This window comes from Parasteatoda tepidariorum, chromosome 8 (assembly GCF_982258835.1).
Source record: "Parasteatoda tepidariorum strain Cologne lab strain chromosome 8, Ptep-v5.0, whole genome shotgun sequence".
Lineage (NCBI taxonomy): Eukaryota > Metazoa > Arthropoda > Arachnida > Araneae > Theridiidae > Parasteatoda > Parasteatoda tepidariorum.
In genome coordinates, this window is record NC_141762.1 from 9818361 (window position 1) to 9890449 (window position 72089).

The following is a 72089-nucleotide window of genomic DNA, read 5'->3' on the forward strand; positions in this document are numbered from 1 at the left end:
GCTGAGTGCTTGGCGAGAAAGAAAAAGAAGGGGTTTCGCTCTTTCATGCGACAGCTATTTACTGGCTGTTACAAGCGAATGTGAACAATGTGATGATCACTAGCCCAGAGTGAGTCATCACCAGGCCTATGAAATAAAAGCTCGACTTTAACAGCATCATTATGCACTTTACTGAGTTAGTGCGAATTTCGCCATTTTATTATGACTTTGCTGAGTTATTATGAACTTAGCTATTTTATAATGAACTTTAAAGAGTCATTATATACTTTATGGAGTCATCATGAACTTTTCTAAGTCATTATGAACTTTAATGAGTGCTTATAAACTTTAATGAGTGCTTATAAACTCTATTAAGTCATTATGAACTCTTCTGAGTCATTATGAACTTTGATGTGTGACTCTAAACTTGATTAAGTCATTTTGAACTTTTATGAGTCATTATGAACTTTTATGAGTCACTGTGAACTTTACTAAGTCATTATGAACTTTTTGACTCATTATAAACTTTACCGAGTCGTTATGAACTTTGCTATAATAAATATTGCTGTGTTATTATTTACCAAAATTTGATTTAATTACTATTTGACCTTTGAATAAAAAATTATGTTGTCAAAAAAAAAAAAAAAAAAAGACAACAAAAAAATATAAATGGCTTGACTTATTTAAAATTAGAATAAGAAAACGTATCTTTAACACCACTGTCATTCGCAAAAATATCTCTTATCCTTCATGAAAATCCAGATGTTTTTCTCATCTATTTGAAAATTGTCAAAAATCTAAAGGTGTGGTTTATCATTAGATTACCCTCGAGTACTTCAACTTTAGATAACCTTGCACTTAATTTTTGTAATTTAACCATATTATTTAACTGTTGAAACACCTAAATTCATTTTCGTTACCAGGTTCTAATATGTATTTTTAGATTCTTTATCCAAATCAAGAACAAAAGAGTGCACACGTTGAGGGTAGCAAATTAATATTTAAGCGAGCAAAAAAAAAAAACACTATCGAAATCTGACATATCACAATGCAGCGAAATGAATGCAATAAACAATTGGACAGGTTTGATAATGAGAGGAAACAAAGATGAAATCAAAAGCAATTATTAGAAACGCTTTCAACCTCCAATAAACTTGTTTTGGTGTTTAATACACCCACTTTCCTGTACTGTAATTTGACAGATATTGAAAGTAGTTTCATTTTTACATCACTGAAATATTAATCTGCTACCTTTATGTGTATTCCTTTTTTTAATTTTATTTTTGATAAGGATTCTAGAAATACATCTAGAAAGCGAACAAGGCGAAGCACTATACTGTACAATATACTGTACAACAATACATGTCGAGCAGCAATGGCTCAGGGGATAGAGCGTTCGCCCTCCAATGCGGCGAACCGGGTTCGAATCCCAGTCGATACGAATTCCACATCCGGCTTGCACCGACCACTATGCTGACGTAAAATACCCTCAGTGGTAGACGGATCATGGATTAGAGTCCCCTTGCCATCAGGCTAACCGTGGGAGGTTTTCGTGGTTTTCCTCTCCATGTAAAGCAAATGTGGATAAGCTCCATCAAAAAGTCCTCCACGAAGGCAAATTTCTCCCAATACTCGATCCAGGAGTTCCCTTGTCTTCAGGACTGGGTTCAAAATTACAAGGCTACGGAGTTGAGCATCATTGGTCGAAAACTCATAAAATTGGGTCGTTTGTTCAAAGACCATTATAAAAAAATTCATGCATGTCAACTTGCAAATTTTTTAGTTGCAGCAATTACTGTTATTCTAAGAAAATTTTTTGGTTTAGTAAATTAATTTTGGAAGCATCGGAACCCATGCCTAGAAATGTCGCCAAACGTGACGAGGGGCCCTTCCCTTATTATAAACTGTTCAGAAACAGACAAACTGTCCATATTTAACAAGCGCTCATATGTGTATGGCGTCATTTCCAGACATTGGTTTCTATGCAATTTTAATTCTGATGATGTGCCCTAACTACCCTAGAAGTTTGTCGCATCATTTATACGAATTTTTGTCAAACATAACAATTTTAAACTTGTCCATTTCGACCAAAAATAGACTGAAAAAATCGTTTTAAAAACTGAAAAAAATAAGCTCAGTTGTTAGTCTTTTTCTCCACTATTTTTCTTGAAAGTGAAGTGCGTGGAAATTTTAGTTCTCTGAGACTTTTGAAAATATAATGGCTCATACCTCGTGTCCAGCTATTTATTTGTGATAGAAGGTTTGTTAATCAGAGTTTAATTCATGCTTTCGTTGGAAGTGATTGACGCTGTATATGTATTTATCACAGCGCTCTAATAAATAAATGCGTCTTAGTGCTAGACAATTTTTACAGCATTGTCAATCTCTAATCTAATGGCTCATCAACGTATTTTGATAGTCGTCTTATTCAGCAATCTCAAGTTCTCGATGTTTATTTTTCTTACCAATTTTTTTATGAAATATCACTCAACACTGCCACTGAAAGGTAAAGGAGCCGTTTTATAAGATTAGTAAAAAAATTTGAAAGTTCTAAGAAATTTTACATATTATTCATAAAATTCGAAATGCAATATAATGATGCATTAAATAATTTTGAGTAAGTAGTTTTATATTTACATTTGTCAGCTTTTAAATTTTTAAAATAGTTTTTAATTTTTGTTTTAACTGAGAAAACCCGATTATGATGAATCTGTTAAAATCTACTGAAATTACGCTAAAAACTAATCTAAGATATTCATCAATACTGTAAACAAACTACTGTATAAAATACTTAAATTTCTAAAAATGCTCATTAAGGAACAACATTTGTAGAATTCCGTTTGAAAAAGACGATTAAATTCAAACATTATCCAATGAAAATGCTTGAGTTTTTTTTTATTTATATCGCAAAAAATTTCTGATCAAATAACGGTAGAAAGTACCCTAACAGAACAGAAAGTACCCTTAGAGTTGTAACACTAAAATCTTTGTTTATCTTATTACTTACAATATTTTTACACTTAAATACGGCAAAATTTTTGGTATATCAACTGTTTTGCTTAGTAAAATTTTACGATAAAAACAGATATTACTATGAAAAGCACTGGCACCTTGAGTGCCGCTACTTTTGCAACATTGTATACTTTTAGTATGCCACAAAAGCAAAAACAAAAAAAAATATATTAAAACAACTATTGCATTTTTTAAAAAAAATTCACAAAATGATTATCAGACACTTCATAGAAAGTTCATTATTTTGAAAGATAACACGACAAAATTTACATTTTAATATAGGTTTAAGTAGTATTTAAATCTAACACTGTCCAAAAAATAGTCATAGGTGATAAACTATATTTCATGCATAATCTACATTGCACCTTCTTTTCTAACTTATTTATTTATTTTTGATTTGAAAATTTATCTTTCTAAACCGAGGAAATAAGCATTTTTTTTACACGTAAACGTTTCATATTTTCAAGACCTTTTCTTAATTTTCAGCATAGTTAGCTAATAGTTAAAAAATGAATATAGTTATTACGTGTTTCACTTGAAACTCAAATGTCTTTTAATTATAAAGGAAAAATCTGTAATTACTTATATATGGCGACACACTGGTGTTTTTAAATATAACATTTTCCTTCTCAAAGTATTTTTTTTTCAGTTACGAAAATCACAGTATTTGAAAGAAAGACGGTTGAGTAAGAAAAACTGCACTCTTTTATGCTTTGAAAGAATATAGACTGTATATTTTAGTATAAAGCAAACAGTATCTATATTTACACAACTCTGTTAAATTATAAACTCTCATTCTTTCATTTTGTGTTAACGTAGCCTTTCATGTTTGATTACATGACTATGTTTACATTTTAACATAAAGCAGGTATTATATTTGTTATTTTCATCGAAAGTAAATACTTTCCAATCTGTATAGTTAACTTTAAGCCTGTTATAATTTTTTTTAATATACTGATTTTCAGAAAAGAAGATATTATCGATAATTATACCATTGCTTCTCAAAACTCAATTGAGTTTGTAAATATATTTTCTGACACACTCTTACAAAAGGGTCCTTTTTAATTCCCTTGTTTCTCAATATTTTTGAAATTTAAAATTTTAATTTCAAAATCGTAAATTTATTTCCTGCTTACATACTAGTTTAATATGTATTCATAAAGGAATATTGCACAGAGAAAAAATATGACCAAAACTATCAGAATATGGTAAATTTTACCGTATTTTCGGCTCTACGGGGAACACTTAAAAGGTCATTAATTTTACCCGAAGAGCTTTTATATTAATTTCGATAAAATTTAAATTTAACTTCATTACCTCAGATGTAGCTTTACAATTCTCAACAATATATTGCGCTATCTGTTCTGCAAAGAAATAAGGGTTGTTGAGCAGCACATTGTGATGAGTTCGAAGCTTATATTTAACAATAAATATATAACCTTCTACTAAAGCTGTTGTTGTTGATTATTAAATTGTTCTCATTACCTAACAATTAATTCTTCAGTTTAGGCTTGTTAATTTGTTAATACTTTTTATCACACAATGAGTGATTCAGAGGGTAGTTTTTTAGATGGTGCACATGCAAAAATAAAGTGGGATAGAAGTAACTATGAACAGTAAGGAAGGGGACTACAAACACTTAACCTCTAAAGCTGGTGACCGGTGAATCATAGAAAAATTGTTTTGTCAAAATTCTTCTATGTTAAAGCAAAGAAAGGAGAAACAACAAATTAAGATGTAACTTTATATAAATTTTACTTATAAAAGCACAAAACCTTGAGTGTCTCCTTTTATTGGTGGTTTATGTAAATTATTATTCACTCTGCACAAAAGTACCACGAAAGGGCATAATCAGTTAAGGAAGAATATTCTGGAAATATGCCATGAACCTTAAGGAAATTGCAGACCACAAAAAAGTTTTTGAAATATAACCCGAACGAGTTTTTGTCTTTCAACGAAAAGGTTTCCTAGCACTGATAGTCATAATCTAAAAGAATTCTAAATTTACACAAATATCCATGATTTAGTAGTTTCTAACTTGGATAAAGTCTTCATTTTATTTCTAAGCGACAAATTATTAACATTTTCGCTTGTTCAAAGTAATGCATACAATCAGTTTTAAAGTTTTGCCCGAAAACCGTTCAATTTCAAATTCTAATTATTTTTAAACTTTAAAACTTAAGTGATGTTATCGTTCAATTGCAATCAACTATTCTGTAACTAGCCATATTTTAATGACAAAAACTATAAAAATGAGGCTAATATGTATCAAGCTGATACATAACTATTCAGTTTTTTCTTTCTCCTGTAAAATTAGTTTAGGACGGCCGATTTTCGAGCTCATTGATTCAATTTAATAGCTCAGTTGAAATTAGGTTCCAATTGAAATTGTAGAGAATTAAAAACTATAGGCTAAAATTTCGTAAATTTTCATATTAAAAACTACGTTATTTACTGTAATTCCAAGTCTTATAGGAAATTATTTTCGAAAAATATGTCTATTTTTTTCTGAAAAGAAAACGTTTGTAAATGTATCCTTAATAACATTTTGAATTGGATAATGCTTCAGCTGAACTTCAGAATCGCGAACTATAGTTAAAAGAACTAAAAAGATATTAAATTTTAAATTAATCTAGTTCATTTGGCCCCTGTACTGAAGTTGCAGACAACGTGATAAATGGTACGACAATACTATGATTCAAATCGCTTAGAAATTTCAAAGAGCGCTGAACACAACGCCTTTCAAAATTTCTATCCGTGTATAATGCTTTTGAATCCGAAATTAAGAAAATTTTGAATCCAATTTTGAGAACATTGTTTGGAATCTTTCCTTCACTAGACTGCCCAATTACGCAACTTCTCATTTTTCGTGAAAATGTTCTTAATTGTAAAAAGATATTTAATTTTTTAATCGTCATGGAAAAATTAGATCAATTGGAAGTAATTTTAAACACAGAAAAATAATTTCATAGAGCGAAAACTGAGTTTCAAGATATTAATTTGAATTTAACTATTATTTTTATTTAAGTGATGGTTTCTATAAACTCCATTTACTTAAATTTAGTGATTAAATCAACCGTAATTGATGACGTTTAGTTTGCATCTATTTACAAGGAAAATATGCAAATAATCTGCACTAGAATTTAATTACGTTTCCTGTCTTAGACCACTAATGCTTGATTTGTAATTTTCGAAATAATATTTAAAACTCCATGAGCAGAAAAAAATATAGTTTTATCATCCAAGAACTATTTGCTATTTTTTAATGAATGTACCAGCATTTTTTACAAAGTTAGACAAAAAATAAGCTCACAATTAAAATTAAATAAAATAAAATAAATTATTTAAGATATTAAACAGAGTTTAAAGGAGCTTTTTATTCGTATGTTTCTTCTTTGTTATTAAACTAAGATACGTATATATTGTCGAAATTTAGGTAGGAAAGTGTACTTATTGCTGCCAAAATAATATTTATGCAAGGAACGAAAAAACATGAATGGCAATATGATGAATCGCAATTGAGGATACAGCTTTCAAAAACACGAATTCCAGCTAGATTTTCAGATGAAATTTGAAGGTATTTTCTTGCTTTTACTACTTTCAACCCCCTTTTTTTCACATTCACAATTTCCTTTGGTAATCAAACAAGTTTTGATTTTTTTAATATCATCTTCCTCATCAAAAATTCGTTATTTATTGACAATATTTTTCCTCCTCTAACTATTCATTTGTTTCTTCTTAACTATTCATCAATTCCCGTAATCTATAGAGGAGTGTAAGTGCATATATGCCAACTTTTAATCTCTTCCATTTTGATTTTTCCCAGTGAAATAGAATCGAAATTTCAATTGTAAGCAAAAAAAATGCGTTGTGTTTGGAAAAGCTTAAGCTGAATAACATGTTGGTAACACGGTAACACATATTCACATATTAATATATATGCTAAATTTTTTTAAGAATAGTGGTGATCAAAACCCTTTAAAAATTAAGTTTATAAAGGAAAAAAATAGTATATATTTACTCCCACTTTAAATATAAAAATAAATTTTTATGCCATAGCGTAAAAGTTGGCAGGCATGTAAGTGTTTCGCAGATCATTGAGAAAAAAAGTACGGACAAAACTACCAGGATATGGCAAAATTTACAGTGCTCCTGTTTTAATGGGAACTCCAAAAAGCTCAGTAGGTTTTCACCGAAGCACGTTCGTAATGATTTTCTAAAAAATAAACTGTAAAGCATGGTTTTAAAATATGCGGTAAAATTTAGGAACTATGTTAAAATTTGGTAATTTTTTCAGGTTACCTTAAAATATGCCATAAAAACCATTAATTTGGTTAAATTAACTATTCAGTTTTGTATTTAAAACCAGAATTTCGACGAAAATCGTTACCGTATGAACGAAAAATTGACATAATTAATAATTTAACTATCTTATGTTTTGATTTTTATTGCCAGAATTCATGTTTGTTTTCTTACCATTTATACCATTACCATACAGTACGGCAATTTCACCAGTGCTGTTTTCATCGTGTAATAAACATATTTAAATGATTTTCGATACTTTTTCAAATGTAATACTTAATACATTGTTTATGAACATAAAAATAGTCTTTTGTATATGAATCAGGAGCACAAAATTAATATAAAGAAAACAAATCTTATGTTTTCTGATTATTTTCAAGTCTCATTTTACATTTTCTTTTATACGAAGTAAACTATTCTTCGCTTAAAAACCAATCATTTGGTCAATAAATCAAATAAATTTGTTTTGATTTCAGATACAATTATGGATACCTCCTGCCAGACTCTTAGTTTGCAGTAACTGGGAAAGTGCTTTTATGAAAATTGCAGTATCGGATTTGCATAAAAAATGAATGGATATTTTATTCAATCAACAACCGTTTTGGCTAAATCAAACAACATCATGGACTTAAAATCTAATTCAATTAACGATTGCTAAGAAGACATGGCACTTGCTAAGAATATCATCATCGTCAAAATTTATCTGGACATCTGTGGCCATTTACAGCCCTTTACTCATCTATCTTGAAGTCTTAGTTTAAAGTTGGCACTTTTATATAACTAATTAATTTTAGAATATCAGCAGCAGCATGAAAATTCATCTGGGCGATTGCGACCTTTCTACAGCTTTTCTCCCTTCCATCTTGTGGTTTTTAATTTTAAGTGGAACTTTTTGGTAACTAAAATGTTAATAGGCGTAAAATGAAAATTAAATATTTTATGTTCTAGATGAAGATGCGTCGCTACGAAAACAAGCAGCCATTGGCCACATGTTTTTAGAACAGGATGTATATCACAAGATACATAATTTTACATTATTAATATATTTTGATAGTAATATTCAGCTTCCCCAATTGAACATTAATAGTCGTAAACCTAAAAATTGTGTCGGCTGTTCGACGACGGTCATAAAATAAAATTGTAAGCACTAGAGAGGTGGTGGCTCAGGGGATAGAGCCATCCAAAGAGGTGAACCGGGTTTGAATCACAGCCATGGCTGGTATATAATAATTTCGCACCCTCCTCGCACAGTCTACAGAGCTGGCATAAAATATCCTCAGTGGTAGACGGATCATGCGTTCGAGCACCCTTGTCGTTAGGCTAAACATGGGACGTGTTCAAGTTTTACCCCTTTTTATGACGCAAATGAAGGTTAGTTCCATCAAAAAGGCCTCTATAAAAGCAAATTTCTCACAGTACTCAGCTCGAAAGTTGCCTTGTCTTCTGGATACGGTTCAAAATGACAAGGCTACGCAGTTGAAAATTAGTAGTCGTAAGCCCAAAATTCTGTCTACTTTTCAACAAGGTTATAAAATAAAATTTAAAAAGAATTAAGTACTGAGAAGATTTATCAGTCTTTAACATTTTGAAAAAGAGATATATTCCAAAAAAGGAACATTTGCGCTTTAACGATTAATACCTTAAGATTAAAATTACTATCTCGTTCTGTCAGTTTATTTTCGGAAAAGTAAAATATAGGGGTCTACTATTGTGACTCCTATATTTCCATATAGAATATGGTGTCCCTTAATTAAACCGTGATTTTTGTAAAAATGTTTTGTTTTAGGGAAAAGTAAAATATAGGAGTCTGCCATTGTTAACATATATATAGTAAAATGGTGTCTCTTAAACCGTTATTTTTAAAAAAAAGGTTTTCTTGAATTTTAAAGTCACAATAATTTTAACAAAAGAAACGACCGGGGCTGTTTGTTTCCCGCAAAACATATGAAACTATGTGGAAAACTACTTCATTTTTATATTAATGATTTCTGATAATAAATGAATACCTGTGATTACGGGGACTTCATTACAATTATTTTTCTAAATAGCAAAATACATTTTTTAATAAGTCTTGGTAAGCATGGTTCTCCCAAGATCTTGCTATAACTGGTAAACTGTCATCATTTTGTGTTGGTCTAAAAAATCCCATTACTACTCTCATTACTACTATTACTACTCCCATTACTTTAATCCCATACTACTTATTCTGAATCACATTTTCTAATATGATAATCATTAATCACATTTAAATAATATATTTATGAGCCTATTATGTACCAAATTTTTTTTAAAATATTAGGTTTTGCTTAATGCTTTAAGTGTTTAATACTCTCCTTCTCCTTTCAAGGCACTACTGCCTGTTACAGTTCAAGTCTAACCCAAGTTGTCTTTGCCATCTAGTCCTATCCGCAGCACGGTTCTGTCATTTTCCCATACTTACTATATGAAAATCTTTCTCCTTTATATGAAATATATACGGATGGAAGCAAGGACGAAGACAATCACACCGGGAGTGGGATCTTCATCAAATCTCAGATGAGCGAAATTAAGATCCAGAAAAGGAATCCCGACCACTGTTCCGTTTTTAGGAACGAGCTTATCGCAATCGACGATGGACTTGCCTCAATACTGTCTCTTTCAATTCCGAAAGAGATTTGGATCGTTACCGACAGTAGAAGCGCTGTTCAGCACATGGCTAGCTGGCACAGAGTGAGGGACAATACTAGCACGAACATCCTTTGTAAACTTTCACACCTCTCCAAATATTGTCGAATTCATGTACAATGGATACCCTCACACGTAGATATATCAGGCAATGAAATGGCAGATAGTCTTGCCAAGGCATGCGCAGCTGAGGCCACTGCGCCTCCAGTGTCTCTTACCTCCTCAAAGCTCTTCTCCATTGCTAAAGCCAAAAATAAATCAGGGTGGCTTACTCCACCCAGTCACAATTGGTGCCAGGGTACCAGAACGGGTAGCTGTTTGACAGCGGACAAAGACCCTCAGTCTCAAACCGCCATCACACGTCTCCGCTGCGGACACATGAAATCACTGAGGTACTCTGGAGGAGAAAAGTGCTTTGCCCTCTGTACCAAGTGCTCTTCGGCCCATGCATCCCCTGAACATCTACTGGACTGCCTCGGTCTTTTAAAACAAGACCTTGTAGAAAGACCCTTACTTGTTTCAGACTTTTTGAAGGTGAACAATCTCATGGACCTTGTCTAGCTAGGCTAGAAATGGGGATTTGAAAGAAGAAGAAGAAGAAGAAGTCTTTCCCCACCGAATCAAGACACCCCAATTGATTGTCCCTCACCCGTTTTTTCTTCCCCTTAGAAAAAAAGTTATAATGAGTAATAAAATTGAGATAATTTTAATCGATTCGTATTATCAGATCGGAATAGTTGTTCAGGCCATTGTAGTATCTTACATTTAATTATTTTAGCAATATCAAGTTCTTGTACTTCTTGTACTCTCAGGTTCAAAAACGAACAAAGAACTCCCGCTGTTATTCTCAAGAACTGTGCCATGCTGTTATTCTCTAGGACAAAGATTTCGCGTTCAAAGGTCAATAATTTATTTTCATGTAACTTGGTTATTGTCCCGTATTTAATCCCATAAAAGAAAGTTTTTAACGTCCAATTCTGCACTACTTTTTCATTAATATCATATGAACTATATATTTTTATTTTATAACCACCGTTGAACAGCTGACCCAAATTTTTAGTTTGCGACTACTAATGTTCAACTACGTAGCCTTGTAATTTTGATGACAATCCAGAAGACAAGAGAACTCCTGGAGGCAGTATTGGGAGAAATTAGCTTTCGTGGAGCACTTTCTGATGGAACTAAACCGCATTTGGTTTACATGGAGAAAAAGATCAAGCGAACCTCTAACAGTTAGCCAGACGGCAAGGGGACTCTAACCCATGATCCGTCTACCACTGAGGATATTTCGCGTCAGAACTGTGGTCCGTGCAAGCCGGATGCGAAATTCGTAACGACCAGACATTGCTGGGATCGAATCCGGGTCACCTACTCTTTTTAAATGGTTTTTAAAAAAAATAAGTTTTAAATAGGATGAATAATTCTAAATGAAAATGAAACAGCATAACACTTTGAGATAAGCAATGCAACAGATTTTAATAATTTTCAGATATCACTTAAGTTTTTATTTAAATAATGAAGTACACAGTTTTAATATATTTAGTTTTAATATTTAATATATTAATAAACATATTATTTTGTATCATTCTGCAAATTTTTTTTCAACAACAAAATACCAATATTACTACAGGAGTTATAATTTATCTAACAGCAATATCCAGATTGATTTTTGAGAGCAATACGAACACAGTTCAGTTAAACAGTGGCAGTCTAACCTCTTCGGGCGCGAAGAGTTTGTACATCCTCTGTATCATCGTTGTGCAGTCCTGCCATGCTTAGTACTTGATCAGCGCCCTCCTTTATCACTGAAAAATATTCATGCAAGTTACATAATGAATTTTTATAAATAGCTAGGAAAATTAATTTCGACGAAAGAGAACAGAAGAGATGAAAAAATTGTTTTATCGTTTAAAGCATAAGAAAACGTTACAAAATATTTAAAAAAAAGGGGGGGGGGAATATTATTAAAAAATGACTAAAGTAAGAAAGACGTTTAATAGAGAACAACGGAAAGATGGATAAAAACAAAAGCAAAAGATGAAAATGATGGAGAAAAAGATAAAAGAGGAAAGAAAATGGGGAACATGAGCGAAACATTTATAAAATAATAGAAAAGGGGGGGGGGTGTCTAAAAAAAGACAAAATTAAATATTTAAAAAAGGTACACTACAATCATGGGGGCCTCTTGTTTTGACGACCGTTCTCAATTGAAAAAGTTTGCCTAAACTCAGTTTCTCGTTAACATGATATTATTTTCTAGCTGTCTCTGATTTTAACGACGTCAGCATCAGGTCACCACTATTTCTATTTACCGTTATGAGATGGATCCTTAGTTTATTTTCATATGTATGTACAGTCTCTGGCCAAATTATTAGATGCACCATAAAATTTTATGTAAAATCTTAATTATCAGGTGATACTATGCAGCTTTGTGCTTTTTACACGACTGAAACCGGTTTGCACTTGCTTAAGTTTGCGCATCAATTGGTTAAATTAGACAATATATAATATAAATTCGACGATTAGATGATATATTATATGAATAAAGAATATTTATTATATCACGTAATATATTAGTATATTATAATAATTAAACCAAATTATTAGGCGCGCTGTAGTGTTTTAATACTTGCCTGTTTTGCAAGAGTTTATATGCAATACTTTTATATTTCAACAAACATGCTATGGGTTTTAATCAAGAGATTTTTTTTATATGCTTCCTATTTGTATTTATTTTTTACGTTTTGCATTACAATGTTAACCCATTGATACACGAACTTACACAAGTGTAAATCAGTTTGCATTACAATGTTAACCCATTGATACGCGAACTTACACAAGTGTAAATCAGTTTGCATTACAATGTTAACCCATTAATACACGAACTTACACAAGTGTAAATCAGTTTGCATTACAATGTTAACTTACACAAGTGTAAATCAGTTTGCATTACAATGTTAACCCATTAATACACGAACTTACACAAGTGTAAATCAGTTTGCATTACAATGTTAACCCATTGATACACGAACTTACACAAGTGTAAATCAGTTTGCATTACAATGTTAACCCATTGATACACGAACTTACACAAGTGTAAATCAGTTTGCATTACAATGTTAACCCATTAATACACGAACTTACACAAGTGTAAATCAGTTTGCATTACAATGTTAACCCATTAATACACGAACTTACACAAGTGTAAATCAGTTTGCATTACAATGTTAACCCATTGATACACGAACTTACACAAGTGTAAATCAGTTTGCATTACAATGTTAATCCATTGATACACGAACTTACACAAGTGTAAATCAGTTTGCATTACAATGTTAACCCATTGATACACGAACTTGCACAAGTGTAAATCAGTTTGCATTACAATGTTAACCCATTGATACACGAACTTACACAAGTGTAAATCAGTTTGCATTACAATGTTAACCCATTGATACACGAACTTACACAAGTGTAAATCAGTTTGCATTACAATGTTAACCCATTGATACACGAACTTACACAAGTGTAAATCAGTTTGCATTACAATGTTAACCCATTGATACACGAACTTACACAAGTGTAAATCAGTTTGCATTACAATGTTAACCCATTGATACACGAACTTACACAAGTGTAAATCAGTTTGCATTACAATGTTAACCCATTGATACACGAACTTACACAAGTGTAAATCAGTTTGCATTACAATGTTAATCCATTGATACACGAACTTACACAAGTGTAAATCAGTTTGCATTACAATGTTAACCCATTGATACACGAACTTACACAAGTGTAAATCAGTTTGCATTACAATGTTAACCCATTGATACACGAACTTACACAAGTGTAAATCAGTTTGCATTACAATGTTAACCCATTGATACACGAACTTACACAAGTGTAAATCAGTTTGCATTACAATGTTAACCCATTGATACACGAACTTACACAAGTGTAAATCAGTTTGCATTACAATGTTAACCCATTGATACACGAACTTACACAAGTGTAAATCAGTTTGCATTACAATGTTAATCCATTGATACACGAACTTACACAAGTGTAAATCAGTTTGCATTACAATGTTAACCCATTGATACACGAACTTGCACAAGTGTAAATCAGTTTGCATTACAATGTTAACCCATTGATACACGAACTTACACAAGTGTAAATCAGTTTGCATTACAATGTTAACCCATTGATACACGAACTTACACAAGTGTAAATCAGTTTGCATTACAATGTTAACCCATTGATACACGAACTTACACAAGTGTAAATCAGTTTGCATTACAATGTTAACCCATTGATACACGAACTTACACAAGTGTAAATCAGTTTGCATTACAATGTTAACCCATTGATACACGAACTTACACAAGTGTAAATCAGTTTGCATTACAATGTTAACCCATTGATACACGAACTTACACAAGTGTAAACCAGTTTCAGCCGCTTAAAAACAATAAGGATGTATAGTATTATCCGATAATTAAGATTTTACATGAAATCCAGGGACTGTACACAGACATGTTATCAAATTGCAAAACATCAGAGAGTCTTGAAACAGAGACCTGCATTGAAATCTTTGCATCAAATTCTCATTTCTTATCGATTGTTTTCGGCGAAATTTAGCTTCAGTTTTTGTTTTCGAGCAACAAACAGCAGACTTAGTAAAAAGTTCGCAAAATGCCGCAAAACATGCTTGTAAATTTCGCAGAAATATCGATAACTAATGTCATCTGCTAACTTAGATCTCAATAAGCAATCAAACATCACAGAAAAGCCGAAAGGAAATCATGAGTGGGAAAAGAGCGGGTTACACAATTAAATTGACAGAAAAAATGTATCCTCTCGGAAATCATCGGTTACCTGTCGAAAATATTGTTTCTAACTATAATTATCCACTATTGTTTATTTTTTCCCAAATAAAAAACAGTCTTACATGTTATATTTGAAAAAACTCTCGGTAGATCAGGGTCTTACAAGCAGCTTTTTCCGGGGTACAAGTAGTTCGGTGATTTATTACGAAAAAGCACATTGAGGATATTTATCTGAGAAACAAAACACTGGAAAAAAAACTTTTTTTGTGATATCTTAATTTTTCATAAGTTTACTTCTTTCGAGCATTTTAATTTTAACATTAACGTCATAAATTTTAATTTTGCATTGTAAATTTTTTATTGCTCAATAGTTTCCACTTTACAATACTTACTTCCCAAAATTCCCAACTGCGGATCTGTAAAAAATACATAGAAAAGTTATTACTTCATTAAATTTCATTATTGATGCTTACGTATAATAATTTATAGAATCAAAAAGAAATATTAAAAATTTATGGGAAATAGTATTTTTCTTACCGGCCATTGTTGGAGCTAGGAAAAAAGAAAAAAAAAATTTATCTTTGTAAATACATGGTCAAAGTTTTGGAAATTAAAAAAAACTTGTCATCCAATTTAAGTTCAGACACGGTGGCTCAGGGTACAGAACATTAGCCTTCCAATGAGGTGAGCCTGGTTTTAATCCCAGCGGTGGCTGATCGATTCGAATTACGTACTCGGATCGCACCGACCACAATGCTGATGTAAAATATTCTCAGTAAGCACGGGTACCCTTGCCGTCAAGCTAACCATGGAAAGCTTTCTTGATTTTTCTCTCCATGTAAACGAAATGCGGGTTAGTTCCACCAAAAAGTTCCCCACGAGGGCGAGTTTCTCCCACTACTTGATCCACGCGTTCCCTTGTCTTCTGGATTAGGTTCAAAATTGAAATGCTACAGAATTGAACACTGGTAGTCGTAAACTCAAAATTGGGTTGGCAGTTCAAGTTACCAAGTTACCATGAAAAAGTTACCATAAAAAACGGCATGTTTTCCTTTTGTCCCTTCCTTAATCCCAGCATTTGTTTGAGGGATTAAAATTCTCTTGAATCAAAGTTGTGTCTATTTCAGAAGCGAAACTTTGAATCCAATTTAGAAAACAAGGGAACTCCTGGTTCAAGTATAGAGAGAAATTTGTCTTCGTGGAGGACTTTTTGAGGGAACTAACCCGAATTTGCGTGGCATGGAGAGGAAAACCACGAAAACATCCCACGGTTGGCCAGACGGCAAGGAGACTTTAACCCATGATCAGTCTACCATTGAGGATATTTTGAATCAGCACTGTGGTCAATGCCATCCGAGTGAGGAATTCGTACTTAAGACGTTGTTCATTTCATTTTTGCTACCTTCATTTTTTCTTAATCTTATCTTTTTTCTTTCCCCGTTTAGCCTTTGATGCTTCACTAATTTTTAAGAATTTCCAAGCTTTTTTTTATTATCAAATTTCACCTTGCTTTTTTTTTATTTTTCCGCTTATTTTTATGCTCTAGTTTATTTTTTAAATAAGCTATAACGGTTTCGTATCGAATTCTCTTTCTTTCTAATACTGCCTTTTTTTTTCACAAGTTGCTTATTAAGAGTAGGGGAGAGTGGGGTCAATTGTAACATTTTTTACTTAACTATTTTTAACTAATAAAAAATCCAATATATTATTAGTATTAATTGACAGACAAGTAAAGTAGACTATCCTCTACTAGAAAAAAAAAAACAACCTTATTTTAAATATTATTATATTAGTTATTAACAATTTTTGTCAGTCGTGCACTTGTTACAATTGTCCTCACTTACGGGGTCAATTGTAACAGTTCATAAATTCAACTGAAACATAGTTATTTATACATATTATCATAATTGTGATATATTTTTTGATTGATCAAAATAGTAGTGATATTTAAGGAGTAAAAATAATAGTGAGCAGAGACCTAAAGGGTTAAACTTTTAACTTTAAGGGGCTAAACATTTTAATTCATGCTGTGAAAGGTGACAAATAAAATAATGCACATGCAACATAATATAAATGATATAGGAAACTAATGGTGGTTCTTAAAGAGTTAAGTAATGGTTTGTAAACATAAGATTTTTTATTTTCAGCTGTTACAATCGTCCCTTTACTTATTGTTACAATCATCCCCAAGACGCCATTTCAGCTTCATTTGTTAAAAACAATGATAGTTAATTAACAAAACTAATATTTTTTTATTGAAATGTTAATTAAGGTGTCCACTTACATATTCGGTTAATAATTTTTATTTGTTTAATTAAAATTACTTTGCTACAATATAGTATTCTAGTACCAAAAAAAGTACTTACGTAGAGTGAAAATATCTTTTGTGATGTAACTCTTTCAAAAGTACATAAAAATGGTTGCCAGCAGAGGTGTACATGTAGATTTATTAAATAAACCTTGTGCGAACCAAACCTAGAGCCCGACGCTCGAAATTTTTGCTTTGTTACAATCGTACCCTGTTACAATTGACCCCACTCTCCCCTATTCATACATTTTACAGTGTAAAAAACTGAATCTGTTGAGTCTGTATCTTTTATGATGCATTCTTTTGCGATTGCATCTGTCGTCGGAAATAGAAATCCTGACAGAGTTTTTTTTCTTTCGATTGATGATTTATTCTCTAAGCATCAAAATGTCTCCCTAAATTTAATACAATCTTTCATTCTTAAATGGCAATGAATTATTTGCAAAAATATTTTTATCCCTATTTTAATAAAATTAGTTTTTGATGACTTTGATCACCACTGTACATAAATATTTGAAATAAAAAGTTCTTATTTAAGATTTTATGAAAGATTTTATTTGAAAAAAGAGTTAGCATAGCAGAGTCAACGTAGTTCCTGCTTACAGTTGTAAAATTATTAGTTATATTCTTACAATTTTCAGAGAATCTCAACCAGAAAGTGAAAAAAAAAATTCTTTGATGTGATTATCAATATCAGTAGCTTTTGATAAATTATATAATGATTTAGTATACTATTTAATAAAATATTTAACAGAGCTATAATCCTTTTTTTTAAAAACATAACTAGCTAGCTAGCTAGGTATGTTTTTATGACATGATTTTTAGTAAACATCTTATTTTAATAAATAACTCGCTATCTTTTTATTAAAATAATTCATTGCAAAACATACTATTGAGTAATTAATAGCTCGTTAACTCTTTTAAAAAATTAAATAATTCTTAAAACATACTATCAGATGAAAAAATTGTTAGCTATATTTTTGTTTTATATCGAGTGATATATTTTGAAAGTTTATATTAAAACTAAATACATTGATTAAAAAGAAAAACAAGTAGTTATATAGAAAAAAAAACTAGTTTTTTTTCCGTAGTCGAGGCCAAGTTGGATTCTTATAAGTTTCATTTAACATGTTATGATGAAATCTTTAAGAGAAAGGTTTCCCCAATCAGGATCTTGGGGTTTGGGCCGTAGTTTTGCTAGCAGTAACGTCGTGAAAAAGCAGCTCATTTTCGATGGTTGTTGCTATTGTGACGCATATAGTCACTGAAAATTGAAATCGCGAGAAAAGGCTAAAATTAGATTTCTAGAGCATTTCAAAGTCTTCGATTAAATAAAACTACTGTGGGAAATCTCCATCGGCAAATAGTGACTTAAATAAGGATAGAGTAATTCAAATAAAAAATTTGGTTAAAATCTTATAATATCATCCACATCATGGAATTAACTCCCTCATGGGATTAACTCGAAAACACCTATAACTTTTGAATTCATTAACAAAAATTTGACATTTCCACAAATGTGTAACTTTTTATCACGCTAAAAGTAATGATGTAAAAACAACCGAAGGAAAAAGTTAAGAGAACAATCAAAGCGAGTCTAACTCTAGGCAGATACCGAAATTAAATCATTTATAAACTTAGTAAGTCTCTTTCTCTACCCATTCTAATTCAAGCACTAATGTTATAATGCGAAGTTGGTTCAATTGTAAATGCTAATACTAAAATATGGTTTAATTGTAATATTATTTGTTTAAATTTAAGATGCTAGATTCTGAAAGGGAATTGGTTGCAAGAATATCCTGAACTTAATCAACGGGAAATTGATTCGTTCCAAAATATGATGTCATTTATATTATGGGGAATTTTTGGGATTTTCTTATGAGATTTGGGTTTATGAGTATTTTCCTAAGAATTACTACCCATTAATTTCGGAAAATAATCTTTTAATTGACATATTGAGAGTTACGGCACTTTGTGAAAGAACGATATATATATATATATATATATATATATATATATATATATATATATATATATATATATATATATATATATATATAAGTTCAAAATGAAGAATAAAACAAAGAAAAATTATAGACATATGAAAAAAAGGGGGGTGGGAAATAATAAGTAAAAAAAATAACAAACAACATTTTATTAAGAAAAGAAAAAAATGAAGTGTTTATTAAAAAACCGGAAAAAAGCCGGAAAAAAAAGATATAATCTTTTCTTCAGCCCACACGATTATATCCGTAAAACAGAGTGCTTTTTGATATTGTATCAATAAAGCCAAAGCAAAATATATTAATGTAATAGTGTGAGGAGCACTCAAAAATTTTTTTTACAAAATAACCACAAATAAAATAGATCATAAAAAGTAAAAAAAAACATGTAAAAACAGATAATAAAATAAAATAAATAGAAAAAACATTAAAAAGGGGGGACTATAAAGCGAGTAGCAAAATCATAACAACTTACATGGACGGATATTTTTCAAGAATGATTTTAAAATGTTTTCGCAGAAAGATTGCCAGATTACAAAATATGAAAACAAAAGATGAAAACAAAAGCGCAAATTGAGTGTAACAAGAGCGTTTTAAAGTGTCGTTCTTACTGCACTGCTGAAGTGATTTGTTTCTTAGTGTTTTCTTGTATTTATTTATTTATTTATTATATATATATATATATATATATATATATATATATATATATATATATATATATATATATATATATATATATATATATATATATATATATAAATATAAAATCAGGTTTTGCCTTAGTGGAGTTTATTTTTGATAAAAAATAACCCGCATTTGCGTTACATGGAGAGGAAAAGCACGGTTAGCCTCATGGGAAGGGGACTTTAACCCATGATCCGTCTACTACTTAGGATGTTTTTTGTCAATGTGGTCGGCGCAAGGTCTGGTGCGGAATTCGTATCGACCAACCATCGTTGGGATTTAAACCTGGGTCACCTTATGGGGAGGCAAACGCTATGTCCTCTGAACCACCACGGCTCATTGATGGATCGATAACTAGATATCTTTTTTGGCGAAATAATTGATAATAGGTTATATCGCATTGAAAAATTATAAAATATTGTTTTCAAAGAATGGAAACTTACCTAGAAGGGCCAACATGGCAAATACAACAATGACTAAGCAAAGTTTGGAATTCATATTGAAACTGTGAAATAGGATTCAATGTGTGTTTCGGAGAAAAGCACTCCTTTTTATACTGAGACAGGCAAATAAATAAATAAATAAAATGAAACAAGAAGTATCGTATTTGCAGACACATCTTTTTCAATTATCGTAAAATATTTTACGGATTCGATATATTAACTATAAATTTAAATTATACGCAATAAATTTTTCCTTTATTATTTTATCTATGCATGGATTTAAATGCTTTGAATTTTATGCTCCCACTGAATGAACTAATAAAATTTATCAAATGGTTAAAGTTCGATGTTATAGTTTACTAATAAAGTGGTTCGGCTTCAATAATATTTTTCGATACATTTGCAGACTTGTGTAAACAATAAATATTTCATTTTCCTTCAGCTATTGAATAAAGTGCAATTGAAATAAATAAATAAAAATATTTCAAAACGAATTTAATCATAAAATATTCTAGGTACAGCTTCCTATGCCTATGAATTATTTATCTCAGTTCCAGCCATGCGAGGTTGTTCAATGGTGCACAGGGAGATGTCTCCGCCAATATAGAAATTAAAATAAAGAAATTATCCGTAAAAATTATTTATATTGCAAGATTTCAGCTACTTGCTGAATTGTTTCGATAGTATTCGATCCGATAAGAGGAACGCAGTTGACGGATTGAATTTGATATTTTCCCCGATTAACTGAAAAATCTTTTTGTAGTTGCATTTCTCACATCTAAGGGCATCTTTAAAAAGGTTGAACTTAGCTGCGTGATGTACTCGTTAATGATATTAACTTTGAGGTCTTTCCTCAAGTTCTTTATTCTCATGAATCTGGGGACTTCCGTGATCCTCATCAGGAATTTATTCTGTGCCACCTCGAGGCGTTTCCTCTGAGTTTTGGTCGTTTTACCCCATGCTGGAGTGGCATTGCTCATGATGGGATGAATGTTTTGTAAGTAAAGTCATCTTTTCGCTTTGAATGCCAATTTGGACTTTTGATTAAGGATGAGTTTGAGGCCAGAAAAGCGTCTTCAGCCTTGCTGAGACTATTAGAAATGTGTGCATTCTAGATTAACGTACAACTTTCAACTACTACGCAATAACCGTGTTTTTAAAAGAAAATATTTGTGGTGGTAAGAAAGCTAATATACAGTGCTCAAAGAAAAAAAAACAATCCACCCTGATTTACTTTTGATCTAATGATCAGATCTTCACGTTCTAGGACTCAATCTTAATGGCTCCAATGGGTGAACTCAAATATCCTAATTAATAAGTGCAGACGATATTTTAAGTTATGGAATCAGACACAAAAACGTACTTTGTCTTAATAAACATTCCTTTTTTTCGACGCATTTAGATCTCCGATCTCCGTAATATAGAAGCTAGCCGCAATCTGGGAATTATGATCCCAATAGTTCGGTCAGAAAAGTGCTCCAAACTTTGGATCCCTAAATGCTAATTTTACTTTTTGCGTATTTTGCCGTATTTCTAGAACTTTTAAAGCGAATTGAAAAATGTTTGCACACAATTATAAAAATCCGAAGACTATTCAATGCAAGATACAATTTCTAGTAAATATTTATTAATTTTTATTATTTTACTTATTAATGGTCGAAAAACTTTAAATTGTAAGGTATACAATTTTTGGCATCATTTTAAAGAATATAATTTCACATTGCAAAATACAAATCTTAATCGGTTGAAAAGTTCTTGAGAAATTGAATTTAAACAAGTCAAATCTTCAAAATTTAGTTTCTCAGAAACTATTCGACCGATTTCGTTCAGATTCACTATTTATGTAAAATATTAATTATTCTTTAAAATTATGAAAAAAATTTTATGCCTTTCAGTTTAAAATTTTTTCGACCATTATTAAATCAAATAAAAATATATAATAAATAGTATTACAAAAATATATATTAATAATATAAATAGTATAGAATAAAATAATAAAATAATCTCTCTCTCTATCTCTCTCTCTCTCTCTCTCTCTCTCTATATATATATATATATATATATATATATATATATATATATATATATATATATATATATATATATATATATATATATATATATATATATATATATATATACAAAATAAAAATGTACTATCTCTGAATAAATATACCCTTTTTTTGATGGATTCAGTTTTCTGACTCCCAAAATATGGTGGTAGCGTGTATGGCGTTTCCGGAGCAGTTAGCATCTCTGTATTAATCCACTGTAATTCTGATATTTAGTAATATTATGAGATGGAAGTTGTTATATTCATTTAAGTTTCTATACAAAATGAAAATGTTTTGGAGTCAATATATTTTCCTTTTTTTTTGTTATTTTTGGATATAAAACATATTTGTCAAACTTTAATGAACGTAGAACAAGTATTGCATTGCTTTATATTTTTTGAAACGACTCATAATAATTTTAAAGAGTAAAACATTGTTTTAGTTCAATATTTTTACTTCTATTTAAGTCATGTCATAAGGCATTTTTAGCGCAATTTTCGCCTTTTAAGGGCATTTTTTGCACTTTTAAGGGTATTTTTGCAGTTCATAAGGGCATTTTTTGCACTTTTTAAGGGCATTAATTGAGGTTTTTTAGGTCATCAAAATCCGGGCTCTACTAATTAGTAATAAAATAATAAATTAATTATTGCAGACGATATTTAAGTTACGAAATCAGACTCTCTGGATAAACATGCCTTATTTTCGACAGGTTCGGAATTCGTAATATAGGGATATTCGCTATTTTCGACAGATAAAAGGGATAGCCGCAATCTTTGAAATATGGTCCCCATAGTTTGTCTAGGACAGCGGTCTAAAAATTGAACTCCTTAATGTTAAATTAATTTTTTGCATATTTCGGTATATCTCAAGAACTTTTTGTGCGAATGGAAAATTTTTTACACAGAATTATACAATTTGTTTATCCAGAAATAATTCTTTTAGATTCTGTCGATTAAGATTCTGTCGTAGAACGTAAAGATCCTATCATTAGATCCAAAGTTGTTCAAGGTTTTCCGTTTTTGCTTTGCTCACTGCACATTCCGATAAATTAGAAGATAATATTAGATTCTGTCCAGTCACTAAATTCCTACTATCCAACTCCTGTCAACGAAACTATTGGTGATCGCTATAGGCGACGTAGAGCAGAACTCTCTGTATATGGCAAAACTTCGCATGCTTTCGCATAAGCGTGTGGAGAGTCAAAGGAGAAGGTCACAGTTTCTCTCTTTATTTTCAAATAGATTAAAACACTTTTATGTTAGGAAACTGTATGGAACTGAAAACTGCACTGAAAATAGTTCTAAAAGAAAACATAGAGGAATAAATATTTAAAAAATATTCAAAACATAAAACCGGTCTTCTCCCCAGATGGCGTATTCAAGCGTAGCGATCGCAAATAACACCTTCTTTCTGCCCCTTCTTCAGTGTTTATTTATTTTCGTCAGGGGGTTTCCCCTCAGTGAGGACAAGCGATTCAATATCAAAGTGGCCGGATCACTCTATTGGTCGAAAATGATATCATTGCTTGTAGGAAAGAAGATGGTATGTATTAGCTAGCATTAACGCGATTTCCAAAAATTGCTGAAATTTTCGTTTTTAAACAATTTAGCATCTGAATTTCTTTATTCTTATTTAATAAATTCGTTACAGTTTCAAAGTATATAACTACATTAATTTTAATTGTGTTTTTTAACCCAATATTTCAAAGAAAACAAATTCATTTAAATTAAATAAATGGCTCTACGGTAGAAACAAAAATAAAACTTATTGAATTTTTTAAAAAACACTGATGGCGAAAAAAATAGTAGCAGTACATGGAAAATGATGTCAATGTAGCAATAAAAAAGTTAACAAAAATATTTTTAATAGTCATTGATTCAGAATTAAAGAACCTAAAACCATAATTTCGTCCCCCCTAGGATGACCACAGTCTGAAAAAATAAAAAGCGGTGGGAAATGTCACTTGAGGTTAAAGTAAATTTTGTAGGCTTTACTTTCACGTCAATTTTAGGAAGACCATTTACTGTATAATTTAGAAATATTTTTGAATTTTAATATTTGTCAAAACATTTTGTATTCTTGATAATTTTTTACCAGTTTTTAAATTTTTTTCGGAAAGTTGCTACCACGTACGTGACAAAAGGAAGTACCCATTTAGTTTTAACATATAAAAACTACCGCTATTTCCGGGAAGAAATACCGTTTGGGGGACGCTATATAGGCTATTCAAGGAAACTGATATCAGCACATACATTAAAGTAAGTTGCTTAAAGTTTGCGGGTCACATCTGTCAAATGGAAACTTTTTCTTTGAAATTCAAGATCTTCAATTACAAACCAATGGGAACTAGAGTTAAAAGTGGGCCTAAGATCAGATGGCATGACTGTGTGGAAGAAGATTCAAAATCCTAGGAATTACTAACTGGAGAACAATCGCAAAGAAAAGAGCAGAATGAAGGAAGGTTCCAGGGAAGGCTCTGGCCCACAAAGAGCTGTCATGCCAATAGAGGAAGAACAATAATACATTGTTGCAAAATTCGTAATCTGATGTTAACCAGGGTGATGTTAACTTTTTATATTACCATGATGTTAAAAGAGTGTCATTGGGGAAAAAAGTGGCACTACATTCATATTTAATTAAATAGGTATTTGTCTACATTTGAAATAATCACATAATTAGACCGGGGAATAAATTTATTTCTCAAATTTATGTAAATATTTGATCTTACTCAATTCGAGTGAGGGGATTTCTAATCTGAAATTAGCGTTGTTCCAAAAGCTGCAGAATTTTGCATTAAAACATTTCATTTTAAACTGAAATGTATTATCACCTTTTACCAACAACTCTCTACGTAGTTGATATGTGGGAGCAATTAGTATTTACTCGATTCAATTTTTAAAAAAAATACTGATGAGGAATCTTTTATTGAATTTTGAAAAACAATGAATTTTGTAGAGAGAAACTGATTGCAGATTTGAAATCAGTGATGTAAAAGCAAAAGAGATCAGTTCAAGATTTCATTCATCACATGCAACAGGAGAAGAAAATTATTCTCATATGTTATGATTGCATATTCTAAAATTTATTAAAATGATAGTGATTGCTTTGTTTCTTTAAGACTGTAACTAATATCGAAATTAGTGTGATTGTGGTAGCAATTTTTTTTCCCGTTTGAAAAACGAACTGTTTATAGAGAAAGGCGCTGAGCAGTGATGAGTTAATAACGAGAACGCAGGATTCGCGAAACAGGGGGCATTATACCCTCCCCCCTCCCACACACACAGTTTCTAAATAAAGGTACACAGTGCGTTCTAAACTTGCAATTTTCCTCACTTCAAAATTTTCTTTCAATAAATGTTAATAATTTACCCTGAAATCATTGAGATTGTGTAATTAAAATACAACGTTATTAATTTTTTTAAAATTTATTTTATGACCGCCGTTGAACAGGTTTACGACTACTAATGGTCAATGCCGTATAGCCTTGTAATTTTGAACCCAATTCAGAAGTCAAGGAAACTCCTGGATAAGTACCCCCAGAGGTATGGATTTGTTATGGGAACAAGGAGGATTCGACAGATTTAACATGCAACAGCATTAACGACCGGCGGGGACCGAACCCACGAATTCTTGGACATGGGCCCGGCACCCCACAAACTAGGTTATCCCGGCCTAGTAGCGACAAAACCTTATTAATTATAAATTTTTGAATTAATTATTATCTTACGCACATCCAGTTTCGGGCCAATCCAAGGTAACTAGCAAATCAAACGCGCTTCTGTATTTCAGTAAAAACGTGCTATTAAGTGATGGGTCTATCCTTTATTTACGCTTCTATTTTCATATTTGGAAATCTGTGAAACTTGTTACGAAAATATTTTGAATCATTTTTAAAAGAAGCCGGTAAAACGAAGTACATTTGAATTCGTTACTCGCTTTATATATTACATTTTGTATTTTTTCTATTTTCTATTTTTTACTTAATATCTTTTGTTTTGTATTTTCCAACTATTGTTATTAAATTCTATATTAAATCATTGAGTTAATTGCCTTTTATATTTATTAATACATTTATTAAGACAAATTTATTAACTAAATTTATATTTTTACCTTGCGCAAATCCAATTCGGGCAAATCCATGGCCAAAAACCTTATAATATTTAATAAAGATTTTTTTTAAATAAAATTTTCTTTCAATAAATGTTAATAATTTACCCTAAAATCATTGAAATTGTGTAATTAAAATGCAACCTTATTAATTATAAACTTTGAATTATCCTGTATAATATTATTATCTTTCGCACATCCAGTTTCGGGCCAATCCAAGATAATTAGCAAATCAAACGCGCTTCTGTACTTCAGCAAAAGCGTGCTATTAAATGATGCGTCCATTCTTTATTTACGCTTCTATTTTCATATTTTGTAATCTGACAAAACGAAAATATTTTGAATCATTTTTAAAAGAAGCTGGTAAAGCGAAGTACAGTTGAATTATTTACTCGCTTTATAAATTACATTTTGTATTTTATTCTGTATTCTTCTAGTGTTTTTCTTGCTTAATATCTCTCATTTTGTGTTTTTTTACCTAATATGCTTGATTTTCGCTTCAATTTTTTGGGTGCTCCTCACACTATTGTATAAATATATTTTGATTTGGCTTTTCTTCATTTTCTTTTTTTGAAATGTTGCCCCATGCTGGTGATGTATACGTGGGTATTTGTCTAATCATCGAGACATTCGTTTTAGTTAAATAGCTCATTTTGATTTGATGGCGATAAGAGCTTGAAATTTATTTATGGCGCTCGCTGATATGTCTTTGAACTTTTTTCATAGTCATTCCAAGTGAAATTAGAGTTATGCACCAGATCAAGATGAGTTGCTTTTTGACACTGTTGGAATTCGGACATTAAAGAGAGTTAAACAGTGTTAGATATTTTACTTTTTATCATTTTTCCTTTTGATAAGCATATTGAATATTTTTAGCACTAATTCTTAACTTTCAGTGGAGATGAAATTTTAGTGGATTCAGGACTTTTCTGAATTTTTCAGTTAGAATTATACTGTCCACATTAAATTGTCCATAAATATCATTTATTACCTACATTAAACAAAACAATAATATAGTAATTCTTATTTGTTCAGTCTAACCTTTATGTGACTACTTAGCTCAAATGTATAAATAGTTTTGGAATTAAATATTTCCATAAACAATTACTAACAGATGAACAAGCACATATTTTATTTTGACCTCTTGCAGAAATATTGTAATTGGAATTACTCTTATTTCTTAAAAACAATAAAAATTTGGTTCGCAAATAAAATTTATTTTTAATTTTATTTTTTATATTATCTCAGCAAATACTTAGTATTTAAATAATCATACATGTTCGCCTTTTTTCGTCTTTATAAACTGATTTTAAATATTTAAAGTGGTAAATTTTCTGCTATACTGTACTGCTTTTTATTTAATAAATTTGATTTACAATGAGTTTGACCACTACTATATACGAGTATAAGCAATTTAAGGAAATGTATAAGACCCAATAATCGATATTTTTAACTATAATTCGTGAATTTCAAGTACAATATTTAAACTGAAGATATTGCTTTGATCGTTAAGTATCATTTATGTTTCTTATTGTGGGTACAGAACACACATCTTTCATCACAATATAACAAGTATACAAGCTTTCATTGTGTACTTTTAATTTTATTTTATAACCGTCCTTGAATAGCAGATCCAATTAAGGGTTTAAGATTACTAATGTTCAACTCCATAGCCTTGTAATTTTGAACCCAATCTAGAGAACAAGGGAACTTCTGAATCAAGTATTGGGAGAAATTTCTTCTCGTGGAGGACTTTTTAATGCAACTAACCCACATTTGCGTTGCATGGAGGAGAAAACTACGAAAACCTACCACTGCTAGGCTGACTGCAAGCTGGCTCTGACCAATGATATGTTTACCACTGAGAATATTTTACGTAAGTACTAAGATTGGTGCATTCTGAATGCGAAATTCGCATCGACCAGCCATGGTAGGTATTCAAACCTGTTTTACCTTATCGGAAGGCAAGCGTTCTATCTCCTGAGCCACCACGACTCTTCAATGTGCTCTTAACACATTGTTGTTGTTAATTTACGTTGCACTGGAGCTGCACAATGGGCTATTGGCGACGGTCTGGGAAACATCCCGGAGGATGATCCGAAGACATGCCATCACAATTTTGATCCTCTGCGGAGGGGATGGCACCCCCGCTTCGGTAGCCCGATGACCTGCGCGCGAAGTCGAGCACTTTACGGTAGCACAGTTTAACGAGGACCAATACCGCACACCCTCGGTCCCTACGCAGACTGATCCAAGTGGTCACCCACCCGCACACTGACCGCAGCCAGTGATGCTTGACTTTGGTGATCTGCTGGGAACCGTCTTAACACATTGAATGTCATAGGGGTAGCCGGCGACCGGCACTTAGTTTGCTCGTAGCACCACGGGGTTCACCGGTAAAGGGCGAAGTCCAGATTATTAGAAAAATATAAGAGTAAAATTTCATTTTTTTAAATATTATTATCGTTATTAAAATGATTTGAAGAAATTAATGCAATGGTAGAACACACAAAAATAGTTTTATTTATATACGCAGAGATGCCGACTTGCTCCGGACAGCAAATAAATATTTTTAAGTGGTATTTTCAATTGGTGAACTATTATAAAATAAAATATTAAAAAAATATTTAATACTAAATAAAATTAATTTTTGTGTGGTATTATATTTGGACAAATGAATTTCATAATTGTGTGCAAAAGTTTTACAATTTACTTCGAAATTTCTCGAGCTATGGCGAAAAAGTACAATTAACAGTAAAGTGTTTGAACTTCGGACAGTACTGACCAAACTATGACGACCATATTTGTTAGATTGCGGCTATCTCCTATAGTTTGGAGGGCAAAAATTCGAATCTGTTGAAAAAAAGGTATGTTTATTGGGAGAAAGTGTGCTTTTGTGTTCGTTAGTTTTCGTAACTTAGAATGATTACTTAGAATGCTCTGAATGATTCGCATATTTGAAGTCACCCTCTAAACTAACTGAATAAGCACTTGAACATTGAACGTGAAGATCCGATCATTAGTTTAAAAGTTATTCAGATTGGTCCGCTTATTATTATTTTTTTTTGCCCACTGTACAAGCAATTAGTTTAAATAAAAGCTCGATTTTTAAAATATAGCGTATAAGTTGCAATATTCCTATAAATTTTCACTAAATATGAAAAAATGCACACCAAAATATTTAGGTAAATACTAATTTGATCAATAATACAAAACGCATTCGGAAAGAAAGTAAAAGATTAATATTTATTTTATATCCACAATAGTAGTTTGTATCATACAAAAGTATTTTGCACAACAATATACAATTATACTGCAAACAAACAGTAATATATTATTTATATATAGCACATTTGTATATAGAATTTGGTAAGAATTTATTGTCAATTAATATTTCATAGATCATTCAGACTTGGGCCTGAAATTTCTGTATTCGTTTTCAAATCATTGGTTGTGAACTCCTGCAGTGCTAAGTATATCATCAGCCAACTCCTTAATACCTTAAGAATTAAAGAATTAAGTCCTTAATACCTTAAGAATTAAAGAAACACATTAAAAACATTAGAAGCTACTTCAAAAATTGTAAAAGCAACAAAAATTTTATGTTTATAGTATAATAAGTGAACATTTTATAACCACAAACTATGCGTAATATTCAAGATACAATAGATAATAAAGAGATATAATTTTTTTTATCCGTTTCATAAGATTTTTGATGGGGTCTTATATTTCTTGCCACGTCACTGATTTGCGAATCTGAAATCGGTTCCTCTCTACAACCTATAGTTTTTATGCAGTTTAATAATATATTTCTGACCAATTTGCCGTCATTGCCTGGTAGGTAGGGCGTTGAGCGCATGTCCAAGAGGTCGTGGGTTCGATCCCCGCCGGCCAAAGACAACCCATGTAGTAAATGGTTACTGGTGCACGTTAAATTTGTAGGGACACGAAGTCCTCTATGTTCCCATAAGAAGTCGAAACCTCTCGGGGTACTGAATTGGAGAGTGATTGTTCTCTGGTTAGGGTCAAAATTACGATCTATGGATGAATGAATGGATGGATGGGTCTGCCCTATAAACGGGATGTGAGGTGTGTGTGGCTGCAGTCGTATTCTTGGACATAGATGGCGCCACTGAAAAATAAGAAACACCCCTCAGCCTCAAAATTCACTTGGTTTCGCCAAACAAGCTTGCTGATTATCGCAAGTGGCATTCGAAACAACACAACATAACTAATTATTAAAATTCACTCCGGTGAATATTAAGGTGAATGTTAAGTACACCCAAAATTAGGTAATATAAGTAACTTTGTTAAGTACAATATTAAGTAACTTTGAAAATTTCATCGACTTGAGGAGTGTAGAAATAGTAGTACTTAGATCTACTGTCAAAACATGTTCGTACCCAAGTCAAAAATTTTGATGAATCCCACCAAAACATTTTGATAGTTCATGTTGGTTTCAGTGCAATTCATGATGGTCCAACATCATTTGATGATCGATCATCCTACATTTTCCATTATGAGCTCATGGCCTTTAAATGGGCCAACAAACTTCCCTCATTCCATGATGGTAAATGCTACTTATCCATCAAGAGAATTTCGATTCTTATTGACCAACCACTGTGATCGTCTATGATGGTTCCAACTATACACTTCCATGATGATTTAATGGGAATTCTCGTTAGTTCTCAGGAATAAGATATTATGACGATTTGTTTGTTTTTTATGTTTGTCCATCATAAACCTGTCCGAATTCCCACATTGAGGTAATGGTGGTTCCTGATTGATCAACATTTGACTTTTAAGAAACTAGGATGGAAATTTCTGCTGGTTCAACATGAATAAACCATCAAAACAAGTTGATATTCTTATGTTGGATCATCATAAACCAGTCCGAATTCCTACAACCGGGTGATGGCTACTTATGTTTAGTTACCGTCAAAAAATATAATAGCTCTTGATGAAATTATTGATAGTTACCATCAAGATTATGTCGGTCCATCAATGGAAAACCATGAAAAATTTTGACCTGGGTAGCCGCTTGGGAAAATTTTGATCTCAGAATGGATTACTAGTAATTGTTCATCTGCGAAACTAAGTTACACCTACTGCCAAAAAGTGTTTCACAACACAACCCATTACGTTCACTGCTCTTTCGAGATCAGTATGCTTTTAAACAATGTGAAGTTTCTTCAAGATATGTCAATCGGACTTCATTACAGCTGTTTATAACCTCAATTTTGGAATGACATTTTTAGAACTTTATTGTGTTCAATTTTTAAGTATTTAAAGGTATGTTAAAATATCTAAAACAACATCATTGTGGTCGCCTTGTGAATGCACATAGTATCCTCGTAATTTTGACTCCAACTTAGAAGACAAGAAAACTCCTACATGAAGCGTTAGGACAAATAACCTTCACGGAGGCCTTTATGATGAAAAAAACCCGCATTTACGTTGCATGGTGTGGAAAACCACCAAACCCTTACACGATAAGCCAGACGACAAGAAGAGTCTAACCCATGATTCATCTCTGAAGATATTCTACGTTACCACTGTGGTAAATGCACATCCACTTGTGACATTTTTTGCTTTCACGTTTTCCAGACTATTTTTGGACTTTCGCAGAGCAAGTGAGCTTTTTTCATTACATGTTTAAATGCTGTCATTACTTTATTGCATTACCTCAATGTTAAATTTCATAATGAATTGATAAAGGGGCGATTACGGCCTCAGGGACCTAGATAATAAATTTATGTTTATGTTTAAAATACTAGAAGTTGGGAGGTAAGTTAGCCAATTCAGTATTCATCATCTTTTAGAAAATGAACTTACAGTTTTCGCTGTTCTAAAGAGTTTGGGGAACTGCTCACCCTTCGTTGCAGACGATGGTCATACTAGGACCGGTTGTGGTGATTTAGCACTAGATCAGAGAGATAATTAATCTTTTTCGATTAGAGCACTTTTTCTATTAAATTGCAATTATTTATTATTTCCATGTGTTTTGCGTGCTTCTTGTTAATTTTCTTCTGAAATATAATGTTAAAGTTGCTGCACTTAGATTTGAAACTACACATTTAGATTGGAAGCAGAATTAGATAATATTTGCTGTTCAAATGGAGACTTGTTATTAACTTGCTTCAAATTCAAATTGAATAATTAGCATTTTAAAAGTATTTAGCGAAAGTAAAATATCCTAATGCATGCACCAGTTGTGGATAGCAATAAAATGAAATTTTATTTTGTTTTATAACCAGCGTTACACAGCCGATCCGATTCCGAGTTTGCGATTATCAATGATCAATTCCGTAGCCGTGTAATTTTGAACCCAATCCAGAAGACAAGGGAACTTCTACATCAAGCGTTAGAACAAAGTCACCTTCGCGGAGGACTTTATGAGAAAACAAACCCGATTTGCGCTACATGGTGAGAAATGCCACTAAACCCTTACACGGTTAGCCAGACGACAAGGGGATTCTAACCCATGATTCGTCTACAACTGAAGATATTTTACTATAGCACTGTGGTAAATGCAAGCCGGGAGCAGAATTCGTGCCAACCAGCCACTCCAGGGTTTCGTGCCTCATTGAGAGGAAAACGCTCTATCTCCTGAGCCACCACGACTCCAATAAAAAGAGATTGTGGTTACTAATGCTGGATATTATATTTTTTATAGAGCTCTTCCACAATACGGACTTCCATAGTGGCGAGAATACTATAGTCAGCCTTACATTCTGGAAAATGTGACAATGGCACATAAATCGCACTTTTTTTGAATCTGCCTATGTTGACCACTGGCACTTTAAGTGTTTGTTTTTTTAAATATCTTCAGTGATTGTTAGTGAATAAAAGTTTTTTAATGTACACTCGTGCCTTAGGTCATTACCTCCTACATCAGAAAGCCTATACCTATACCAGCTCTTTATCTGAGTATACAGCCCATTTAAGGGCTTAGACTCATTCATCTGATTGAAAACGTAATATAAATAATTGAGGAGCATATTTAAAGAAAATGGTATGATGGTGGATCAGAAAGCCTCCGCGCGAACTATTATAAGTAGTCAGAGCAGATTATTTAAAAAATGAACAAGTTGTGCGCATGAATCCAAATTCTTTTTTAAAATGGTAGAAATCATATAAATCTCGGTGCGCTGCCGCGAAGCGGCATTAACCGATTCATCTGTAGTCGTAATTCGATGATGAGGAGTAGTGAGGTGGAATGGAGATGGGGGGAAGAGGTGGTGCTCAGCACCAAAAATCGAGAGTGTATTTCGTGTGCTAGGGCAACGTCATATCCCTAAGGAAAAAGACAGCGATTGGGCTAAATTTAGTGTTGTCGTCAATTAATTCAATATCTAGGAGTGAGTTAAAATTGCTGGTGGTGCAAGTTTTTGCTTCATCGTAGAAATTTTGGTTTAAATTTTTTATATAGACGTTGATGTCATCAATTTTAAGATCCCTTTTTATACTATTATTGCTAATGCATTTAGGGGCGCCGACGAGTCTTCTTATAATCTTCCCTTCTGCCATAGAGAGTTTATTTTTTAAATAATCACTTAGAGTGTTAATGGCAGGGCAGGCATAAGTTAGAATTGGCCTAATTGCCATTTGATAGACAGTGCGCTTGCATTTTAAGTCTAAAGATGACTTCGAGTTTAATATGGAGTTGAGGGCCCAATAGGCACCATTCGCTTTTTCAATAATTTTATTTATGTGTTGTTTCCAACTTAAATTAGAGGTGATGGTGACTCTTAGATATTTTGCACTCTTTGTGGGTTTAATGATCTGCTTGTGTAGGACTATATCAGGAATAGTTCTACCTTTCTTTTTAAAATTAATTGAGAGAATTTTATCATATATATTTGAGAATTGAATCTGTAGTGGTTGACAAGTAAATAAGACAAACCAATCACATTCAAAAATTAAGCAAATTTTTCGGCATATATTTCCTACCACTGTCTTATATTTACTAGATTTCTAGTAAAAGGCTTTTTCGTAAGCTGGTTTGCCTTCAGAGTGGTCCGATCGGACTACCTTTAAAAAACCGTGCGGAGGCTTCCGGACCTGCCAACTCTTACCTGCCAACTCTTCCGGAATTTCCGGAAGATTTTATTTTCATACTTAAAGTGGTAGTAAATATATACTATTTTTTCTTTTATAAACTTAATTTTTAAATAATTTTGATCACCACTATTCTTTCAAAAATTAAGCACATATATTAACATGCAGTACTATTATGGTTGTCTTTGTAAATATTTTGTAAATAATTTTTCACTTGTTTCATTTATTAATTTTCACTTGTACTTATAATATGTTCAATTGCGATATACCTACGTACTTAACCCAGATTATATACTGTTTTCTTTATTTTAATATACTGTCATTAATGACTAGGCACCCCCCTTTTTCCGCCCCACCCATTATTTCAATGCGATGAAAGAGCAGATATCCCCTAGGGGATAGGCACTCTGTAAAATATGATTAGTTAGTTAGTTATGGTTGTCAACTTAAGTTTTTTCAAATGCAACGTATTTGGTTGGTTAAAATTGAAGTTTTAATTCCATTTTAATACCACTGGGAAAAATGATAATGCGAGTGATAAAAAGTTGGCAGGTATGCTATGTCACTTAAGGGCGAAAATTAGACCAAGATTTATTTATTTCAAGTGGTAACACATTTCATATTCTAAATTTAATTATTTATTTTAAAATACATAGCTGCCAGCGTGTACGACCGTTGAGAAATAATTTTCCTGCTGGTAGGAACATAAGGGTTTTTAGTGTTTTAAATCTTTAAGTTTAAAAAATTTTTTAACCTAACACGACGAATCAATAATTTAAAAAAAAAAATTGTAGATAAGATCTATTTGTTGCCTCAACAGGTCTTAATAGTTTCATTTTTAAAAATTGTTTACAAAATTAATTGTTGTTTTACTACTACTCTGTAAATTCTCTTTCAGCGGTGATGGATGAAAATGGTGATTGGAGAATTATTTCGCTTGATTGAAACCTAAATAAGAAATTATACGACCTGGGGAAAGAGCTATATTGTCATACCACGACAAGAATAACTCTTACTAAGGAAAAACTTTCTCAATTGCCAAAAAAAGGGGGAAAGACTTTTATGCAAAGTAAAAGTAAAAAAATATCGCTCAAAAGACGAAATTTTCTTTCATTCACAACTCAAAAAGTATTAAAAATGAAAAAAAGAATTATAAAAAATTATCAAACAGAAGCAGTCGCCATAGCGACACTTGCAATGACGACGCATGCGCACTGTTTACTATTACTCTTGAACACAGTTGAAAAGAGTGAAGACGTCCAAATAAGGTACGCACGCCATCAAAACCAAAACAACACGCATTTTACTAATGGGTAAAAAAACTCGCTGTCTAACATGAGTTATGAACTTGGAACAAATATGAAGACTTAAATGATTGAAGTAGGTAAGTGACATTTTCAGGAATATTTATAAATCAGAGAAAGTAACATAGAGCGGTCGCATACCTGCCAACTTTTAATCCCTTCCATTATCAGTTTTCCCAGTGGTATTAAAATGGAATTAAAACTTCAATTTTAAGCAAGCAAATACGCTGCATTTGAAAAAACTTAGGTTGACAACCGTGATAGTACCGCATATTAATATATGTGCTTAATTTTTGAAAGAATAGTGGTGATCAAAATCATTTAAAAATTAAGTTTATGAAAAAAAAATAGTATATATTTACTACCACTTTAAATATGAAAATAAAATCTTCCGGAAAATCCGGAAGAGTTGGCAGGTATGCGGTCGTATTAATCTGTGTATGCTTAATGCAATAGAATATTTTTGTGCTCATTTTAATTTTGACTTAACTAATCTACACTCGTTTTGATTTAGCTCTTCATTTTGTGACGTAGCTAAGTCAACTGTTAGCCGAACTTAAAGTCAAAACGTAAATATTTCTCGTTATTTAATAGAATCGGTTAAACCGACTTCGGATATCACCTCAAAATGAAGCAAATATTTATATTGAAAACAAAACGCTTAAGAAGCTCGCCCCACTCTAGATGAGAATTGAACGTTTATTCAGAATAATATTTTAATTTTTACCGTACATATTTCTTAGTCTATTTTAATGCCTATTTTGCATTAGTAACTTAACTGCTGTTGTAAAGTTTGTTATAGCACTATACTTACCACCTAAAATTCCCAATCTTTGCTCTGTGTTTTCCGGTGGTGCATTGTCGTAACGGTACTTATGGACTCCTGCCATGGCTGTGAAAAAAAATATCAAAAATGAGATAAGCTTAATTCTGTGCTCATGAACTAAAATCTTCATATAATATGGAATAAAGAGCTATTGAATACAGGTCTGCCAACTACTACTCTTTTTGAAAAATAATTTATAAAGTGATAGATGTTTAAAAACGAAGCTTTCAGAATTTTTGGTAATTTTCCTAACATTTTAAAAGCCTCACCACGCTGGAGCTAGAAACTTTATATCGTTTAAATAAAGTGGTGTGGAAAATAAGTTTAAATGTATAAAAAGTCATTGAATTAAAACATAAACTTAGCTACCACTAGAATAAATTTTTACAAAAAGCGTTGAAAGTTGGCAGCCCTGTCAATATAGAGTAATGTTGTAAAACCATGTTTTTAATTTAACCGGAATTACTGGGTCCTCCCAATAAAAATAGAAAATGTAAGCTCCGAATTAAAATACAGCTGCTTTTTTTATTTGTTTGTACCATTCAGGAATGCTAGGTTAAAAATTGTCAGTTTTGAACTACTAAAATTGTGATATTTTATATCTCTAATACTGCGTGATTAATAATAATAAAAATGTTAACATAAAATTGCAAACAATGATCAAAATTGAAGAGCTTAGTGAAACAGCTGGGCTTTTATGACTTGGAATAATAAATGAGTGGTGGCTAAGATGCTGAAAGACTACTGAAGAATGCTTTAATATTAAGAATGAAGAATTATCTTTCATTTGTGAATTACAAAATTATTCCCGGGATATTTTTTCGTTCCCATAGATTTTTCCTTTAAATTAAATATTTATTGACAGCTTGATACATCTCATATTTGTTACCACTATAAAAAAAAATTCTGCAGGAATATTGTCGACCTGGAAAAAATAAATGAGTAGTAGCTTAAATTTTTCAAAACTTCTGAAAAATACTTGCATTTATACTGGTGGGCAAAACTTAAGCAACAAGTGCGTTTTTTGTCAAAACTCTACAAGAAATCAAATTTGAATATGATGTACATTATTTTCTACTTAAGCGATGGTAAAAGAATAATTTCGCAGAAATGAATATAAAGCTTAAAGAAGGGTATGGAACAAAAAACGGCTTTATTTGACATATAGTGGCGTTACACATGATTGCCTGAAGAAGCGTAAGTACAACTGGCAGATGTTCCCTAGTATGGGATATGCCATCCCCTTACTGTAATTGTTGCTTGGCATCTTCTCTCCATGCTAAGCACCAGTTTATCCAGGAGTTCTTGGGGTAAACGTCTCCATTCCTCCTTTAACGCATCTTTCAACTGATGGGTGTTACCAGGAGGATACTGTCGTGTCGCAAGACGTCTTCCTAATGCATCCCACACATGCTCTATGGGATTTAGATCTGGAGAGTAAGCTGGCCAATCCATTCATGTGATATCTTCACTTTCCAGTAGCTCTTGAACATTAGCAGTACGGTGTGACCGGGCATTGTCATCCATAAAAATGAAGTCTGGTCCAATGGCCCCTCGGAACAGACGCACATGGGGTAGGATTACCTAATTGCAGTAGCGGTTACAGAACCTCGGTCGAAGATCTGAAGCTCAGTCCGCCCGTTCAACATAATGCCACCCCAGACGACAACTCCAGGACCACCGTAACGATATCGTTCCGCAATGTTATTGGGATGAAATCGAGCTCCAACCTCTCTCCAGATCATCTGACGTTGAGAATCACTTGTAGCACGAAAACGACTCTCATCTGTGAAAAGGACGCGACTCCATTGATGAGGTGTCCAGCTTTCGTGTTCTCTGCACCACTCTAAACGGTGCCGCCGATGGCTAACTTTCAAAAGTATGCAGCGTTCAGGACGTCTAGCAAATAAGCCACCTTTGTGGAGGCGTCTGGCCACTGTAAATCTTGATACTTGTCGTCCTGTGGCTGTGCACAGTTGCTGAGATATGGCGCTCGCTAACTGAAAACGATTTCTTTTCGCCTGGAGGACAATGTAACGGTCATCTCTTGATGTTGTTTTCCTTGGACGGCCACCACCAACCTTCCAAACAGCTGTACCAGCAGTTTTAAAGGCATTCCAAGCACGAGAAACAACACTTTTGTTGATCCCGAATTCTTCGGCGACACTGGTCTCACTACGCTCCTCCTCAAGCTTCCCAATCATTCTTCCTCGAGTAAAGTCGTCTAAATGATTTCTTGAAAACATGTTTCACAAAACAAATCACTTACACTTGTAGCGAATGTCTTTAACTACGGTACTCTTCATCCTTTTATCACAGCTTTGACCTGCTCGCCGACCCACAAGGTTTACGTACACTTACATCATCTACGACGTTTTATTTCTAAAATTTGCATACAAATAATCTTTCTACTGAATTACGTGCATATTATACTGCAATTTCATGGCTATCTTATACTTTGTTGGGGAGCTGTGGCCGAAAAACCACTTGTTGCTTAAGTTTTGCACACCAGTGTACGTTTTGTTTCAGAATAGCGTAATTCATACTTGCCAATTTATACGCTTTTCAGAAAGGTGTTTTCTTAGCGGTAGGGAATAGCCAATAAGCCAATTAAATTGAGATTGTATGCATGTGTGTCGGTAAAATTCACACTCTCAGCGCGATGGCAAGCCTATTATATATATGTTTAAATTATTTCAATGTAATGGTAATCAAAATAATTTAAAACCACATTTATTTGAAGAAGACTATAACTAGATAAATGTTGCCACCACCAGAGATGCCAACTGCTCCGGACACGCCAAAATAATTAAAAAAAACGGTAAATAACTAAAGTAAGTTTTACAAATTTTTCATTATTTTTGCTTGCCTTTTAAAAAGTACAGCATGACATAAGTACTATAAAGTGGTGAATTATATAAACCTACGAATTATTTAGAAATAGTGGTGGATAAAAATCTACTAAATTGAATTTATTAAACCAAGAATCACAATTGATAAACTATCACTTTAAAATATATATTTGCTGTCCGGAGCAAGTTGGCATCTCTGCACCATATTAAATATAATAATAAAATCTTCCGGGAAAATCGGAAGAGTTGCGGCAGGTGTAGACCTGCAGGTGACACTTTTAAAGAATAGGCGTATTTATCCTTATTACTACCTAGATTTCACTACTTAATTCCCTACCAATTTGTTAAAACTTTTGTAGAAAGTGGTGCAGTTGGGATTCCTCTTGTTCTCATATCAAACAGTTGTTGCATTTGTTCACAAAATTATTAGCTAACTGAAGAAAATTTATTTTTTTATTTATGTGCAAACCTACGCAACTTTATTCAAAAAAGCACTTTTCCATGAGTGCAAAATCAAAGTTCGGCAGATGAGCGGTTAAATCTGAAATTCGACATGTATCCAATTTATTTCCACCAAAAGACCACTTATACACCGAAGAGCCATTACAATACGACCACCCTGCTAATAACATGTATGACCACCTTTAGCCCTCAAAACTGCTAGCACCCGCCGTGGCATTGATTCCACATGGTGCTGATAGGTAGTCTGAGGTATCTGGTACCAAGCGCTCACCAACTGGTCCTGCAATTCCCTAACATTGCGAGGGAGTAGCGTGGTAGCACGAATTTGGTTATCCAAGTAGGACCACAAATGCTCTATTGGATTAAGGTCAGGTGAATTTGGGGGCCAAAACATGACTTGAAAGTCACTGGAATGTTCCTCGAACCAATCCATGACGATTCGACCCTTATGACATGCTGCATTATCCTGCTGGTAAACACCATCCCCCGCAGGAAAAACTGTTGCCGTGAATGGGTGAACCTGGTCTGCAACTATGTTCAAGTAGCTTACAGACGTCAGGGATTGTTCTATGAGGATTATGGGTCCTAATATGCCCCATGAAAACATTGTTCATGGACGAGAAACCATGAAATCCTGGGATAGCCCATTGTTATAGATGGAGGGTGGTCATAATGCAATGGCTCTTCGGTGTATATCACGAATTGTTTGTATTTTCTATTTGCTAGGATTCTTAGAATAAAATATAAAGAGGCAGAATAAGCTAGACTAATGAAGAAAACGCCAATGTTAAAAACTTAAAATTTGAATTTGTTTTTTAGAACAGAACAGGACTAGCTTTTTTTAAAAAAAGGTTGAAATTTGATGTGGATGTAATTTAGATGTAATATTAATAAAAAAATATGTTTTAATAAATAAATAAATCTTAAAGCTCTGACACTATACAAATGTCCAAGTGAAATGCTGAACTATATCCTATAAGTGGTATAAATAAATTAATTTGTTGTAATTTTGTGGTTATTATTGGCAACCAGTTGTTTACACTATACCTATTGGCCGATTCTTATTTCTATTCCAAGAGGAACGTAGTTTATTGGTTGCTAGTAGTAACTGATTGATTATTGATGGATTTATAAATAAATATTGTTTCAATAAATAAATAATTCTAAAAGTCCTGAAATATACAAATGTCCAAGCCAAAGGATGATCTACATCTTATTAGCAGAACAAATAAATTTATTGTCGTAATTTTGGGGTTGTTAATGGCAACCAGTTGTTTGCACTATTCCCATTGGTTGATTCTTAATCACATCCCGATAGAAACGTAGTTCTATTGGGTGCTCTACTGGTAACTAATAGATCATGGATGGATTTATGAATGAATATTGCTCTTAAAAACAAATAAACTATGAATAAATAAATAAATCTAAAAGTCCTGACGCAACGTAGATGTACAAGCCAAAGGTTGAACTATATCCTAAAAGTAAAACAAATAAATTAATTTTCGTAAGTCAGTGGTTGCTAATTTCAACCATTTTTTTTACGTTATTCCTATCGGATGATTCTTATTCACATCCCAAGAAAAACGTGGTTCTATTAATTGCTACTAGTGACTGATTTATCATTGATGAATCACTGATAGATCATTGATCACTGATTAATCATCCAGTGGACAGGACAGCGAATAACATAAGCTTAGATATCTCTATTGTTTGTTTTAGTTTCTAATCATCATTTTATATTTTAGAATCAATGTTAATTATAACTTTAAACATTACGCAAAATAATTTTCCGATGGTTCGGTGTTTAAAACTGAAATACCTTCTGAATGATTAATCTAAACTCACTGGTTAAACGTAGATTAATAGTTTTGTTTATAGGGCAAATAACATTTATTTTTCAAATATTTAATTAACCACACCAAGGTGATAACTGTCTGAACAAGTTTAAAAACTGACTGAAATAGATTGAGGAAGAGAAAAACTTTAACTAATTCCCAAGTATCGAGAATTGTTTTTAAATGAAATATTTGTCTCAGAAGTGACCAGCAGAATTTTAGAAAATAAGTTGAACTAAAAACTTTAAGAAAAGTTCGTCACTATTTTTTTTTATTTTTTTCAAGAATGTTAACGTTTTATTTTTATTTTATACCTGTCGTTGAACAGTCGACCCAATTTTGAGTTTACCACTACTAATGTTCAACTCCGTAGCCTTGCATTTTTGCACCCAATCCAGAAGACAAGGGAATTCCTGGATCAAGTATTATGCGAACTTTGCCTTCATGGAGAAGTTTTTAATGGAATGAACCCACATTTGCGTTACATGGAGAGGAAAACGTTCCACGGTTATCCAGACGGCAGAGATCTCTAACAAATGATCCATCAACCACTGAGGATGTTTTATGCCAGCACTATGGTCGGTGCGAGCCGGGAGCAGAATCTGTATCAACCACGCCCCCCTGAGCAACCACGGTTCAAACTGTTAACAATTCATTATTTTAACACGTGTGTCCAGTTATGCGAAACAAGGAAAGTAATATTAGGTCAACGTAAAATTCTGTGTCCGAAAGTACACGCGCCATTACGCAAAGATGCAAAAGGAGTCTTTATAAAAGAAAATATTTGGGCACTTATCCTTACATGAAGATAGGCCGCTTTGTTTTGCTGTTCGTTACAAGTTTGTGTAAGTATGCACTTGGTCTGTTGAGCTATATGTGCTGTATCTCTTTTACCTAGAGCTGTATCAATGAGTTAAATCAGTGCTCCCCAACCTTTTTATTTACGGCCGTAGATCGATCAACGTTTGATAATTTTACCACGGCCAGCTAAGAAGGAGGGACGTTGTTTGTTTATGTTTTAGTTGTTGTCTTATGAAACTTGTCAATACTGAAAAGACTATTTTAAGGCAGAGAGGTGCGGCTCTTCCAGTTTTCCAGTGGCGCCTTCTATGGCCAAGAATTCGACTACTGCCACACACATACGTCACTGCCCGTTTTACAGGTAAGATGCATTCACGCATTATCATCCATCCATTTTGACCTTTGATCAATCTTCAATGATCAATATACAATCAATCTGAAATCTACAACAATCAATTTACGACAATGATCAAGCTACGATCCAGTACTCCCAGAGGTATTGATTTGGTATGGGAACTTGGAAACTTTGTGACCCCGACAGATTTAGCGTGCATCAGATATTTTAGATTGTTTAGATTTAATAATTTTAATTTAATTGCATTTAAACATGCCCTAAAATACAATTACATGCGCAGTATTAGTGCGGCTTTAGATGAAAGCTCTCAATTCCCGGTTAACCTCTCGTCCATAGAAAGTGGTACGAACCGGAGAAAAATTTTCCGCAGTAAATGAAACGGAAATAATTTAATGTTTCTTAGGCTTCCCGGTACCATTATGTACCATGGACTTATACCAGTCCACAGCCCGGGGATAGGAGACCACTGAAAAGGGATAAATATCCTTCCACTTTCTTTTATAAAAGGAACTTTTTGTTCTACGGTAAAATAGGGCGCGAACTTTCATGGAAAGAATTTTCCGGTAGACCTAATAAGTACATTAACATATACAAAACCATAAAATTGTCTAATGTGACGCCAAAAGTCAGTGGCGTCACATTAGGCAACGTCAATGGCGTCACAAAAGTCAGTGTCGTCACATTAGTGGTCCATTGATTTCCGTTAAATCTCCCCAACATTGTTTTAAATGATTAATTATGTTTTAAATGATTATGTTTTAAATGATTAATATTAGGTGGAGCTACAGATTCTCGCAAATTCCAAGAAGCAAAAACTCAAGCTTACCTGTAGCCAAAAGAGCCAAAAATACGAAGAGGAGAGAGAAAAGTTTCGGAAACATTTCGAAACACAGGCAATTGTATGAACCTATCTAACTGTGCAATGGCGAAAAGGTATTTATATACAGTACTACTGACAAAATAAAATAAAAATGTATATGGGCATACGATATAATATTTTATGTTATTTTTTTCCATTACATTGTAAAATAAATTGATTGATTGTACTATACTTTTTTTTGTTACACGAGCTGGCTTTTCTGAATTTTTTAGGTAATTATACTGTCTCCATTAAATTGTCCATAAATATCATTTATTGCCTACATTAAACAAAGCAATGATATAATATTACTTATTTGTTCAGTCTAACCTTCATATGACTACTTAGTTCAAATGTATAAAAAGTTATTCGTTTGGAATTTAATATTTCCATGAACAATTACGGACAGATGAGCAAGAAAATAATTTATATTAAGGCCCCTTGCAAAAAAAATGGAATTGAAATTACTTCTTTTTATCAGAAAAATTTATTCCTACAAAAATTTCTTCGCAATTTAAATTCATTTTTATTTTTATTTCTAATACTATCTCAGAAAATATTTAGGAGTATTTTAATAATTTTTTTAATTCCTTATTTTTGATAAAAACAGGAAACGTAATTACAAAGCGAGATAAAACTAAAAAAGTATTTAGAAGGTTCCCGCTGTCTCAAAAAATACAACTATCACAATTTAAGATTCTTGTGATTTCCAAAATAAAGGTTCTTAAGTATTCACTCAGCAACACACACTTAAGTATTACACTCAAAACAACGTCCCCGCTGTTTTTTAGAATATTTTGATATAGTGATATATAATGGTAGATACAACGATTATTTGTTACATTACAAAGAGATGAAGCAATTGTACTACCTCTTGTTGACATTCTTGAAAAAAGATAAAATATGCGTTAATGCAAATTTGAAAATTTTTTTTATCTCAAATTAATTCCAACATTGTCGGATCCTGAGGTTACAACTAATCTTTTTGGTGCAAAATATTTATTGATGTGGTAGAGATTTTGAAGCTGAATCTTGCTAAATTATGGCGAATTTTTATGAGCCGAGGTAACACCGCATTGGAGTTAGTATTTAAATATTTAAAAATTAGACCACAAATTCTTTCTATTTTCATAAAACTGTAGCTTTTCTTCATATTGACGTTTCACATGCTTTTCAAAATAAGCGTAGACAGCGCTGGCTTTAGATAAGCTAAACTTGACCTAACAATCATGAGTAACAGTAGCAAACTCACATCAGTTATGAAAATAGCATATTATTCGCAAAAAAGCATCGTTTCATATTACGATGGTGCTGTCTCGAAAAGCACGTTGAATGCCATGCTAATTTTACATGCCACCCCAAAATGAATAAGCACGTTTTCTAAATTATTTTTCCTTTTTAGTACATAAGATGCAATGTATGATATTTAGTAACTATAGATACCAAGACGATTTCTCACGTTTCTTATAGAGAAATAAATATCTTTACTCCATTACTTATGCTTTTTTGTACATAGCTTATCATTTCAATATGCATATATTACCTTCAATTAATTAAACGTCAATGATTTTTTATATTTCTCCTAAATGAATTATTACACAAAGTATAATATAACGTAAGGAAAAATTATTTTTTAAAAAAGTGGGTGGGTGAAAAACTGCAAAAAAGCACTTAAAATGGCAATAATTTTCAAACAAATTCAAATTTCGAAAAGAGAACTCTGCGTTAAGTTCATAAACATCTTATCAAATTTTTCCTCTGTAGTTGTATTCCTGCTGCCTGTAGTGTGTTCTGTAAGGGTTTTTTCTACCAAGTTTAATATTAAATTATTGTCGCATTCATTATTAATGAATGTTAATCTTTTTAAATTCATCGTAACCCTTGAAAACTTTTCCACGCATAATCTTCTTACAGCTTTTGTGCAGCAAAACGAAATGTAACTTTAATTTAAACACCCAAAGCAACGTTGCGACAGTTATTTTTTTATTACTTTTTATTATGATTTAATGACTTAACGTGTGATAGTACATGCCACAGAAATTATTTCAAAATATTTTAGGTTGTAGTTTAAATTATTTGGTGTTAACATTAGTTCAAACAGTTCGGAATACAAAAGGTTAAATTGTAAATTTTGCTACCATAGAAAAAAAATTTACTCTCTAGAAGGAGTACATGGAAGTCTGTGGTGGAAACTATAAAGAATACTCAAAAAAGCATTTATTTATTTATTTTTTTGAAATTAGAATTAATTGTTTTGTCCCTGAAAGTGAAAAAAAAGACTTTTATTTTACTTTTCGCAGCAATAACATTGGAAAAAATTGCTTGTTTTCCTTGATTATGACCCAAAAAACTGAAATACTTAGGTAGCTACAGTGCATGTAGTTACAGCTGATGATCATTGTTCTTACATCTAGTGTTTGGTGCTTTATCATTGAATTTGTTTTTCAATTAAAGTAGGCGGATGACACTTGAAGTATTTCACGCTTCTCTTACAATTTTATATAATAGCGAATTTCTTAATAAACATAATACACTCTTTGCAAATAAATGTACTTTATTTAATTTCACATCATTACCCAAAATAATGGTTTAGATAATGCTTGGTAAGTATAATGGTTACTTGACAAACATTAAAAAAAAGGGTTTGAATTAGTTTTTATTTTAAGCTTTTTAGATTACACTATGTTGTTTTTTTCTTCCTTTTTTTGCAAAGCCCATTTTTTATGGCAGAAATTCCAATAATTAGCAATCGAATTATTGGTTGTGAACTCCGGCAGTACTGAGTATATCATCAGCCATTTCCTTGAGGCCTAAAAAAAGGAAATGATAGTGCATTAATCACTGAAAAAAAGCAACAAAAACCCATCAGGTAAATAATGGAAACAGTCAAAAATATACTAATATTATAAGCTCACCGGATAAAAAATTAGTCACCCTAGTGCTCAAGCACCGATGAATCATCAGGTTTCATTAGATGACACAGTGGTCAAGCAACGTGCTCAATTGAGTGTGCACTGCCTCAACGTGATCGAAGACAAGTAGCCATCAGTGAGATATTTTAGTTTTAAGCAGAAATTGTGTGTATATATATGGATAAGTGTGAGGATGTGACAAAATGGCAAAAAGGGGCGATTGTGTTTGGATGTGCCCATGGTCAAGCGGTGAATGAAGTTGCTGGATTTTTTGGTGTTTTGATGCGAACTGTTTAAGTCTACAAGCAGTGTTGTAATTCCCGTGGTCACAGAAGACGACGTCAGAATTGTGGTCGGAAAAAGATCCTACCTACCTATGGTCTGACAAATCATGTTTTTGCCTTTATTCAAAAGACGTACGTCGTCCAGTGCACCGAAGACCAGGCGAAGCATTTAATCCTGACTGTGTGCAAGATGAGACTCAAGATGTCAGGTTCAGGACCTCCCATGGTTAGCCTGATGACTAGGAGACTCTAACCCATGATCCGCCTACCACAGAGGATATTTTATGCCAGCACTGTTGCCAGTGAAAGCTGGATGCGGAATTCGTATCGACCAGCCATCACTGTGATTCGAACCCGGTTCAACTCATTGGCAGGCGAACGCTCTATCCCCTGAGCCATCGCGGCTCAAAATAATGATATAGGGTAGTTTCCAGTTAAAGCGGTTATTTTAACTGATTAAATAGATAAATGCATTATTTCTTTCCGAAAAAAAATGGGAAACAAAATAGCCAATATGCCTTTAATAATACATGCAGTATTTTAATTAATTCTCTTCGATTTGACGATTCAAAAATTTAATAAAAGAAATGCTAGCGACTTGCAGACTATTGCAATTTTCTTAGGAAAGTGTTCTAGAAGTTCGTGAACAGATGGCGCTCTGAACTCAGAAATGCTATAAAATAATGCTTTCTAATTAATCACCAATTGAATCAGCAGTTTGAGGACAAAATTAGAAACATTTCTTCGCAAATTCAATTTCAATTCCATAAGTAATTTAAAATTAAAACTGTAGAAAAAGTGAGTTCTGATAGACCTTGAGTAAGTCATGGAATATAAGTTACTAAAAGAGAATTTGGAAAATAACAAAATGCCAACGAATTATTAGAAGAAAGCTTTCCCATAGCGTAACCCTAATTTATCTTCTCATAATTATTTCGCTTTCATATTTTGAAAATTTCTTTTCAGTATTTGAAACCTCGAGGCTTACTTTAGGTTTTTCTAAACTCATTTTTTTCATTTTATAAATTTTAAATTACTCATGGAGGTAAAAGAGAATTTGCGATAGATAGTTCCTCCCTTGGTGTAAAGTCTTCTTAACAAATCCCCCATGCTGAAGACATTTTAATACAGTGTTTCCAGTCAGCAGCACCGTCTGTTGACAAACTTTGCAATTAAGTTTGAAATTTAACTAAAAAATATAATTAGTTTCCGAAGCAGACTTCGCATTTCTAACTGTTTCAATTTTTGACACTCATTTTTCAAATCTGCGGTTAAATTTTGAAACATTCAGTAACTATTACAAAATGCCAGTATTAACTAAATTAAGCTTTCTTAACTGATCATAATTATTGATAAACACTAAAAAAAAATATTAATTTTAACCTTTCCGGTTTAAGCGCGATATTTTTCTTGAATATTTAAAGTGGCAACAATTGTTAAGATTTAATATTTTATTTTTGCATTAGTGAAGATAATTTACGATGGTTTGCCAATAATAGCTCATGCGTTATAATATTATAATTAATTTTAAAGAAACCAGATAGTTCTATATACTATATAATATTATGTATAATAACATTTATATTTGGAGTTGAACCACTTTTTTTATATGAGTGCTTTTTTTTTCAATATTAAAATCACTTTTTGTTGCTAGGCATTATTGGTCCGAATTCTACCACAAAATTAAATAAAAACATAAAATTTTCATTTTTTAAATAACTTGGAATGGGATGCTTGCAAGTGACGTAGTGCGGGTCTCTTGACCCTGACTGGTTGTTGGAACGTGGCATTTGTTTACGTTAGCACATGTTCTTTCCATTCTATTTCGAGTAAACCAAACCCGCCAAGCATCAATTTTCTTAAGTGACACATTATATATTCTTTCTACAATTATTTCAATTTTTTCATTATATATTTCATACTTAAGCAATTACAATTCAATGAATCCTTATGAATTAAGACAGATACGAAGCCATGCAGAATGTAAACAAACTAACTGTGCATCGAAGTTGCCAGGTACACAAAACAAAAATATACCTCGGTCGCAATAAAATATATAAACAAATGAAAAGTCTACAGTTAAGTTAAAGATGTAGACGAGAAAGAATTATATTTCAGCAAAATTCAATGTGCGACACACGGCTCTGTATTCAATTAACTTCACGTTAATTAACATTCTAACTAATGCTGAGATATTTAGCTCAACTTTAGCACGTCATAGGCTACATGTGTGGGTATCCGTGATCTACTTTTTAAAGTGCAAATTCCCAATTACAGTTTTTTACTCTTATTCCTCTACTTACCACCCAAAATGCCTAATCCTCTTTTTGGTTGTGGTGCTGGTTTAGTTTCATAGCGCACCTTGTGGACTCCTGCCATGGCTGTAAAAGAAAATTGAATATTAATTAAAAGATTTATTCCCTGTCGATTCAATGTGCGATTATAAATTTGTTAGAGAATTGTAGCATTCGAAGGCATTTGAAATCGAATCAAAATATACATTTTGCATTTTCTATTATTCTTTACATGAAGTGAAATGAATTAGTCAGAGGCTGTAATTTTTTGTTATTTTATTTGATACTGAAAAATCGTCTGTATATATTTTTAAGTTTAATCGTGTACTTATTTTTTTTATATACAAGTTAAGCAAATTAGCTAGATGTTATTTTTCTTTAATGTGGAAAGGTATTGTTGATGGATTTTTCAAAACTTCATTTTTGTCAGAATTCAATTTTCGTTAAAAGTCTATTCTAAACATTAGTGAGCTTTAAAAAATATTCTTACAGCAGGTCAATATTTTGAGCATAGTGTGAATATTAAAGAATAAATTTTCGATTTAAGACATGAAACTAAGTGATGTTACAGATGCGAAAATAAGTTTTTGAAAGAATAATGATAAAACCTGACTCTATTTGCAAAACTCTTAACGATGATCTAGAACAGTGACTCCTAATATTTTTCGGCTATGTAATCCTAAGTGGAACCCAACCATCTTTTGATGGAACCCCCGATTTTATCAACAAAATATATGACGACAATTGTGTAAGCATAAACAAAAAATACTACTTTATTTTAAAAGTATTTATTAAGCAAAGGACATTTTTTCTTTGTTTAATCATTAATAATCTTAAATTATGTTTATGTCCGACAGTTGGAGCTCAACTTTGAAAAAAGGAATTAGGAATTTGTCTGTGCATAAATTGAAAATGAAGTAAATGAGCCGAAATATGACTTAAACATTGGAAGTGGTAATTAGAGAGGCATTTTTCTTTATTAGCGAATTTCGTTATTTTATCTTGATTTGAAAAGGACGATGTGAAGTTCTATCGAAAAGAATTTTTATAGCCTGCCTTTTCGTAATTTAATTAATACATATTTATTAAAAAAAATTATATTTTCTTTTAAATATATTTTCCATTTCTTTTTTATTGGCATTTTACTTTCTAAAAGCAAACGAAATTTTAAGTAAATAATAGATTATTGATTGCATCTAAATGTAATTACAGGTTTCAGAAATGTTAAAAATAACTGCGCTTCAGAAAAATTTTGACTTTCGAAACCTCTTTAACTTTTTCACCTAGATGGAAATTGTCAAAATCACTGCCTTATTCTCAGTTCTTGAAAATTCTTATGAGCCCTAGTAATGCAGCAAGTAATGGAGTAAGTCTTTAAATATTGAAAAATTAGACCTCAAACACTTTTTAATTTCACAAACACCACAAAGAAGATTTGCAAAGAAGAAATGGCTTTTCACCACAAAGAAGATTTGCGCCATTTTCAAAATAAGTAAATGAGATTCAAAAAATGTGTTTTTTAAAAGTTTGACGATCCTAGGAGCCAGAATATAAATGTCCATGATTAAAACTTGAAAAACTGCGCTTGTTCGACATAACTAAATTATAATAAATAAATTTTACTCAAACTTTAATTTTTTCAAAACTCTTCTTTTTGAAGTAGTCTAAAATAAAATTTCGCCCAGCATTGTATGATTTTGGGAGCCATACCTTGATTTTCAATATCATTTCACTTCTCTCTCAAATTAACATTTAATTTTTTGGATATTGTTTTCTATTAAATCTTACACCTGTAAAATTTTCAATGAATTCTATGAGTTTAACTTGGGAACGTTTCCTTGTGAGAGGGTGAAAAACCTGATCATTCGAAAATTTCCTGTGAAGTATTCTGTTTTTACCCTTCGTGCACACAGACACATTTGCATACCAGCCAACTTGTACCTTCGTTGGAAAAAAATTTTACAAAACGGTAACAAAGCAATAATTAATTTTAGAAGAAATTTCCGAAAACAAATCTATTGAGACAGCTATAATTCAAGATTTCATACGTAAAAAAGCTAATTTTGCTACCACTAAGAAAAATATTTCTCTACGACTTTACAAGTTGGCAGCAATGCATTTGCAAAAGTAACACTGGTAGGCAAAATGTTTTTTACGAGGTTGGCAAGTTAAAGACTGGTTATTGACTGGTTTTTCGAACCATATGGTTATTACATATATTCGAGGACAAAAACTCAATTAAATAGAGGGGGAAATGCATGTATATTTATAGAAGCAGGATTGTATCTTGCGTATGTATGAAGTGGTAAAAACTTAATTCAAATTGAATAATTTGATATATTTGATAATTAATTCGTAATTACCACCATAACTTACATAGTAAATTATATACATATGTATATATATATATATATATATATATATATATATATATATATATATATATATATATATATATATATATATATATATATATATATATATATATATATATATATATATATATATATATATATATATATATATATATATATATATATATATATATATATATATATATATATATATATATATATATATATATATATATATATATATATATATACTGAGTGGCCAAATTATTATGACCACCTCAGAGTTTTTTGCAAATGAGTTATTGCGTCACAGCGTTGCCGCTAGAGGGCAAGATAACCATAACACGGGAATGCTGGACAAGTGAGTCATCAGTTATACTGTGTTGCTTTCTCAGATATGGGAAAGAAAAGTGATTTAACTGAATTTCAACGTGGAATGATTGTGGGTGCGAGATGTGTTGCAACGAGCATCAGCAAATCGGCTGCACTTGTGAAGTGTTCTAGAGCAGCAGTTGTTAATGTGTACAAAGAATGGACAATCAAGCAAAAAACCGGATCTCAACGTCAGACTTGTAGTCGTCACAGGGTACTGAATGCTCGATCAGAGAGAAGGCTGGCCAGGGTTGTGCAGCGCAATAGGAGAGCAACAGTGCGACAAATTGCAAGTGATCTTAATCAAGGAGCAACTGTGAACGTCTCTGAACGTACTGTTCGACGCACATTGCGCCGTATAGGGTATGGAAGCAGACAACTGAAGGGGTGGTCATAATAATTTAGCCACTCAGTTTATGTATTAAACGAATCTATTTCACTTTAGTACTAGCATAAGCTTATTCCCTTATGACCTGAGAACATAGGACAACATAGATTCGACGAATCAGTCTGTGGTGCTTCACGCTAACACTGAGCTATCCAGCTATTTCACATTAGCAACCAGCTGTGGGACTGATCAGGGCGAGATAAATCAGAGTAATTTTTAGTGTAGAGAGCAACTTGACACGAATGGTAATAACCTGGACGGCCAGGTCTCTACTTTAACAGAGGTACACTTTTTTGCTAATGAAGTTTTTTATGATCTTAACGTTATTAATTATGAATATTTGTTAATTCTTCCCATTTTTTGTCAATATTTTTCCTTTTTGCAATTTTCGTTTCCCTACTTGTAAATATGTCGTGAACTTTTCTACACATTCAATTATTTGTTACTTATTACCATTGTGAAGTGCCATTCATTTTTTCTCTGCCTTAACGTGTGCCACTATTTGTTGCATTTTATGTAATTTGTCTATTGATGCACAATTTTACGTGATCTAGACTCTTAAAAACGCAATCCTTCAAAATTTAAAAGCAGTAGCACTATTGTGGGGAAAAAACGTTTAAATGAATGTGTTACTAGACTGCCAATGGAGACGATTCGAAATAAATTCTAAAACACATAAGGAAAAGGAAAAATAACAAATAAAGAAATGACTATCTGCCTGTTTTCTAGGTATAACATTTTTAAAAAATTATGGGTGTTTCTTTATTTTACAATAATTAACCACTCTGCTCGAAAAAAGTAGTACTTTATTTTGTAGCACTACAAATAGAGTACAGCAAAACCGGGATCTTATTAGAGAGGATAATAGCATGCAGGGTAGAAACAATATCCTAATCTAGCTCCTTCGCTAAACCGTCAGAGAGTTAATAATTAAAGAAAGGATTATCTCTTCCCTTTATAGATTAACTCATATGATGTATAATGCGAAGTACTGCATTTTGGTGATTTAATCTCGAAATGGGATATCATTTCAATACCATTCTATAATTAGCTTTTTAAATTAGTTTTTAAGCACTTTTTTATTGAGCAAATGGCTCAAAAAACTATGGGCTCAAAGAATTCTAACAAAATATGAATATATAAATATTTTTATAGCTCACGACTCTGAATGTGTTTCACCAAAAAATATATTCAATTCTCCTAAATTCCTTTTTATATATCTTTTCATATTTGTATTTTGTCCGAGACCTAAGCACTTTTTGTGTAAGAATTAATTGCAGTTTAACCAATCATTCTGAAGTTATGAAGGAAAGCGTGACATTTTAAAATAACGTTAAAATTTTTGAACCGTTATAGCGGTTAAAATATACAAGCCAGATTTTCCAAACTTCGTCTTTAGGGGGTGATAAGTCGATTTAGTTTTTAAAAAATGGATGTTTCTTTAAAAAAGGTGCGTTTTTTGTTCAAAATACACATATTACGCCATAGTTACAGTTAGCTGTTTTCATATATTTAAAGAGATTTGTATGAGATATTTCCAAAGCACTTTACAGAATGAAATTCTGACCAGACGTTTAAACGTTTTAAGGGAAACTCATTTTCTTTCTGACTGCACATTCTTTCCATTTGTGATATTATTTTGTCAACCATATCCATATTTAACTTACTTAAAATACTTAAAATACTTAAAACTTACCTGTAGCCATAAGAGCCAAAACTACGAAGAGGAGAGTGAAGAGTTTAGGAAACATTTCGAAACACAGGCTATTGTATGAACCTATCTAACTGTGCCATGATTATACTGTATTTATATACAATAATACTAGTAAAAGAAAATAAAACTATTTAATATATGCTATACTAGTAAGCAAATATATCATTTTTATTATGCTGATTATTTATTGGTTATATTCTTCAGTAAATAGAATTTCTGAATTACATCTTTTTTATTAAACGAATTTACGTAACTGAATTCTTAAAGTTGAATTATACAATGTACTTAAAATTGCCTATAAATATCATTTATAGCCTGTCCTCCACTGTGCAGTGACCTAATGCTACTTATTTGCTCAATTTAATCCTTATAGGAATAAGTAGTACAAATGTTTTAAAAATGTGTTTGGAATTGAATTGCTCTATAAACAGGTATTAGTGACCGATGAATTTAATTCCAATCGATTAATTTTAATTTTATTTGTTTAATGTCGTTTTTGGAATTATTCATGTTTCAAAACACAAGGACACATTTAAAACAGAAATAATTTCAAAGAGGGTTGCTTGGCGTAGTAATCCATTGGGAGTTCGTGAGCAATGAGAAGAAGGGGTCGCCACTAATCGCTAATGCTCGCCAACTCCTTTATTTAAGTTTTTAAATTCAATAAACTGGAATTGGTGAAAGTTAAAGCTGAAAGATTTGTTATTCTACTTCACGTTATTGAAGTAAGCAAAACTCGTTTTTTTGTTGTTTATCCCATAAGAATAAAGATAAAATGTATTATCATTTGGCATGATGCTAGCGCTCGCACCCCACTCAAGATAGTCAAAATTTACAAATATCGAGTAATTTTCCGAGACATTTCCCTTTCGAAGGTCCGTGAAACACTTATTTCCCAAGTAACCGCATTAACCTGTTAGTGCCCAGCGTCATATTAATAGGATAGTTTCCTTTCACAAAAACATATATTGTGGAAGGACAATTGTTTCAGTTATGTCTTTTATCTAGGAGAATTAAAAGATTTCCTCCCGACATGATTTAATAGAGATTTAAGTTTCTATCACTAGATCTTATAAGGTGCAGATACATTTCGAAATGAAATGATAACAAACAGTTGATATTAGCCATTTAGTTGAAAAACTTATTATACCACTTTTATCATAAAGCCACTTTTTGCACCCTTTCAATATAAAAATTCGGGATAAAACGGGTTAATATTGCCTAGTATTGCTGCGGCTCTAATAGCCACCAAATTTATCAATATAATATTTAATACTCATATCAGTATATTTGGTACTTATTACATAACCCTTCAACATTTAAGTGTATTGAAAAATGCATTTGTCAGTGACAGCATACCAAGACCGAAATTCTTTTAGAAAAAATAGAATTCTTATTAGAATTTGATGAGGGTTTCGGAGCATGACTTTCTCTAACCGAATTTTAATTTACTGTTAAAATATTTATAAGTAGTGATGGAACTAAGTTCTTTTAATTCTTATTCATTAAAATGCACTGGTGTAAGAAATTAAGAGAGCTTGAAGACTTGGTCGATTATCTCCAGAACTACTGGCCCGCTTTCTATGAAATTTGATATGTACGCATATTGATACAATACAAAACAAGCATTCAACAATTGTAATACGCACGCATGATCGTGCATAACAATCCATGGAGTAGGAAGGTATGAAATTGCCACAGGACAATTCAGGCCAATTGCCACAGGAAATGATAAACTGCCTTATTTCAAGTATGAAATCGGACTGCAGGGCCTGTATATCTGTGAGAGGGGACCATACTTCCCATTAACCCATTTTTTATGTTCGAAAGGAATGAACAGCTGTTTCATACCATTCGACTCCAACGAGTGTTACGCACGATCATGCATGTGTATTACAATTGTTGAACGGTTATTTGTTTTGTATCGTATCAATGTACGTACAGTCCGCAAAGAAAAAAGAATCACCCTGAATAACTTTCGTTCTAATGATCAGATTTTCACGAACTAAGTGTCAATCTTAATGATTCATGGGGGTGACCTCAAATATGCTAATTAATTAATGCTAACTAGTAATTAAGTTACGAAATCAGACACAAAAACGTACTTTCTCTGAATAAACATACATTTTTTTTACATATTTGGATTCTCAACCTTCAAAATATAGGGGTAGCCGCAATCTGGGAAATATGGTCCCCATAGTTTGGTCAGAAAAGCGATCCAAAGTTCGTACCCCTTTATGTTAATTTCACTTTTTACGTTTTTAGTCATATTTTCAAAACTAATAAAGCAATTTTAAAAAAATTGCACCCACTCATAAAACTAATTTACCCAAAGATAATTTCTTGAAAAAAATAATTTTTAATAATTATTAATTATTTGTTATTATTTAATTAAATTGAGGATGAAAAAATTTTGAATTATAAGGTTTGAATTTTTTTATACCATATTAATCTACATATTTTTCAATTGAAGAATCCAACGTTTCAACTGTTTTTATTCATTAGAAGCTGAGAAAAATTAAAATTAATTATTTAAAAAAATAATTTAGCGACAATTAAAAAATAATTAAATGGGGCGATTAATATTAAAATGTGAAAAACTTGCGAGGAACTTGACTTCGCGCGTGTAGCGTAAAATTTCATTCATATTTTTTTCGCTAATAATCGCTTGCTAATCTTTTTATTTTTAATTTTTTTAAGCTATAAAATACGATGTTTCTTTTTTAGTCGTCTAAAACTCTATTTGCAATTGAGTAAAGAAATTTGAATAAAACATTTTATTGAATAAAAAACATTTTATTCAGCGAATCTGGAGTGTTATAAAAGCATGCTTTTGATAGAATATGATTATACAACAGATTGTGCTCCTTTAATGTGATTATTTTTTATTTTTTAGTTTTTTTCCCAATAACCGATACAATTTCAATAATATACATACGTATGAATAAATTTGGAATAAAATATTCATCAATTTCTTGAATATAGATTTAATAAATATTAATAAAAATACGTAGTCAACATTTTTAAGCATCTCTCACAATATCGCAAATTTCTCAACATCCTATAGGGTAAACTAACCAGTGAAGGAACTCTTAAGCTTAGCTTGCCTTTTGAAGAAAAATCATAAAAATATCAAAATTTGTAATTTTAGCTAAATGATGGTGTCGACACATTTGCTATTAAATGCAAATTATGGAGAAAAAAAATTTAGATAACTTACATAATATTGTTTTAAGCTTTTGTTGGTTTAAATAATAAGTAGTAAGATGACCAAGTGAAGGAACAGTTCTTACATTGAATAAACACTTAATTTTCCAGTGAATGAACACTTAATTTTGAGAGTGTTTGATGCTCGTTAGGAATCCATAGGCCACACAGATGTCTAAAAACAAGATTTTTCTTGGAATTACAACATATAACCACAGTTAACGTGGAAAATGCTACATTTTTTCAGTCATGGAATGGAAAGTAAAATTTGTTTGAATACATAATTTAAAAAAAATGTTTTTCATATTTTTTCTCACAGTTTAATAGTCTGTTCTAAATTATGAGCGTTTATCATTGTGTAATCCGATGCCGTAAACCGGGGCGAGTCTACCCATCCAGGGGTGAGTCTACCCATTTTAGTTTTATTTAATTTTCGCTATTTTAAATTGCAAATAAAAAAAATTTTACCGACGGAGGACTTAGTTCAGACTCTAGGGAAGATGGCGCTGTAGTAGTTTGATCAGTTTTTATTTATTTGGTGTCTTTTTAACCGACCTGTTCAAACGTATTTTGAGAGATTTGTATTGAAAATCAACAAATTTTTAGCTGGTGCTCCGTAAGTATATTATTATTATTACTATTTTCACTTTGGTTAAGTGATAAACTTATCTAAGACTAAGATTACATTAATTTTATATGAAAAAAAAACAAAAGGAATGTAAGTTTTGCTGTTGTAAACAAAAGGCCAGAATTCGCAGGGCGAGTCTACCCATTCGTATTTAGTTTTAATAAAGCATAATAACATAATATAGAACTTTGTTTATATTAAAATTAAGTCATTTTAAATGAATTTAAGTATATTCTTTTAATTCTGCATTGATAAATTTATCATTAATAAGAAAATTTATAGGTTAAATATAAATGTAAGTATAAAATATGTTTATTTTACCTATTTTTTAAATTTTTATATTACAAAATTAACTTTTTTTATTTAATGCAAGTTAAATAAATTATTATTTATAAATTATTATTACCTACCAAAAGAATGGGAAAAGGATTTTTCATGATTCCCAATGTTAGAAGTTCGATTTTGTTAATAATCTTTAACTATTATTATTTATTAATTATTTAATTGTAAATTTATATTAATTTTAATTTATTTTTATCAACAATAATCAGAAAAAAATGTTATTTTATAATGTTAATGATTATAAAAACAAAACTGAGATCAAAATGTGATAATCGATCAAATACTCAATTTGTGTTATTGTATGAATAAAAAAATGGAATTTATAATAAAGTTATGAATTTTACTTCATAAATATCCTATATAGTAACTGAAATAACAATTTAATAGTAAAATTTGATTATTTACAATGTTAACATTCATTTTAGTAGAATGGGTAGACTCGCCCCATACGAGAGATTTGTCAGCAGCTCTATAAAAATATACAGTAACAGCGTAACTGTTAATATTTTCTAAAATCGATTTCACAGCTTTAAAGAGGGATAAATAGCGATTCCGAAACACCTATTAAAAGCCTTTTTTCTTTAATATTTACAAAAGTTTGACCACTTGAAAGTTGACAAACTGAAAAAATGGGTAGACTCGCCCCGGCTTACGGTGATGTTTTTATTATTATTATAATTCGATCGCTTTTTTGTTTACTCCTTTCCCCATATTTTTTAAGCTTTTTTTTAAATCTTTTTAAGTATTTTTTTTCTCTTTGTCATACTTTCTGCTTTAACTTTTTCTTCAGCTCCTTCATTCTCTTTAAATTTTCGTTCTTTTTCTGAAGTTAATGCAAAAAAGTAATTGTTTTCTTTTTCTTTTGATTTAACCATCCTCTTTTTTCCAAATTTTTGGCCAATGCAATTGTATCTTCGAAATTTCTTTTGATTTTCCAGTACCATTTCTAGAATTCCTCACAGGATAATAAATGAGAAAAAGGAGTGTCGAAGTTTGAGTAAAATCCATCTCTCACTGACTTATATCTAGTGGGTCTTCTGCAGTACTTACCATTTACTTATGGAACCAAATGTTTTTGCAACTAACAATGCCTCAAGAGGACTTATCTCAAAATCAGTTTTCAAGATGCATTCATTATCAATGTTAGTTGTTTCATCTTCAGTGCCAAAATTTGATTAACCAAATGTTCTTTTTGAGATAAATTCTTCCATATTGAGAAAAGCACAGGCTATTGGATATTTGGGAGATTAAACTTTTCTGTCAATATTCCTTTAAAAATTTGCAACATAACTTGTGAGATTTCCTTCTCAAGCTTCTGAAGAAATAGTGCATCATTACTCTCGAAGCATGTGTTTTGTTGATAAGCTGTCTTGCTCACTTGGTGTCTGTTTCGCATGCATTTGTTAAAGTAAACGTTTTCTACATCAAATGGAAAAATATAGCATTTCATAAAAGCATTTTAACTTCATCAGTTGATGCCTTAAAATCTTATTTAAAAATGGATGTAAAATTTTCTGGACATATTGTTTTGCAATTCCTTTGTTTTCGAGATCTAACGGGAGATTTCCATGAATTAGGTAGAAAACTAAACCAGAAAATTTGTTTTGATGAACAAAACTTGTTCAGTTTCAAATTGATATGAGATTTATACCTATTCAGAAGAAGCAAAATAGGTAATTTGATAGCATTTTTAATTAGCCATGGGTAGAAACATTTGCAATATATTTGTAACATCTGCAGTCATCGTTTCATTTCATGAATCGCTTTTTCCAATGAAATATATAGCAGTGACTGATTCTGTAATATTTCAAAGAATTCTTCAGTAAGGAAAAACTACCAATGGAGGTACTTTTTCCTTCCTAGGTACTTTAGAATATAAATCCTTATAATTCTAGGGCCACGGATTTTTACCGTTTAAGGGCAGTATTCAACTCTTGTTTCGTTCGCATTGTAAATGCAATCACTTTCTAAAAGGATGCCAAGGCTATTTCCCTCCTAAAGATTCCTTTAAAGTTCTTAAAACCAGTATTTCGAATATTATTCTCCAAGGGAAGTTTGGCCTTTTGAAATTATCTTCGCATTGCACTGAGTTATCTGTGGATGTCGCCTTAAAAAAAACTTCACCTATTTTTACCTGGATGATTGTCTTTAAATGGATTTTTCCTACCAGTTCCCGTCAGGACGTTAAAGACCTTAATAAGATAATAATTTAGCTATTACTGGCACAAAAGCCTGCAAAGAAATTTTCTATTCAAGCTTTTATTATTGTATTTAGTTGTTATATTTAGTCAGTAAACATAGTTTATTAAGGTGTCTAAGGTATGATGTAATAATTAATCACTACATTTATATAGAAAAATAATAAATAAATTATTATTATAATTCTTTAAATAAATTTAGCAATTAAATTTGCATTTTGAAATGAAATTGTAATAGGAACTATTCATACAACATTTAACTGAATTTTAGGTGTCCTCTATACCGCCGAAATACTAATTATCCATGTAAAATCATATTTCACACATACTGTTCATTCACTGGGAAATCTCGTCTTAGTGAAGGAACATGCCTGTTCCTTCACTGGTTAGAAGTTGATTTTTGTATTTTTAACATAATTTTGATGTATAACATGACTAAAGGTACAAGAAAATTAAATTTTTTCTTTTATTTTCATTAACTTGAAAAAATCAAAGTAAAGTAACCCTTCTTTATTCGTTGGTTTTTCATCGCTTGGTAATCCAGTTAATAAACACTAACTAATCTCAGTACTTACTTATGTAATGATGCTTAAAATAAATAAAACGTAACTTCACTACACATATTTTGAATTCTCTTTTTCACAATAAGAAAAAAAAGCATTATTATATGCAATTAATTGTACTTTAAACAGATAACTACAAACACTGACCTTATAATTTTGTCAAAGAAACAAGGTGTTGAACAGATACTAACAAATTCAAAACTTTTTCCACAGAAGACTCTAAGACCAGGTAGCTCAATGCATTGTTAGATGACTTCCTATTGTTAGGTAGTAAGCTACTGTTACCAATCAATCGAAATTAAAACTTTTAAAATCTCATTTTTGAAAAATATCTATGAAATGTTCCTTCACTGATTGGTTTACCCTACATCGTCTTAATCTTAAAAGAAATTTCCGGAAGTGTTTCGCAAGTGTTTCGCAAGTGTTTCGCAGAACTATTTCACCAACTATTTAATTAAATTTTAACATTTTTAAAAATCTTATCCGTTACCACTTTACGTTTATTATTTCTTCATTAATATACTAATAATTTTTTTTAGTGCTTTAATTTAGGTTTTCTTTAAAGTAAAGTTCCTTTTTAAATTCAAGTCAAGTTTTTTTAAAGGAATTATTGTCTGCTAGCTAAGAATAAAGCCTTGTTAAGAAATTAAAAACATTCCGCTGTTTAAAATTACTTAATGCAAAACAGCTGATTATTTACTAAGCATACTATTTTTTTCAAAAAAAGAATATAAATTACAGTTTTTTTTTCTTTGTTTTTTTTGTTTCTTGTGACTTTAACATTTTTTTTTATTTCCAATGAGCTGCACAATCGGTCTTGCCGATGAGCAGACCTAGTGCGTTCTCCAAAGGTAGTATCCACTGTTTCAGGACCACCACAATGGGCGAGATACCGTTGCTCATGTTAATTTGGACGTCTAGTTTCTGCCACACTAGATGGCAGCACCGAGACTCTGTTTGAATGCTAAAGTGCACTAGGAATTTAATTTTGCCGGAAATGCCAAGAGCCAATAAGGCACTCCAGGGATTAATCCTGAATATGATATATTATTTGATTATATCCCTTGATTATATCCCGAAATTCCGGTGTCTGGGCCGGGGATCGAACCCGCAGACTTGGGCTCAGAAGGCCGACGACAAACCAACTGCGCCTCCCAGCCACTTTAACATAGATTATCTAAAATAGTGTTGATAGTTTATTAGTCACTACAAAGAGTATAAAGAAACCGAACATAAAAAGCTGTCGAATGCGTAGCCAAAATTTTTAATCGTCTTAAAATATCTCAGCATCTTAAATGTCGTCCTAACATCTAGCTGTGAAATTAAATTTTTAATTATCTGACCACGTGTGATTCACTAATTATTTCATTATATCTCTTACATTTTCTTAATGATACCAAGTAGATTTTTCTCCTGATAATATACTAAACTATTTAGTTAATTTTTTTACTTTTGCACGATTCCCAAGATATTATTGTAGTATAATTTGTTATCAGGAAAATGCCTTATTTTGTTATGTATTAAATACTAAAAATTGAAATTTGTAAGAAGCCGTGCCAATTTTAGAGTCATCTGATTTTAAGAATATGCTATAAAAAATATGCAATCTCCGAACTTATTTTAATGAAAAAAAAAGCGTGGCAAGAAAGCTAACAAATTTTTTACAGAAACTCTGTAAACCAATTTTTTCCTATATTTTGTCAAAAGAGGATAAGAAGGATATTGCTCCAAGGGACCTACCCAATAATTTCGCTATTCAAGAATGAAATCTGTTTGATCGAAACATATTATTCCTTGAAAATTAAAGCGAGGAAAAAATTAACCTTTATTATTTATCTAATCTTATTCCATGATAGCTGCTTATTTAATGATAGCTGTATTAAGGTTAAGGATATGCGATGGAAGCCCCCTTTACTATTATGCTATAAATGCATTAAATCATGCAGCTTGAATAATTTATTTTAAGCAAATTATTTAATAATTTTAAGCAAATAATGGTGTAGAAATAAACTCGATCGAAATACTCCGAAAGTATACCCTAAAATATATGTAGAATAAGCTTTGGAATCGATATATAAAAAATACCTTTTCAAACAACTTTCAGTAGAACGGAAACTCTAACTCGTTTGAAATAGTTGTCCTTGTAACTATTTAATTTCGATTCCTGGTGCCAGGGGACATTCCATTTTCACATTCGACTTTTAAAATTTCAATTGCAAACGGAATTTTTTTATGTCCTTAAATTAAAATGTTAAGGCTTGCAACAAAAAAAATTGTACTGCATTGATTTTTTTACAAAGTAGTGAATTATTATTTTCTTCAATCTAAGAGCTTGTACCTATAACTTATGTAAAACTTATTTTAATATCGAGTGAAATAATTTAATATGTTGTGCAACTAAATGGATAATCCCAAGAAACTGAATCGAAAATATAAAAACTTCATTGATCTAAAAAAATAATAGATGATAATAAAAGTAGACATGTTTTGAGCGTTCAATAATAAAAGTCACAGGTTATTCAAGCCTGACAAGTCTTGAGAATAGGCGATTATATTTGAACGCTCGAAACATGTCGACTTTTTCTTCCCTCTTCATATGTTTTGAAGCCAGTTGAGTTTTTACCGTCAATTATTCTGTTTTACATTTGGGTCTTGATCGCTATTTTGATAAGGATTTTTCACTCGATAAAGTAAACATATGCATTTTAATATTTTAACAAGATTCACGTGGTCTTTAAAAACGTCAGAGCATCAATATTGTAAAAGTTATATTTAACTTAAAAATTAAAATTTTGAGGCCAGATGTTTTGAGTTAATGAAATTAAATATTTCATCTATTAAGTTTTTGTGCCCCCATTTCAGTAACTTAAGGATCTTACGAGCTCTGCTTAAAAAGAGGATATCAGATGTACACAAGAAAGCAAAAATAATCATAGTAGCAGTATTTGGTGGTAAATGTAGCTTATCACAATTGAAGAATATAATGTGCGACATCTTATGGTGAATTTGCGAACGTAAGTTTCAGAATATATCGAAACATGAGGATGATATTAGCTTATCATCTTTATCCAAAGAAAACCATGTAACGTAAATATCTAGCATAATAAAGCGATTTTTTAAACAATGAATCATACAATATGCAACGTATTATTTCAATACATTTTTCTTCAACATAACATATTTCAATGTTTTTAAAATGCCGCTAAACATTTAGCAATTCCTTGAGTTATAGAAAAAAGAACTATCGTAAATTATCGAAAACCTTGTGAATGTGCATTTGAATTACCATACAATCTACATTTTATTTTTCAAGCACTTTTTTTTCCTTAAAACTTTCATGCCTAGAAGACTCGATTAAAGCTGTAAGAATGATTATCCCTAAAATTTTATATATAGCTATTATAAGTTATGTTAATTTTATTTTAGTATGAAATCCTCGAATAAACATAGCAAAAATAATATAATCTAAATAATATCAGATAAAAAGTTCATGTTTTTAAATTCTGAAAATTAGAAAGTCATAAATAATTTATAAATCGATTCAAATTTTCTTTTCAAAGGAGATTAAAATAATTTTTTTTTTTTTGCTTTTTTGACAGAAATAAACTTAAAAATTGTCAATTGCCTAGAAACTTCGAGATATTTTCTATTACCAATTAATTAAACCTTTCTGAGCAATCACAAAACATTATTTCAATTTTTTTACAGTCAGAGATTGGTTGCCTAGCAACTTAGTAAAATTAAGCATTTCTCTTTTGAATTAGGCAATGGGTTATCTTAAAATATTCATTTGCGCAGACGACTTTTTTTTGGCGGTTTTCTGGACTATCGCCAAATATATAAACCTTTATTGCGACCCAATTTACGACCCAATTTTTTTAAAATTTTGTCTACCCCCCCTAATTCAAGTGTCTAGATTCCAAATATGTTAAAAGAAATATAAGTTTATTCAGAGAAAGTACGTTTTTGTGTCTGATTTCGTAACTTAACTAATAGTTAGCACTAATTAATTAGCATATTTGAAGTCACCCCCAGGAGCCATGAAGATTGACACTTAGTTCGCGAAAATCCGATCATTAGAACGAAAGTTATTCAGGGTGATATTTTTTTTTCTGCGGACTGTACATATCAAATTTCATAGATAGCGGGCCAGTAGTTCAGGAGATAATCGACCAAGTCTGAAAATTCTCTTAATTTCATACACCAGTGTTAAAGCAAAGATAATACACTACGTTTGCTATCACTGAAAAAAATATTTTCTGAAAGAGCTAAGAACTGCCCGAGCGGGAAAAGGGCTTGTTGTGCTCGACAGGAAGCAAGACTTAGCACTGCTAAAAGAGCAAATTAAGGAAAAAGGCCTGAGTAAGAAACTAAAAGTCGAAGTGCCTCCTAGAACGAAACCTAGAATCATTATTCTTGAATCATTATTCCTGAGTCTTTAACCAAGGAGGGACTCGCCAAACAACTTAGTGCAATGACCTCTTTAAAGGGGGAGAATTTGAGGTCACATTTCCAATAAAAACTAAACGAGGACAGCACTGGGTCGTGACGCTTGAGCCGAAGAGCTTCAAAGGCATCATGAGACGTGAGGCCGTATCAATCTGTTGGGAGAGCTATAAATACGGCGAGTACCTACGCTCGCTCAGGTGCTACAAGTGCAATCGTCTTGGCCATATGGCCAGAGATTGCGACAATCCTGAGACCTGCTCAAACTGCGACGGCACAGGACACCGAGCTGACTCCTGTCAGGGGAAAAGTAAATGCATTAATTGCTACGAAGCCAACCTGCGGCTTGGCTCAAACCTAAAAACCAACCATAGAGCCACAAGCAAATCCTGTGTGTCTCATAAAGAGAGCCGTAAAAAGTATCCAGCATAAGACCAATTACTGGAACTGAGCCTAGCAAAGAGATCAAGAGAGACTTTGAACCAAAGTGTCTGTAAAGAAATTAAGAGACCTTCACTCCTTTCTGTAACTGCTATGCAGGTCAGCATTTGACCTTCGCCCTGTATTACTGCTTTATTGCGTTTTGTTCAAATTTTGTAGTCCCGCAGTGGACTGATCGTTAAGACACGGTTCCCAGCAGATCACCGAAGTCAAGCATCACTGGCTACGGTCAGTGTGCGGGTGGGTGACCACTTGGATCAGTCTGCGTAGGGACCGAGGGTGTGCGGTATTGGTCCTCGTTGAACTGTGCTACCGTAAAGTGCTCGACTTCGCGCGCAGGTCGTCGGTCTAACGAAGCGGGGATGCCATCCCTTCCGCAGAGGCTCAAAATTGTGATGACATGTCTTCGGATCATCCTCCGGGATGTTTCACAGACCGTCGCCAATAGCCCATTGTGCAGCTCTAGTGCGACGTAAATTAACAACAACAACATCAAATTTTGTAATTGTTTTCATAAAAGCGTTCTGGTTTTGGCAAGAGGCTTGCTTGCCTTCCTGTCGGAGGGCGATTCTGGCAGGGTGGCTGCGGCACTGCTGTCGGCCCACCTTGTCCTGGAGTCTGCAACCGGTTCGGCGCTCCCACCTCCGGGTTTGACTGGGGCTTCTTGGCCTACTCCGCTCATCGACAAAAATATGGTGCATTTCATTGGGCATGACTCGGGGCTTCCCTTGTGTCCGCAAATTGCTTAGTCGCCCGTGCTGGGCGGGATTGCTGCGCAACCGCGAGACATCACATATTTGGCGTATGGGCCCTATGGCCTAGGTCGCGACATCAAATTCCTTGCCGTCAGGCTAACCGTGGGAGGTTCTCGTGGTCTTCCGCTCCATCTCGGGGTCGAAAAGTCGTCCATGAAAGCAAAATTTCTCCCCATACTTGATCCAGGAATTCCCTTGTCTTCTGGACCTCGTTCAAAATTACAAGGCTACGTAGTTGAACATTGGTAGTTGCAAATCCAAAAATTGGGTCGGCTGGTCAACGACGGTTATAAAATAAAAATAATACATATTATCAATATTATTAAAGCACTAGGAGGCTTCACCCCCTGCTCGCTGGAGCTCACCAACCCCCGGAACTGATTTCGCAGTTCATTTCGGATTGCTTCGCAATCCAATGCTCGCTCATTGGATACGTTCTTAGCGTCTAGTTTTTGTATACTTTTTTGAATACTGAAGTTCCGAAAACTTTTCACTGTAGAAAATTCTAAACCTGTACATTTCAATATTAATTTGAAATTGCAAACAGTTCACATATTTTTCTTAATCACACTATTCTAAATTTCAGTTGTTGAGAAAAGTAACTGTTGTAAGTTTTGTTTTGAAGTCTTTCCCACCAGAGGGCTAAAGTCATGTGTTGTAAAACAATATGAAATAGTAGTCTGCCACTGAACGCCGGATGTAAAGCATCGGCTTTGATGAAGATAATTTTGTATTTTTAATTTTCTGAAGGGCGCCTCCTTTAATAATATGGAATTTGTAAAATAAATGAATATATTTTTGATTGTTGATGAAGCCCATCATTTTGTGTTTTCATCAGTGTTCAGTAGCAGAACAACTATAAGTTTTTTATTTTTTCACAAAAATATAAAATGTATAAAAAACAAAGAAAAGAGTAAGAAAATGAGTACAGTCATAGAAAAAGTTAAAATTATAATATAGTATTTGTCAGTTAAAATAAAACTTTTTGTTTAAGTCATTGCTAACAATTCAAATTTCTCCGAGGCAATTCTAAAGTATAAATTAAGGTAGTATTGTTAAGTTGAAACACAATATTTTTAGTTTTGATGTCAACAATACAATACAATTTTTCACAAAAACGATTGTTTCCATTGTTAAGTTCAATGTCAACAATTCAAATTTTCTGAGGCAACTCTTAACCTCTAAATATTATTTTTTTTATGTACACATTTCTAAATGTCAGTATTCAACCACAAAACAACTTAAAGTCCTCAAATTTAGCATGAAGTTGTAAAATGTAATGAAAGAGGGTCATAGCAATAATGAAAGTAGAAGTAAAGTTAGTACTGTAAAATTAAAACGATATTTTTAATCAATGAGCCAAGTTCTTCAAGAAGCAGTTGTAGAAGTAGGTTGTTTATTTAAAACTTTTTATAGAATTTCTTTAAGAACACAATTGTTAATTTGGGCATTTGGAGATACAACACTTTTAGAATTGAAGGATTTGTTAAAGCTCTCAGGTATAATTTTGATCTAGTTGCGCTTCTATGTCATTTTGATTTATGTTGCTAAGTTAACTTTCAAAAAATTCTATGGCTGGCAACAGCATTTTTATTTTTTAAGTTGTTTATTTTTTTTTCTTTAAGAATTCGTTCTTTTTTTAGCGAAATGTTTTTTAACCAAACAGTGAAAATGTATATATGAAGAAAATAAAGTAAATATTTAAGTGTTGTGAAAAGAATTTTATTTAGTTGTACAAAGTATTTCAGCCAAACTTTGGGAGCAAAGTAAGAGAATTATATACACTGGTTATCATAAATTAAGGAAAATTCACAAAAATCGCGATAACTCAAGAAATTACACATGGAATTTTATGAAACTTACCCACAATATACAACACATAGTAAGGTATTAAACAACATAAAAAGAAATTATCAGACATTAATAGTAGTATAGAAATTAGCACATGTATAAAATAAACAAATTGGAAGTATCGGTTTGCAATAGAAAAAGTACCTTTAATATGGAATATGATTGCCTCTAGAAGCAATACAGCACAAACAGCGATGTGTGATGCTTTCAATTATGCGGTCTATCAGTTCAATAGGAAGTGAGAGCCATTGCTCTTGTAAAGCAGTTGCAAGCGTGGCAAGGGTCTGAGGGGGCGGATTGATGGCAGATACACGCCTCCCTAGAGCATCCCAAACGTGCTCGATAGGATTCAAGTCCGGGGATCGAGCTGGCCACTCCATGCGAGTAATTGTTTCCTGTTGAAGATAATCATCAACAATGCGAGCTCTGTGTGGTCTTGCATTATCGTCCGGTAACAGGAAGCAATCACCAATTGCCCCGGCATATGGGCGCACATAAGCATCAAGGATGTTGTCTCGATAAACCTGAGCATTCACGGTTCCCCTTGGAAAGACATGGAGGTATGTGCGCCCTCCTAAGGATATGCCTCCCCAAACACAGACACTGCCTCTTCCGTATGCATCTCTTTCACGGATGTTTGATGGATGATAACGGGTCCCAGGTTCTCTCCATATCAAATAACGTCTACTGTCACTTTCTAGACTAAACCTGGACTCATCCGTAAAGAGAACAGGCCTCCATTGATCTGACGTCCAGTGGACATGTTGTCGGGCCCACTGCAAACGGTCTCTCCTATGGCGTGATGTGAGCGGCACGCAAATGGCTGGTCGTCTCGCATACAGACCACCTTCGTGGAGCCTTCTGCGCACAGTTGACGTTGACACCAACCTTCCGGTGGCTGCAGCAAGAGAGGATCTAAGATGTGTCGGAGTAGCGGTTCTATTCCTGCGTGCACTTAATGTCAAATATCGGTCATCGGCACTGGTCGTAACAGTTGGCCGTCCTTGACTGAACCTCCTAGATGCCGAATCTGTGGTTTGAAATTGCCTCCAAAGTCTATGAACCACAGATGGACTCACATTTAGCCATCTGGCCACTTCTGATTGACTCTGCCCTGCCTCTAGTCTCCCGATGGCTCTCCATCGTAGTTCTTCAGGCAAATGATGCCTAGAGGTCATTATTACGAATTGGCTATCTCAGATTTTCAATGTCGCAATCACAGTAAAATTTGTGTGCTTTCTCTCAAACTTGGACTTTTATGCTCCAGGCAGATGACGTAAGCCGAGTGCAGCGCCACTAATTTGCATATTGCAATTTTACTCAGCTACTCTTAGTGGACAACATATGCAAATTTTGCACGGTTTGGCTTACTTTTGAAAGAGTTATCGCTATTTTTGTGATTTTTCCTTAATTTATGATAACCAGTGTATATTAGAACAGAAACACATCATTAAAAGGCAGAATGCTTAGGTGTTTTCAAAACAAAGCAAACGTTGCCACCGGCGGAAAAGAAATACAGCCAAAATTTGGGAGCCACGTAAGAGAATTATATATAATAGATTAATGTTAATAATAATATGGCTCCCCAAAATGAAAAAGCATCTTTTCTACATTATTTCTGCTTTTTAGTCCATGATATAATGTATAAGATTTAGTACAATGATACTATGACGATTTCTTACAGCTTTTATAGACAAATAAATATCCTTACTCCATTACTCATGATTTCTTCAACGTAGCTTATTTCTTTTATTTCCATATGCATACATTACATTAAATCAATTAAACGTCATTGGCGTCAATAATAATTGTTGTGACCGTTTATTATAAGGCATGGGATATGTATTTAGGATGATTGACAATGATAGCACTCATATTGATAACTTATAACATAACAATAACTTTATTCACAATACGTACATAGAACACATCAACAATAGAACATACTGGAAACCGAAACTGAAACATACAATGTAAACACAGTTGCAGTTACATCACAACCGCGATACTAGCGCCACTGGAATTACATGGAAGATCCCAACAGTCTCCCCCACTTAATTAGAATTGAAATAACAGTTAATTGAAAACATCAGCTACTTAAAAATTGAATATGTTTGAAAAATACACTTAATTGAAAATACTTAACACAGATTTGAAATATGCTTATGACATTACGAAGTCCCTAAAGCGTGTAGGTAATTGTCTCTTTCTTTTTGGTTTTGTCACAACGTCCTGTTTGGAATTTGTTGGAAGTTCTGGAATACTAGGCTGAGTAGGTGAGGAGATCTTAGATGGTCTAGGAATGTCAAAAGACTGAGTTGGCCCAAAAGTCACACACTTTTTTTTCTCTGGAATTAATGTTGATCTTAATTGGTTTATGTGTCTCTTAAATTGCCGACCTGAGTCTAGTAAAATCAAATAATGACGTGTACCATACTTTTTCACGACTTTGCCAAACTGCCATACGTTATGGTTATTTATGAACAACCTCACCTGGACTCTCTCCCCCACTGAAAAAGATCTTACAGGAGTACTGGAAACTGTTGATGGTGTTGGATGATAAGGAAAGATTGAGTTTAAACGTATGCGGATTTTTCTATGTAAGTATAATTGAGCAGGTGACTGTCCACAAGCTAGAGGTGTTGCTCTATAACGGAATAATATGTTTTGAACTTTACTTGGGATTGAGGATTTTTCAAGAAAAGAAGCTTTTAACTTTTGCTTTAAGGTTTGGACGTTTCGCTCTGCAAGACCATTGGTGGCAGGATGTCCTGGAGCGATGAATTTTTGAAATATTCCTCGATTAGAACAATAAGAATGGAATTCTTCACTTTGAAATATTGAAGCATTATCAGATACAATAACCTGTGGATAGCCATGAAAAGAACAAATTTTTTCTATCAAAAGGATGGTTTTTGAACTAGTTGGGGCATCTTTAATGACTTCGACTTCCGCCCATTTGGACTTAGCATCAACACACACCAAAAAATAGTAATTTTCAAATGGACCTGCATAATCTATATGAATTCTGTCCCAGTTATCTGCTGGAGATTCCCACGGATGGACAGATACCTTTGGAGGATTAGACTTTGTCAATGCGCAGCCTTCACATCCTTTGACTAAATTTTCAATGTCACGATCAATGGCAGGCCAATAAACATACTGTCTTGCCAGTTGCTTCATTTTAGTTATTCCTAGGTGAGTTTCGTGAAGTTCCTTTAGTATGTTTGAACGTAAGCTTTTTGGAATAACTACTCTTTCTCTTCGAAAAAGTATGCCATCACACAATGTAAATTCTGAATCTTCTGAGTTGTTGTTCAGCCTTTCAATTATTTCGCTGAGTTCTGGATCTTTCTTTGTTTCAGACTGGATTGTTAAAGATGTTATTTTTTCACTTGAAATCTGGAAAATGTTTTCGGCACATATTTGATTTGCTTCTTCCCCTATAAATTTATCCACTGAATTTTCGGGTTTTTGAATTGGAGCTCTAGACAGGCAATCGACATTTTCATTTTCAGATCCCTTTTTGAATTGCACTGAGTAATCAAAACTTGATAAGTAGGAAGCATAGCGAAGTAATCGTGCTGAAGTCATACG

General features: G+C 32.3%; 1 protein-coding gene and 3 long non-coding RNA genes across 4 annotated transcripts in view; 1 reads left to right on the forward strand and 3 right to left on the reverse strand.

The window, feature by feature from the left end:
• The window catches only part of LOC139425601 (uncharacterized), a 7868-nt gene extending 7352 nt beyond the window's left edge, over window positions 1-516 (forward strand). The window contains exon 6 of the mRNA XM_087149808.1: window positions 1-516. This exon is cut by the window's left edge and continues 106 nt beyond it. Coding sequence (XP_087005934.1) covers window positions 1-84 — 84 coding nt within the window. The 3' untranslated portion in view covers window positions 85-516.
• A 10969-nt stretch (window positions 517-11485) lies between these two features.
• LOC147805275 (uncharacterized) lies at window positions 11486-20354 on the reverse strand. Its single transcript, XR_015428630.1, has 4 exons — window positions 20228-20354; window positions 15327-15341; window positions 15182-15205; window positions 11486-11762 (listed from the first exon to the last, which is right to left on the reverse strand). It is a non-coding gene; the product is annotated as an uncharacterized LOC147805275 (long non-coding RNA).
• A 9253-nt stretch (window positions 20355-29607) lies between these two features.
• LOC147805276 (uncharacterized) lies at window positions 29608-43869 on the reverse strand. Its single transcript, XR_015428631.1, has 3 exons — window positions 43711-43869; window positions 36568-36645; window positions 29608-29888 (listed from the first exon to the last, which is right to left on the reverse strand). It is a non-coding gene; the product is annotated as an uncharacterized LOC147805276 (long non-coding RNA).
• A 2410-nt stretch (window positions 43870-46279) lies between these two features.
• LOC147805277 (uncharacterized) lies at window positions 46280-54309 on the reverse strand. Its single transcript, XR_015428637.1, has 3 exons — window positions 54044-54309; window positions 49243-49320; window positions 46280-46553 (listed from the first exon to the last, which is right to left on the reverse strand). It is a non-coding gene; the product is annotated as an uncharacterized LOC147805277 (long non-coding RNA).
• Between the last annotated feature and the right edge of the window lie 17780 nt (window positions 54310-72089).